Source organism: Camelus dromedarius, chromosome 11 (genome assembly GCF_036321535.1).
Source record: "Camelus dromedarius isolate mCamDro1 chromosome 11, mCamDro1.pat, whole genome shotgun sequence".
Lineage (NCBI taxonomy): Eukaryota > Metazoa > Chordata > Mammalia > Artiodactyla > Camelidae > Camelus > Camelus dromedarius.
The window spans coordinates 106518-167465 of NC_087446.1; the positions used below are offsets into that span (position 1 = coordinate 106518).

The window sequence follows — 60948 nt, forward strand, 5'->3', positions numbered from 1 at the left end:
ACAGGCTTGTTGTTTCCCCACACAATTTCCTTTGCTCCAAAGATCAGTCTCCAGTCAGCAACTTTCCTGTGAGCACAGAGGTCAGCCAGGTCACTCTCACTGTGGACTGGCTGGACAGGAACCTCTGATGAACGGGACCCGCAGACCCCCCCCACCGGTCCCACCCCAGCAAGGTCTGGCTCAACCACTCAGTCTTCTTGCCCACAGCCCCAGGGACACTCTGCACAGAGACCTCTGGAGAATGTCGCTTTCTGAGAAGAGCCTTTCTGAAGACTCCCCTCCGCGTGTCCCCCACGTACCTTTTGTTCCTGAAGCAGTGCGCAGCAGTAAGCACCCAGTGGGAGTTCAGCAAGGTGCCCCCGCACCTGTGGTACCTCCGGCTGTCGACATATGAGAAGGCCTGGAGGCTGACCATCCAGGGCCAGGACCCGAGTGCCGCAGGCCGCCCTCCGACGATGCGCATGCCCCCTTGCGGGCTCTGCCTGAATCGTAACCCACAGGGGCCGCTGGGGGGAGACCAGGGGCACAGCTCAAGCCAAGAAAGGCACAGCTTGTCCTGGCACCTCCACAGCAGGGTCACAGTGGGGATGGGGCTGGCAGAGGTGGGGAAGAGCTGGGGGGCCTAGGGGCAGCCTCATGGGGTGGTGCCATGTGGGTTTGACGAGACAAGAAGCCACAGCCTCCAGGGAATGATTCTGAGGGGTGAGATTTCTTGGGTCTCGTGAGTGTGATTACAAGGTGGGCAGAGTTGGGGCCATAGGCAGCTAGGACAGGTAAGGGCCCTAGAAGTATGGGGAGAGATCCTTGGGCAGAGGGGAGGCCAAAGGTGGGAGTGGACGGAGGTCATCTTGGGTGGGACACTCAGGGACGAGCCCCGGGGTCTTGGGGCTGCAGGGTTGGGTTGGACAGTGATGGGAGGAGAGCAGCCATAGGCAGATAAAGTGACCCCAGGGGAGGGGGCACACTGGGAGCAGTGGCGATCCAGAGGAGGGCGGTCTGGGTGCTGTGCTGCTGGTGAGAGACCACAGTCGTTTGGGAGTCGTGGGGTACCTTGGGGGCTCTGGGAGTCTACACATGGCGTGGAGGTCCTAGAGGTATCACATGACGACACCCTGGGGCATTTTGGATCAGCTGCAGGGTGGGGCACCTTATTAGCTGCAGGAGGGCAGGGGCTCCTGAGAATCGAGACTTGATATCATGAGGCCGTGCAGGCAGTCACTGGGCGGGGAGGAGGTGCGGGTCTCTGTGCTGCGGGAGCCCGGGGTCTGCCTCAGGAGGAAACGGGGCGTCTGGGGCCTGGGGGGCTCTGGGCTGATGATATTGGAAGCAGGGAGGGTCTGACTTGGGGTTGTGGGTCACAGGCGCTGTGAAATGTGAGGGAACGCTTAGGCCCCACCGTGGCTTCCTCCCTGGCCCTGCGCTGAGGGAGTCTGTTATTCAGAAGACACCCCACCCCACAGAGGTGTCCCTGATACTTACTCACAGGTGTTGTTGTCTGTGGCGACCACAGACGCAGCCAAGACCAGCAGAACGGCAGTTGGTAGCATCTCTACCATACTGCTGCCCCAGCCTAGAAGCCCAGTGACCTCACAAAGCTCCATGGCCTCCTGACCAATCAGCAAGGTGACCTCCCAGCCCCCACCTTCCAGCAATCACATCAGTTAGGGGCCCGTTAGTTCAGCCAGTTCACGCCGAAGTGACTTCTCAACTTCCTGCACAGGCGCCCTCAACCCGTGCGGCCAGACGGGCTCGCCTGCAGTCCCCTCCCTCTGTCCCAAGGCCAGGATCTTCAGTGCCAGCTACCTTCCAAGGTCCCACATCATCTGAGGTTCCAGCTTTGTGCAGGTCAGGGTCTGACCCTCACACAAGCTGTAACCACAGTCCCATTCCAGTTTACAGACTGAGGGGCAGCTCAGCCCCTCGGCAGCAAGATGGTGCAATAAGTCAGCAGTTAAAGGGAGTCAAGCTGTCCAAGTGGACAGACCCTTAACACTGTGAGGGACAAACTGTCCTTCCTTCTTCCAAGTGTGTGCTGTCTGCATCCTTTCCAAGGAGCCATTTTGAACTTCCCTAACTTAGGACTACGAAGCCCACTCTCTATCCACTGCTGAGTATCACAAGGTCTCATATCTTCCACCCGAAGGTCCCGGGTCTCCTCTCTGGGACCTACGTGCAGCAGGGTGATGTCTCCTATACCTGAGTGTCGGAAATTCTCGGCACAGTTCTGTGAATATCGTAAAGTATTGTTTCTTCTGACTGGCAGGAGACAGCATCTCACCTCCCAGAGTAGATAAATGCTCACCTCACATACCTGGATGTTAAAATGTCGGACCTCCCCTGCAAGAGGGTGAGGAGGTCGCACCCCCACCTGCTGGGGGGTCATCTTAGCTCCTGTACATGAGGAGAAGGTCTCAGCTTACCCATGGGAGTGTCCTGAGCCCACCTACAGGAGTGTCACGGGTCCCCCTCCCACCCGAGTGTTAGGACACCTCCTGTCCTCTCTCCGGGTGTCACGAGTTTTCAGGTTGCCACATGGCCTTGCTCCCTCTCCCTGAGCATCTCCTTTAAGTGCCTGTCCTGTTCTCTCAGCCCATGTAACTTTCAGGAGGTCCCTTCCCCCTCAGCTGAATATCCAGCAGGTCTCGTACACCTCACCTGGTTATCAGGGAGCTAGCATCTCCTCTCCCTGAATGTTAACGATTTCTCTTTCCTTCTGTCTCAGGGCCAAAGGCCTCATCTCCACCACCTGAGTGTCACTTTGTCCCATCTTTTCTACCTGAGAACCAAGAGGTTTCATATCCTTTACCTGCCAAGAGGTTGCACCTCGCCTGTAAGAGCACTCTGAGGTTTCGACCGCCATGCTGGAGTGTCAGGAATTCTTGTATCCCCCACCGACTGCCATGGAGTCTCCCATCCCCTGCTTGAGCGTACCCGGCTCTCCCTACCTGCACGCCATGTACGTCCATCTTCTCTACCTGAGTGTCTTGAGGTCTCCTCTACTCTATATAAGTGTCCCAGCTCCTTGACTGTTGAAGGTTTTCTCCTTCCTGGGTGTCTTGAGGTCTCACCGTCCCCAGCTGAGAGTCGTGAAATCTCATCTCTTCCTCTGACTGCAAGGCAGTCTTACATGTCCTGAGTGTCTCCACGGTATCCCTCCCACCAGTGTGTCAGGAGGTCTCGTCTCTACCTGACGGGCCTCACGTCTCCTGCTCTGTGTCTGGAGGCTCCACCTCTTCTCTCCAAGTGACCGGGGGCCTCCTCTCCCCGACATCAGTGAAGGCGTGCCTCATCCCCCGCAGCTGAGCGTCATGAGGCCGCATCTTCCCCGAGTGTCTGATGTTTCCGTTTCTTCCACCTGTTGGTCAGGATGTCTCATTTCCTCTCCAGTGTCCAGAGACCTCCTCTCGTAACTGACTGTCAGGAAGCTATCATTTTCTCTGCATGACTGCCCCCAAATCTACTCTCAGCGCAGGTCTGAAGGGCCTTCCCTATTACTGAGCCAGGACATCTCACCTTTATTCACCAGGGAGCGGCAAGGCCTCACTCCCCCAGGGAGCGGCAGGATGATCTCACTTCCTTACTTGAGTTCAGTGCTCATTAGTGCCCTTCCTGCCAAACAGGAGGGTTTGTTTCCCTTGTGTTATTGCAATCAGATCTCAAGAATATCAACTATTTGAGTGTCACGAGATTCCTACCTCTGCTACTGCGTGTTAGGAGGCCCCTCTCTCCTCCACCTGACAGTAAGGAGGACCCGCCCCCCGTGTCAGTTTCAGGGCTCTGGGGTACTTTTATCTGCTAGGGTCTCTCATTTCCCACACCTCAGTGTCACAGGGCTTGTTTCTTCTATTTGAGTTTCTGGAGGATTCTTCCCCCCACTTAAATGTCCAAGGTGTGTGTACGTGTCCCTCCCTCTCTTTTGCTTTCATCTCAGGTGGCCTCACCTCCTCTGAGGGTCACAGGGTCCTATGTCACCAACCTGAGGCCTTGTTTATTTCAACTGAGTGTCAGATTGTGCCTGATAAAGTAACCAAAAAAGACTCTAGAGATATAGTTCGAGAAATGACAGCAAGAATTCTAGAAGTGATATTAGAGTTTTGTTAAAGGAAAGATTATTCAAGTGTTTTTATGGGACTTTGATGGGCATAAAATTGATATGGTATTTAGGTCCTTGAGAATCGTGTAATAGAATGATGTAACCATTTATTTTAAATATTTATATGTTTAGTTTTCTGGAAATCACAACCTCCGTAAGTAATTAAACATAGGATGAAGACGTTAGACATAAACTTCAAAATGAAAACTGGTACCTAGCTTTTCAAAACACTTATGGGTTCTGCAAGAGCAAAGGTCAAAGACTCACGGTGTCTAGATTGTCGAAGACAATTACTATTTGACTCTGCACAGCAGCACCCACTTCTGACTGTAGAAGGGGCGACAGTACCTGCTCCCAGCCACAGTCACGGGTTGAAGCTTAGGCACAAGACCAGCAGGTTCAATTTTGTCACCAAACCTAGCGGAAGCAACAAACACCTCAACTAAGAGTGACTTTGTTTGCCTTCTCCATGCTGTTCCCAAGCGCAAAGGAGGGAGTTGGGAAGGTACAGGACAGTTAGGGTTCCAGGGCCAGAGGACAGGGTCTCAATGGCTGCTGGGGGCTTGGCTCAGGCCAAGGTGGGGCTCCCAGTACAGGGAGCAGGACCCCTCTCCTTCTCCGAATGAGACTCCTCCTCCCTGTTCTCTAGTCCACTCCTTCCATCCCCCTGCTCCTGCTGACTTCTGGATCCCCCACCTATTCACCTGAGCAGGCCAACCCCAACTCCATCCCTAAGCCCTGCCCGCTCCCACCTGTCCGTCTCTCACTTCTCCCCTTCCTGCTCACTCCCACCCGGCCCTGCTGTTCTCGGGCATAGCTCTCTGCAGGGCAGAAACCTCGTCGTCCATCCAGCCTTAATGACCAGGCCCCACCCCAGAGTGTCCCACAAGACCATGGGGACGGCTGGTGGTAAGGGAGAGCTGGAGCCACAGCCTTTGCTCCAGATTCCAGAGAGAGGGTTGTTGAGTTGCTTAGGGCCCCTGAGAGGGTAAAGCTGGAACACTGTGTGGTCATGATGAGGCCAGAACGGGGAAGGGAGTCCCTAGCCGCATGTGAGGAAGTGTCTGCCCTGGGGTATCTGGAGGCTCATCCCACTCAGTCCCTCAGCCATCTCTCCACCGTCTCTGGTGGGCATCTCTGGCCCGCCTTGAGTGTTCCGGTCATCTTCTGAGACATTGGGGTGGCTTCTGACTTGGGGTGGGGATATGGTCTTCTTCCCCAGGTCCCTGGGGGCCGTGATGGCACTTCCACAGACGGCTGGCCCCCTCCCTGTGCTCTTCCTCTCCTCCGTTGAAAAGCTGGACTTGCCCCAAGCTCCAGACCCAGTCCCAGGGAGACCCAGGATTCCACGTGCAGCTCAGAGGGGCCAACCCCCAAGTTGCCACCATGCTCCACCTTTGCCCCCACACTTGGATCCTCCTCATTCCTCGACTTCCTTCTTGGTCTCTCCTGTATGACGACCACAGATTCTAACTTGAAAATACAACAACAAGAAAATATATATATTGAAAATTTGAAATTGTGGGCTTTCTGCACAGGTGGCAAGCCTCTCTGAAGGTCCCACTGCCAGGCACTCACCATCCCAGCCTCACAAGGGCCTTTGTCTTCCCTGGCAGGCCATCCAAGCCTTCATCTGCTCCTCAGAGCTCCTCTGGGCAAAGACACCTGAATCCATCCCTCTTCTGCCCACAAGGCTTCATTCCATCAACGATTCTTACTCTCTGACACTTTCCTGGAGGCATTGCCCAGCCCCACCCTGACCCGGTGATGACCTGAATCGAGGTCTACATCTGTCATGTGTCACATCACACTCCTCCCTGGCCCAGCATGGCAGGCTCTGCACCCACTGCCCCTCCCCAAGCCCCACTGTTCTGAGGTCACATCCCTGCAGCCCCGGCCCTCTCTCAGTCCTGGGCCCTGCAGTCTCCACACTCCCATGGCTCCCTCTGTGTCTCCTTTGCTCGTTCATGGGAAAGTGTCCATCCACTCACCTCACTGTTCCTCCTCCTTTCACTCACTGAGGTGCTCTGCCTTTCCTATGAGCCAGCCACCCTCTACCAGGTACCACACAGGACTTGCCACATCATTGCTGGTGGAAGCTGGCTCGGAGGGAGAAGGCCTAAACATGGGCAGACACTGTGGCGGCAGGACAGCAGGGACAGACATGAAAGGGTTCAAAGACAGGAGCAGCAGAATTTAGAAGTATCTGGACACTGGTGGAGAAGGGGACGGGGCCATGGAGGACAGCCGGACTTCTAGCTCAGGAAGGGTCACTCACTGAGCTGGTGAGTAGAGAGAAAAGCTTCCAGCTCAGGAAGTACAGGCTCAAGTCCAGCAGGACTCGGAGATGCAAAAAGAAGTCAGACACATGGGCGTGGAGGTCAGCAAAGAGACTGAGTCGGAGACGGGGCACTGAGGTCAGCACCGCACAGCTGAGGGCTCACTCAAGGCTGGGGAGGCTCGTGAGACCTGGCCAAGGGGCGGCAGAGTTTGTGCTCCCGATACCTCCCCGAGCAGGCAACTGAGACATGACTTCATTTCTTATAAATTTATTACATAATAATATTATAATAATTATCAATAATAATAATAATTATATAAGAAACATAGATCTCTGTGGGATGTATCACAACGTCAGGGTCAGGAGGCCTCAGGACTGGAGCAGGGGTGAAATCCCCCAGATGGAACTCCATACAAAAGGAGGGGTGAAGCGGAACTGACCCTGTAAAGTTAAAAACCCAAATTGAACAGAACCAAAAACCCACAGGTGAGTGTGAGACAAGTGTGTATGTGGCAGTCTGTTACAGTGACTGCTGCTGTGTGTGACCTGGTCTGTTGGTGAAAGGGTTACTGGGTGTGACTCTGCCCAGGGAATGGGGCCGGTGGGCTGGGGTGGGGCAGGTGGGCACAGACCGGTGTGCCAGGCCCCTGGGCTGTGAAAACTTCTGTTTTCTGGATTTTTTTTTCTTTTTATTAAAAAAAGCTAGAAATATAAACAGAAACTTGTGAGTGACGTGGATGGAGCTTAGTCCAGACTCCAAAACCTAGGTTTAAAAATGTCCCAGGGCCCCCCACCCCACAGGTCATTGCTGAGTGTGAGGAGTCACAGTAAAGGGGGCTAGGGTGCCCTCTGGGGTCTTTGCCTCTCCCCCAGGGCTTGCGGTGGCCTGACTCTAGGGGCCCCCTATGATCCCCTCAGAAGCCCGATGGGGGGGCACTACCTCCAAGGGCCCTTGGTGGCCTCCCCAAGCAGCAGGGCTTCACCAAGAAGGCCTGCTCAGGTTAGGCGAGGCTCTGGAAGGACAGGCTGGGCAAACAGCAGGTCCCAGAGTACGAGACGACCTCTGACTTTCTTTGGAAGTGGAAACGGGGCGCTTTCACAGGCACACACCCATGCACGCACCCTGTGCACGCTTCTGAAGCCCCTACACTAGTCCAGAGTGGCCCCTTGGGACCACTCTCCAGTCAGGCACACACGGGGCTCCGACACACTCAGTCGCACCCCGAGTTTCACACACTCGCACATGTGCGCACACACACAGGGCGGAACTGGAGACTTCAGGGTCTGAGACAGGGAGGCCCCTCTGCTGTAGTTGCCCAACAGAGTGGGGAGGAGGCGAGACACCTTCTGGGGAGGGACCCTGTGAGGGAGATAGCTGGGGGCGGGTGCCAGGGTCCTGCCCCCCCCACCTCACCCCCCACAGCCCAGGGCAATGGTCTCCCAGGCCAGCTGACCTTGCTAGGGCCCAACAGGACTGGCTGCCCGCCGCCCCTCCTCCGTGCAGCACCTGAAGGGTCGGTGGGGCACGCTGTACCTCAGCGAGGGGAGGGTGCCCAGCTGGGGCCCCAGGGCGGGTTACTAGGACCCTGGCCAACCCCAGACCAGCTGGAGCGTCCCCCGCCCCACGTGGGGTGGCAGTGGCAGTTGAGGGGCCAGAGATGGAAGACTGGGCAGCCGCAGCGGAACCAGTGGGGGCTGGAGGGGAGGGAAAGGGAAGCTATTAAGGACAGAGATATTTGTTCCTTTTCTCGTTCCAAATATAGAGTGGATTAAAATATGCAAAACAGAGGGGCTCCTTGGCCCCTAACCGAGAACCCCAATGTCTCCCCCCTCCCCCCGAGTCACCAAGGTGTATCCTGACCTCGCATGCTGGACTAGGTTCCCCCCTCTGGGAAAGTAGCCACCAGGAGCTGTGCGGGAGATGATCAGGCCGGAGCACCCTGCCCCCAACCCCCTCCCGCTCCAGCCTCCCTGGCCCGCGCCCTTCCTGACCGAGTGCTGGGTGGGGCTCGCCGGCCTAGGAGGGCACTAAGCAATGTACAGGGCAAGTCTCCGAGCAACAGCAAACAGGACGATTCATGCAACATTCCTGGCCCGGGCGCCGTTGGGGTAGGTAGGGGGCGGGCCGAGCCCGCGGCCCGGGGGTAGAAGTGGGGGGCCCTGCCCGCAGGGCGCGGCCGGGAAGTGGGTGAGGGTGGGGCGTCAGCTGCCGTCCAGCTGCCTGAGCGCGCGCTCGATGTTCATGCGGTGGCCCACGCGCGTGACGCCCAGCTCCACGAAGTCGTCCTTGGTGAGCGCCGGCAGATGCGCGCCCTCAATCTCGTGGTCCTCGAATCGGTCGCGGTGCTCGCCCAAGTGGATGCTCTCCAGCCAGTCGCCCACGTCGAACTTGCTCCAGAGTTGCAGGGGCTTTTGCTGGAAGGGCCGGCGCGGGCCGGGGGCCCCGGGGCCGGGGCCAGGCGCTGGCGAGGGCAGCGGCGAAGGCGAGGGCGAGCGGCTGCGCGCGCTCACGCTGCGCACCACAAAACGCACCTCCTTCGGCTCGTGCGGAATGGAGAGGCTGGACGACTTGAGGATGGTGGGAGGCGTGAGGCCGAAGGGCCGCCCCGCGCCCCCCGCGCCCGCCCCCAGCCCCTCCACCCGCTCCAGCGACGCGGGCTTCACTGGGCTCGGGGCGCGCCGCGCCACCGGGTAGCGGCCGCCGGGCCTCACCGGGTAGGAGGCCCCGCCGCCCGGGCCCCCTGGGCTGCGCTGCGCTGAGATGGAGCTCAGCTCACCGAGGCTGCTGAAGAGCCTGCGGAGGGAGAGGGGGTCAAGGCCAGGTGAGGGGCATCAGGCGAGGTGGGGGCAGGCAGAGGGGAGCAGGGCCAGTGGCCAGGAGGACGGTGGGACGGTGAGGGTAGCCTTTGGACCAGAGGAAGAAAGAAGGGTAGGATCCTATGGCTACCCCTGCCTGGCCCCTAGACTCAGAGCCAGTGCCTTGCTGGGGAAGGGGGCCCCCTAGACTGAATGGAATGTAAGTAGGAAAACGGGTGGCCCCCTCCACCCCACGGGGGCTCCAAGAGTGAAGGCAGCCTCTGGGGCAAAGGGTTGGCTGCCTCATCTCTGACAGCCTCGGATACCGGCTCTGGGCACTGTTCCATCCACCCGTACCCTGGAGGGTACAACTCCTGCGACGCCCTCACAACTCCCCACATAAAGCTCTGTTCTCATGAGAGGACCCAGAGAGACCTGGGCTGGTGCAGGACTGGCTGAGTCGTGATAAAGACTGGCAGCAGCACAAGACTGAACAAGTTGTGAGGTCTGGGACAGACACCAGGCAGTGTTCACACCCACACAGAGCAGTGGCACGTGCAGGACAGGCGTGAGGCAGCAGCACGCCCAGGACACTAGGCCTCCCTACACAGGACAGCACACAACAGCAGTAGCACCCACACATGTTACATACATGCAGCAGCAGTGGCAAGAGTGGCAGTGGCCTGCTGATGACTGATACAGCAGCACATGTGCGCACACGCACACACACCCACAGGCGGTTCCTCACTTCCCAACATCACCTGATAGGACCCCAGGCCTTCAGCCCCTCCCCAGCACAGCCACAGTTGGGAGGCCTGCCTGGGGACCTCCTCCGGAGAAAACCCACTCCCGTGTGGCACCCCACCCCCACCCCATTTCTTTCCCTATCCCCTGTTGTGGTCAAAGGGAGCCTCAGGGGGCTGTCAGTGGCGCCAAAGCCCCACAAAGCCAGGCAGAGCAGAGATCCAGGCGGGCAGGTGCAGCACATGGACAGTGAGAGGCATGGGATGGGCATGCTCACTTACACAGCCGGCGCTCAGGACCACCGCGCAGCTAGACAGAGCAGCCACATGCAGATGGGCAGGAGAGAGCAATGAGAGAGAGTGTTAGCGGCCCAGGCCCTCAAAGCAGGCACATGGCCCACAGTCACGGCCACAGTAAGGGCAGCCAGGTGCAGGGATCCCCTTGCCAGATACCCAGGAAGGGAAGAACTCAGAGGCAGTGGGCCCAGTTGCAACGGGAGGGAACAAATCTGGAGCTGCTGGGGGAGGGGCAGTGCAGGCCAGACCTGGGCAGGCCCGGTGGGCTCCCAGTTTGCCTGTGATCTGTTCTCTGGTTTGTGAAGCGCAGACCACGGTGGACCCCATTCACAAGCTTTACTCGGAACACTGTGTGGCAAGTGCGCAGCAGACACCTGGCACCTGGTGATGCTTTGTGTCCCCTTATGTTACTGCTGTCTGACGGGCCTCTCTCTGGCTGTCATCTCACCTCCCTCTCCCTGCCCCTGCCTCATCTGGGCTCAGGACCCCTCCCCTGGGTTCCCCCACCCACCTCTGCGCTATCCTGACTGATGCCTGTCCCACATGGCACGGGGCATCCTGAGCCTCCTTCCTCCCCTGAAAGTAGGTTTTGTTTTTTTCCTCTCTCACCTGTGCAAGGTCGGCCTCTCCCCGGAGATCCAGCTCTGTCCCTCCTACATGACCTGGTTTCCATTGCCTTCCACTGGCTCCCTATCCTCAGCCTCTGTCCCTACTGCCACTCCCAACTGCTCCCAAGGCTGTGTCCGCCCTGGCCTCTTGAACAGGCCAGACCATGTTTCTCCCACCCCTGCAGAAAGGGGCACCAGGACACCTGGGTTGGTGGGCTCAAGGAACAGGCACCAATCATCAGAAGAAACCCTCCCTGCTCCCACCACATCTGGCGTCCATTGTACCACCGGGGCTTCAGGGCAAAATGGGGCAGCAGCAGAGGGGTGGGAGAGGATGCCAAAGGGGTGGTGGGTGCCCAGGTGGTAGTGACTGCTAGGAAGAGGGAGAGGGGGCAATGCTGGGGAAGTTGCCAAGGGAATGGTGCCTGTGGGACTGGGCCCAGTATAGCGCTCCCCCTGCAGGGCCCTCATGCAGGGCCTGGGGACCTGCATCACAGGATGGAGTCTTGCTTGGCCCTGCCCCAAGGGTCTCCTGGAGCAGGGACTGGAGGCCTCCTGCCCAGCCCAGGGTGAACTGGAAACCTAGGAATGAGGGCAGGGTGGCTCCAGAAGCACCCAGGGAGACCCTCCCAAGGGGTAATGCTGGGTGTGGGGAGGTGGGCACCCGCCAGAGGCAAGGGCTGGTGCCAGAAGAGGCTGTGAGTGAGGGGCTGAAGGGCCATGATCCACTGGGCTGGGAGTGCAGGAGAGGGGGCCAGTCACACTCCCAGCACTGCCCAAAGCACACTGGAGATGGCAGGCGGCCTCGAAGACCTAATGATGGCTGTGCCCTACCACAGCCCCAGGGCACAGCAGGGAGTGGCCAAGGGTGCCCATGGCCCAGGTATCTGCTCCTCCTCCCCTTCCTCTTGTGGAACAGGGAACTGTCCACATCGTACCCAGGCCAGGAACCCCAGCAGTGTCCATGGTCAAGATCCACGTTTCCACACCACCTCTGCACACCCATCACTGTCCGTCACTGCTCTCAGCTGCCTGACCACCTCCCCAGCCAGGCTCCAACCATGGTGTGGCCACGTCACAACAACTGGCAGCCTCCCAAAGGGCCTCTGGGCCACCCACCCTCTAACACATGGTACCTCACCAGGCACCATCACCCTTGAACGCCTTTGCAGCCTTTTTCCAGATGGCTCAGCAAGGTTCCACGGCCCCAGCACCTTTTCCATCAATGTCTGAATCTTGCTTCCTCGTGAGCCCTCAGCCAGTGAGGTTAGGAGCCCCTCGCCCCACCCACTGTGGTTGCCAAGGCCGCCAGCAGGACCCCCTTGCTGGCCTGTCCACCTGCTTCCCTTCCTTCCTGGATGGGTTCCCCTTAGTTTGCACTTTCTCCCAGGCCATGTCCCTATGTTGTGACAGATGTGCCCACAAATGCCCTCTGTGAGGCCCAGCCAGTCTCTCCTGAGCTCCAGACTTCTACTGGGGTCTCCAAACATGTTCTCCCTCCCTGAGTCCTTCCCACACTGGGGCCTGGGAGCCACCATCAGCTGCTCCATCTTTTCATCCCCACAGCTGACAAGTCACCCCCTCCCAGCACTAATCCAGGCCCCCTCCTCATCCCCCAGCTTTCTCTAGATGTAGACCTTTCATGTCACTTCCTAATTGTTCTCCTCGACTCCTGGCACCGAGCTCAAAGCCAGGAACACAACAGGCACTGAAAAAATGTCATAAAACAAAAGTAATGTGACGTGTCTCTCTCAGACTTGACTGCCTGTCAGCTCATGGGTACCAAGAGGCAAGAAAAAGCCCACTCTGGCCCCAGCCCCTGCCTTGAACCTCCTGCCACTGTGCTCACATGGGGCAGGTCAAGGCCTGCGGCCTTTTGCGATTCGGGAGCCTGACTACGGAAACGGTCCCCAACCAGAGCACAAACTGACGTGGGCTTGTCTGTGTCCTGGTGCCTTCTCTTTGGTCTTGGTGTCCTATTCCAGCCCTCCAACTTCTCACTGCCCACACCAGCTCATGGCTCCGATCTTGATGCACTCCAAGTGCCTCCATGTCGTCCCTCCTCTGGGACCCCTTCCTGCTTCCCCAGCAGAGTTCAGAGCTCCTGAAGCTCTGACCACATCTCCTGTGAGCACACCTCACATGTCCCCAACCCTGAGTGACCTGTAAGGACAGAGCACACCTGGCCCCTGCGCCCCTCACTGGCCGGCACACAACAGGTGTCAGTCCGGTCTCAGAAGAACAAGCCTAGCTGGCCTGAAGCACCTGCAGTCATGCAGGGCTCCTTCCAGATCCGTCAGACATACCAGCAGCAAGAGGCTCACAGGAGGACCCCAGGACAGGGTTTCTCCACCATCAGAGGAAAGTGTGTCTTCTGTGAGACTCTCATTAGTCATCTACTAAAGAAGCCGTCTGAGACCACGGCACACTGGCCATCAAAGGTTTTGAGAAGTACTGCAGGGGAGGAACCTCTTTAACTTTGTGTTTCCAAAGCTATTTCACCACGAAATATCTTCTGTAAGATCAGATGTGAGGGTCAGATAGGTATAAAACCGAGAGCCACAGCAAAACTGAGTATTGCCGTGGGGCTCACAGAGCCGCGGTCCTCGGACCACATGTGGGACTCGGATCCAACCATGGAGTCTGGAGGACAAAGGGAGCTCAGAGACAGTGGTGGGGCTCTGTTGACCAGGCTAGACTCAAAGCTAAAGGGATAGAGTAGATGGATGGTCTGAGATCAATGTTCCAAAAAGCCAAAGGCCACGGGCCTTCCAGAGACACACGTTGGGGTGCTTCCACCCAGAAATCGAAGATGGCCCTGGGGCATTTCTACAAGTTACCAAGCTTCAAACCCATGGCATTAAGGGGTAAGTTCCCCCAGAAAGATCTCAGGCCACAGAGTGTCTTGTGGCTAAAGGGCCCCGGAGCCTAGACTGAGCCGTCAGTGGGGAAGGTGGGCAGAGAGGGCCCTTCGTTTCTTGTGGTGTCCATCGGATGAAGAGAGGGGTGGGCCTGGGAGGGAACACATGAGGGGCCAGGGGGCAAGGATCAGGGATGTGACCTACAGGGTGGCTGTGGCAATTGTCCTGGGGCTTCTGCTAGAACTGGTCTTGGAAAGGAAATAGCCCCACCTGGACATCAGAACTTCCCACACTTTGGCCATTTCTCTAAAAGACAGTTTCACAAGCAGTTTTATCCCTACGAGAGAAATGAATGCCAGACTCTAGCCACCAGTGGTGGCTCGGACGGGTAGCACAGACACTGCCGGCTACATGGGCGAACCACTGGGTGTGGCCATTGCATCTCCTGCTCAGCTGCCTGCCAGTGGTCAGAAGTAAAGGGTCCAGTGCAGGCAGGGGGCCCAGCTCCAGAGGTCTGAGGGCAAGAAGGTGAGCGTAAGAGGGAGGGAGGAAGGAGCTGTGACCAGGAGCAGAAGGGCACGCGGAGGGAAGTGGGAAAGGAAGGGCAGGGCAGGCGGGTGAGTTCACGTGGCCGGGCCCATCAGGCGGCACTGGCCGGGCTCAAGCACAAGTGACTCCAGAACACGTGCTGTTTGTTACACATCTGACTGGTAAGTACAGAGGTCGGTCGGCAGGATGAAAACGTGCGCTTCTGTGTGAGGAGAATTCCTGCACGTAAATCCAGTGTCTGTCACCAGAAGGGGTTTCACGACTCCGGGTTACAGTGGTCAGAGAGTGGGGCTTGGGGTTAGAGGCCACCACTTACTGGACACACGGCATCTCTTCAGAGCCTCAAGTTTATTGTCTGGATAATGGAGATTATATTATTGTCCATCTAACAGAATGGTTGCGAGGATGAAATCATATGACTTGACACCCTCTAGTGCACAGCACTCATCTTCTTGTAAGGACTCTTGAGTGTTCACCTACCTGCCTGGCTCAGTGCCTGGTGCTTCCCAGGTGGTGCTGTGTGTCACCCTCACCATTTCACAGGGGAGGGAGTGAAGTTCACAGAGGTTAAGTGGCTTATCCACTGCTGGAGGTTGAAATCCAGCGCCATCTGACCCCAAGCCGATGCCAGGAAACAAAGCAAGTTGTGACACAGTGAGCACCATGTCACAAGGGTTGTCTCTTGCTTTAGGCTCTCTGGCACCTGCTCCCTCTGGTGACAGCATCTGATCTTCCTGTGGAAGACTCCCCTCACTCTCAGCACCTGTCTACTAGCGGAGCTGACCCCATGCCCCGGCTCCTAGGAGAGCACATGACTCAGGCCTGGCCAGCGGCAACCCTACATCTCCTTGACCCCAGTGGCTGTTGCAGGGGAAGCAGGGATCCACATGAAGCCAGCTGGAAATTTGCAGGGGCTCCTAAGTGAAAGAGGCTCACTCTCCGGTGGGCCCACAGAACAGATGGATGGAAAGGCTGGAGCTGCTGGACGTACCCCTCCCCCACAACACATCCAGGAAAGGAAACAAACACAGGTCCTGGCACAACCCAGAGCCACTGGACAAGACAGGCTTGCCGTGACAAAGGGGAAACGCTGAGGATGACCATGGGGGTGTGGTGAAAGGTCCAGCTGAGTGGCCCCCATCTCTTGCCCTGTGACTGCCCAGCTGCCCCATGGGAGCCAGCAGAGCCAAGGACAAGACCTGGGTTCCCCTGAGCTCCACAGTGAGGCTTGAAAACCAGCAAACCTCAACCAAGTGTCTGTCCCTCTGTGGTATTTTTTCTAAGCCACCTCCCTAGACCTCACATCACAAAAGACAGCACTTGCATTTAGCTTCATCCTTCACGCGTTTAGTGAATGTTTTATTGAGGGCCTGCACTGTGCCAGGCCCTGTGCTACCCACTTTAAATTGCTTTAATTTTCATCAGGACCAAGGGGCACAGAAGAATGGAAGGGCTGGCAGAGGGAGGAGAAGCTGAGAGCAAAGATGGGGGCTGGTCCAGGCCACGTCAGGGACCCTCACCATCAGGGGTCTATTCCTCAGAGGCCTAGGACCGGGATGCTCATCCCAATGGGACTCCCTGGCCTCACCCCTAACACCCACTCTAAGGTCACCTTAAACATTGCCCTGCTGGGAAGAGGGCTTTCATATTCAGCTGTCAGTTGGAAGAGGCAAAAAGGGGGGAAAGGCCCAGAGCAAGCCTGGGAAGACAGGAGCTGGAGGGCGGCACTCCTGGGCCGCTGAGGAGAGGCACCATTAGCTTCCCAAGCCCCCACTTATCATTTGAGTCCTTAGGTGCAACAAAGTAGATCAGATAAGCCCTGTGAGTAAGACCTGAATCCCTCCCTGCTTTGTGAACTCTGCCTTCCAAGGTTGACAGGAAAGGCTCCCTAGGCTGGTCTTCAAGGTAGCCAGAAGGAGGAGCCAGGAAGTGGCTACCACATGCTACCCAAAAAGCTCGAAGTGGAGAAGGGCCTTCAAGGCACAGAAGGCAAGGTGGACAAGGACCGGCCTGGGGACGACCAGCTCTGCCTCAGACAGCACTTGTGGGCAGGAACCGCTCTCCCACCTGCGTCCACGGGGCCCACGGGCCCAAGGGGGTCCACTTTGGGGGTGAGGCCATGGGAATGGGTCTTTAAGGGGTGAGCCCTGAGGCTCTGGGAGCTTCTGCCTAGCCAGAGCAGCACCTCAGCCCCTGCTGTCCCCCGCCCCAAGCCAGTGTTTCCCCCATTTCCAGGCACAATGTGGCCTCTTCAAGTCCCCACCTTGGGTAGGAGGTAGGAGGGGAGGACAGAGGAATGGATGAGGTAGGGAGAAGAGAGAGCAGATGGAGGTGCAGAGAAATGGTCTGATTTCCCTCTGAGAATGGCTTCTTAATGCACTCTGAAAAGCATACACAGGAGTCCGTGTTTGAAGGACTCTGAGGTGGTGCTGAGAGACAGAAATGTTTCTGGGGCAGAAAATAGGAAATTGGTGCTGGGTCCTAAAAGGAGAAGGATCCAGTGTACTCTAAGTCTCAGAAGGAAGTGAGGCAGCTACAGGAAAGACGGCACCAGCCACATGTGACAGCCACATGGTCACAGGGAGGATGTATGGGGGGGTGCACAGAGCCACAGAGAAGTCAAATAGCTGGGACGTAGGTGGGCTGCAACTTCAGAGTGGACCACAGAACGACCCTTAATGGTAGAGGCAGCTATGGTCAGGAGTGAGGGTGAGAGTCTGCAGGGACCCCAGGGGCAGGACACCTCCCAGAGGGCTGTGGGGGTGCTCAGGCCCAGCCTGGGTCTCTGGTGGGTGCCCAGCTCTCACTCCCAGCACCAATAGGAATGAGAGAACAGCATCCCTGAAATTTCAGATCCCTGAAAGAGCCTTCTGTCTCAGACAAAGCAAGGCTGGATAAAGAACAGAGAGGCGGATGGGAGCACAGGGAGGATGCCACAAACAGGTGAGGGATGGGACAGAACGGGCCGTGGAGGGGGAACGGAGGGAGAGGTAGATGGACAGGAGGAAGAACGGGGGGGCAGGCATGGACATGGGACAGAACCCTCCCCACACTGCCATGCTCACCGAGCTGCCGCGATGGGCGACTTCTTGGCAGGGTCCAGCAGGCCGCCCAGGCCGCCAACTGGCTCCTCCCCCAGGGAGCGGGTATCTTTGTTCAGCTGCTGCAGGCGGGAGCTGAGCTCACTGATCACAGTTGGTTTGTCGTCTTCAGTCCCAGGGAGCCCCCGGCTCTCCACAGGGTCCCCCCACAGCTTGGACCTTCTCTGGAAGAGGTAGCGAGGGCGAGCAGGCCCGGCAGCAGAGACCAACCCAGCAGAGGCGGCATGGTGCTGCTGGGCCATGAGCTCACTGTCGGAGGACTGCTTCAGCAGCGGGTCCCTGAAGGTCACCGGCCCCTTCCCCAGCGGGGATTTGAGCTTGGGCTTGGGAGGCACTGGTGGCTTCTCGAGTAGAAAAGTATGTCCGTCGGCGAAGGAGGTGTGGGTGTCGGTGAGTTCCCCGCTCTCCGAGCTCAGGGTAGACATGCTGGACACCGTGGAGATAGTGCTTGTGGTCTCCAGGTGGGGGTCGCTGGAGCTGCGAGTGTCAGCCTCCTCCACCCCTGAGTCTGCTGCAGACTCCGGGGCAGGGGGCGGCTCGCTGCTGGGCTTCCCTGAGGCCGGGCCTGGCATCGTGGTGGGCGAGGGACCTGGGCCGGGGAGTGGGGTGGCCAGCAGGACCCCGTTGGCAAACTCTTCAGGGGGCGGCACAAGTCCAATGCGGGCCAGCTCTTCTCTGGTCTCCTCATCACTGGAGGACAGCTGGGCCGGCGGAAGATTCACAGCAAATACCAGCTCTGGCTCCTCCTCTGAGCTGCCCTGGCCTGGCCCGGGATCGGATGGGGTACTGCCAGGGGGCTGGGCCCGGGGACTAGGCAGAGGCTCTGCCACCACTGCTGACTGCGTGGGGGCTGGGGCCAGCTCTGGGGTGCCTGGGCGCTCCTCTTCGGCCCCCAGCCCGCTGGGCTCCTGCCCATTGCTGGTGGCATGCACAACAATGAGGCCGGCTGGTCGCTGCAGGGACGTGTCCAGGACACTGAGGATCATGGACTTCTTGTCCTCTGGTGACTTCCGCTCCTCCCGGGGAGCTTTCTCCGGCTCCCTGCGAGCAGGCACAGGAACCCAGGCTGGGCTCCTCGGGGAGAAGGCTGGGGAGGCCAGAGGCCCTCGCTCAGAGTCACGGGCCTGCACATCCACAAACAAGGGCCCAGGGCGGTCAGCGTCAGGGCTGTGCACAGGTGTTGGGGACCGGGATGGTGCCTGGGAGGCCAGAGCCCGCTCGCGGGCAGCCAGGGCAAGGGCCAGGGGTGAGCTGGGATCCAAGGGTTTACCAGTGAGTGGGTGGATGAAGGTGGAGCCCGAAGGCCCAAGGCTTGGGCCGCTGACCAATGGCTTCAGAGCAGAGACAGGGGAGGGCAGCAGCAGGTCGCGGCCAGTGGTGGTGGTGGCGGCACCGGGCCCCAGAAGGCGCTCGTCGATGGAGCGGGACGGCTGCAGGGAAGGCAGGTCAGCGCTAGGAGGGCTACCCTCAATGGCTCCCACGGACAGGAACACGGTGGAGCGCCGCCGCTCCTCCAGCCGGCGGTCCTTGCCCGGGCCTGGGCCGCCGAACGCGATCCCGGGGCTGTCCCCGGGGCCGTAGTCGAGGCCGCTGGGCCGAGGACCGCGGTGCGTCGGGGAGGGCTCGCGGGCGAAGCTGCCGCCGACAGGGCCAGGGCTGCCCACCGCCAGGGCCGCACGCTCCTGTGCATCCTCCACCTGCAGCTGCTTCACCAGCGGGCTTTTGCGGCGCTGAGGTTTGGATGGCGCGAAGAGGCTAGCGCTGAAGGCGCCCAGGTTGGCGTAGGGGCTGTCGGGGCCCGTCGGCCGCGGCCGGCGCTTGGGGCGCTCTGGCGGGGTGGCTGCTGGCGGGGGCCGGGGTACGTCGCCCGCCTCGGGCGCCGAGTCCTGCAGGATGATCATGGAGCGCGCGCGCTTCTGCCGCTCGGGGTAGGGCAGCGGACCCAGGGGCACGCCGGAATCGTACAGGCCCGTGGGTCCCGCACCCAGGCGCGCCTCCAGGCCGGGTTTGAAGCTGGAGCGCACGGTGTCGTAGGCGCGGCCCGGCGGAGGCGGCGGTGAGAAGGCGGGAGGCGGCCCGGAGTCGAAGTAGTAGGGAGTGGGAGGGGGCGGCGGCGCGGTCTGGGGCGGCGGCGGGATGCCACGGCCCTCGCGCACCGTATCCTGCATCGAGGTACTCCTCGGGAAGCGCCCCTCCAGCAGGGATGCCAGCTTTTCATCCTCCCCTGCGGACAGAGGGACCCCGGTGAGCCTGGCCAGGTGGCTGGGGGCCAGGGCCTTTGAGGAGGTCCCTCTGGACTCCGGTGCCTGCCCTCCACAGAGGTCGGCCCTGTCCCGGCTCCACCCCGGAGCAGCCAAGGTCCCAGACACAAAGGCTTATTAGAAATTCGCAGTATTAGAAATCTGTGAGAGGACAGGGTCAGGGTGGACGTGGGCGCTGGGGTTGGAGAGCAAGAAGTGACACGCGGAGCTCAGAGCAGGGGATCTGAGAAAGGCTCCCAGTCTGGTCTCATCCCTGAAAGGCCAGCCCTGTGCTGGCATGGGAGGCGTCCTGTGAAGATTGGGGAGAGGTATCCTTTCCCATATCGGGGAGGGGAGAGCCCCACCAGTGGGGGCTCTGTAAAAAGACCCAAATTCTGACTACCTGAGTTGGGGCCAACATCTGTGCAAGCCCTGGGACATGGAGAGGGCCCAGCAGGGCAGGGGCTGTCCCCACTCCCCTACCCTAGTAGTGGAGACAGAACTGCTAGGGGTGGCTGGAGTAGGCCTTTCCACCCAAGACTGAGCAAGGGCTCAACTCAGAACCACCAGCAGTGGAAAAAGCAGGTGCCACTGGGAGGCCCTGGTGGTGAGCAGAGGTGGGAGGAAGGGAGACAGAAGTGAGGGAACTCTCCTAAGTAGAAGTGATACAGTGACTGCAGACAGAGGGGCAGCAGGACTGTGGCCAGTGGAGCCACGCCTCTGACAGAGATAGAGCTGATGCTCAGGAGAGGGGCTGCTTTGTGAAAAAGAGAAGCCTTGAGAGGCTCTATCTGAGAGACCCACAGGCACTGGACTGGGAGAAGCTGCCAGGAGGTCACTGCTGTAACCCTAGTGGCTGCAGTTCAGTAAGAGAGAGAAGGAAGATTAAAATGGAATTGCAGGCTGGGCACCTGATACTTGTTTCAGTTTTACTCCTTATTGGCTGTGTGATCCCAGGCCAGGCCCTGAGCCCCTCTGAGCCTCAGTTCTCTCATGGACAACAGACTTAAAGTGAACCCCACCTGCCTGCCTCACTCAGCTGTCATTAGGATCCGTGCAAGAGCGGGGCTGGAGTACTCAGGGCCCCCACCATCATGCCTCCTGGCTAGAACCTGGCAGGACCTCCCCAGTGTCCTTGTGCACAGTGCAGACACCTGTGCTGCAGGTGTGTTCAGTTAGGCTGCAGGTGTAAGAGGGCCCAATCCAAGGTGAGTAGATGAATGGCTGCTCCCTACTGACACACGGGTCTCTGGTAAAGTACCTTGGGAAACTATGCCTGGCCTCTTTCTGGGCTTGGTCACATTTTTAGGAACTCACGAGGATGCAGACTGTCTGTTCCCAACCACCTCCTCCTTCAGCCACCACAGTGCTTTCACCGGGCCTCCCACACTGTCCTGCATAACAGCTCTGGTATCCCTGGGCACAGCAAGGGGAGGGGGACTTTATGTGAAAGACTAGGCTTGAATTCCGGCTCTGCCAGTTACTGTCTGACATTCCTTAACCTCTTGGCACTTCAATTTCATCTCAGGAGAACTGCCCCCTCCTGCTGTGGGGCTGTGTGAACTAGAGTCATTTAAAGCACACAGCACAGGGCTAAGCACCTAGAAGCGCCCCAGGAAGGCAGCAGAGCTCATCATCATCATTTTTAGGTCTGCTTTCCACCCCCACCACTGGACACAGAATCTGTGCCAGGTTCAGCCTGGGTCTCTGCCCTGCTGCGTTTCTTGTGTGGCATGTAAACACGGCTCAACATCCACAAGCCTGTGCACGAGGTGGCGCCGTGAGGGAAAAGCCAGTGCTCCTGAAGGGTGCAGGTGTGGCATGCCACAGCCTAACCTAGGGTGAATGCTTGCCTTGGGATGAAAATGAGAACTTGCTCTGACATGGAGCGGGTGGGGCCATCTGCCTAAATAATAGCCATGAGCATTTCTCCAGCACTTTCTGTGCACCAGCCTCAAGATGCAGAACCGAAATTTAACAACATTAGCCGTCGCTGGGCACTTAGCCTGCGAGAGCAGCCCCTGAGCGAGCCTCAGAGTGGCCTTGGAGGCAGGTATGAGATGGTCCCCACACTTACAGATCAGGACCTTGAGATTTCAAGGACTGAGACCAGGGCCACACAGGCAGGACCAGGGGTAGGAACCCCCGAGTCTGACACTTCAGCCAGTGTTCCTGTGGGCAACGGGTGACACACTAGGGCGAGGGTGATTAAAGGTGACCCCTATTAGCTCACTCATGCACTGAGCACAGGAGGGTCCAGGAGGGATGAGTGCAGGAGAGCTGGCAATCTTCACTGAGAGGCTCACAGCCTGCAGGACAGGCACTTAACTCTGAACCTGTGATGGTCAGTACTAGGACTGGGTCTTGCTGAGGGATAGGCCATCCAAGCAGAGTGAGGGCAGGTGGGGGACAGCAAGTCCTGGCAAACATAGGTCAGAGGGAGGTCGAGGCAAATGTCCCTAGATGAAGCAGGAGAGGGCTTGGGCTGGGCCCCAGGAACCCCAATGCAATGAGGAGCCCACGGGTGCCAGCTGTAGGGACATGAGGTGATTCTACTCTTCAGAAAGCCCCCCTTGGCTAGAGCTGGGCTAGACAGTGAATCTGGGGCAGGAGACCAAGAGGAGACCCAAGGTGTGGTCGAGGCACAAGACACTGAGGCCTGGGGCCAGGCAGGGCTGCAAGGATAGTGAGGAGTTGGCTACAAGTTGTGTTGGGAAGCAGACCATCCCTAATTTGTCGGGGGAGGCAGAGAATAAAGGAGGAAGCCAAGGAGGAAACCACAGAAGACACCAAGGACTTAGGCCAGGGAGGTTAGGGAGGAGCACTTCTCGGCTCCAAAGTAGCTGCCATCTCATCTGCCCTCTTCTTCATTCTCCCACCTACAGAAATGACCTACAGCAGGCCCTGAAGGAACACTCTGCATATGATGGCCTGTCAGCAATTCACACCATTATCTTCCAGAAACCCCTGCTCATCCTGCATGTCTAAGCCCAAACACCCCCACCTCAGCCTTCCTTGGTGCCCAGGTATGGTTGGTGCTCCCTCGTCAGCTCCACCTGTAAATGTGCCTTCACACTCACCACATAACTGCTGAGCTGAGCTGTCTGCAGACATGTCACCTCTCCCCACCTGAGCCCCCAGACCTTGCCTGGGATCAGCCTAGACTGTACACAAATCAGTAGGGGTCCTGGGGTGAATGAGGGGTTGGGTTCTGGGCAGCTGATCAGCCAGATGGGTGAGCAGAAGACAAGTGAGGCAGCTGTGTGACCTTGGGCAAGTAATTTTACCTCTGCCTCAGTTTCCTCCTCTGTAACAAAGAGGTGCTAATAGTGTTAGCAGGGTTACTGTACATATTAAACAAACCAGTGTGTATAAAACAGAATGTCGTAGTAACTGCTGAATAGGCATTTACTATGATAGTTAGCAGATGATGGGACAAACAGGTGGACAAGTGGACAGGTCAGTGGGTAGACAGATGGAGAGAAACTGGACAGGTCTATAGGTGGATGGATGGACAGGTGGGCAGATAAGGGGGACTGGATGCCTAGAGGGATGGGCAGTGGGCAGGGCTTACGAGATGACTCAGTCTAGGGTCAAGAGAGGAGATGGCCAAGTGTGAGGTGTGACTGATAAGGCCCCAAGAAGACAGGTGCAGAAGGCAAAGAAGCTAAGGAGAAGGACCTTGAGAAGGACCCACGTCTTGGCTGGGATGGGAGGGTACTGAACAGGTCCAGCCTGAGAACTGAGAGGAAAACCAAGAAGTGTTGTCCTAAAAGCACCAGGGAAGAAAGTTTCCTGGAGGAGGGAGCAGGAAATCAAATGTGTCCACTGGGAGCAGTGGTGACCCTGGTGGGAGCAATTTCAGTTTTAGGTTTGGACAAAGCTGGCCTGCCCCAAGATGAGAGGCAGGTGGGGAATGGTAGACAGTAAGTATAGGTGACCTTTGGAGAAAGCTGGCTGTGAAGGAGAGGAGAGATACAGAGCAATTCCTGGGGTGTCTCGGGGAAGGGAGGAGGCAGGTACAGGGGAGGGTTACTTTAGCATCAGACAGGTGACACGAACTCAGGCTGCAAGGGAGCAGCCAGGTAGGGTATAGAAGACCCAGGGACAGGGATGCTGGTGGCTGTGGGAGGTACAGGAAGGGGCGCCTACTGGACGGGGAGCGATGGCTGGGGGAGAAGCCTCAGCGTATCTTTCAGCAAAGCATCTCTGGGTTGGGGGAAGGACTGACCCCTGCATGTGTCCACAAACAAATGAGATTCATGGGCTGGGGCCAGGGAGAGGCAGGACTCAGAGAGAAACTGGAAACCTCAGTTGAAGGATGGGGAGAGAGGGGGTCCTCCACCCAACACCCACCCCAGCCCCAGCCCCAGTCTTCCAGCCCCATGCAGCCCCCAGCCCAGCCATACCTACAGACTTGGTCCGTGGAATCCCCTTCCGCAGGGAGCCTGGCAGCTTCTCTGGGCCTGGGAGGCCCTGGCGCTCAAACAATGACTGTGAGAGTTGGGAGGGGGGTAACCGGAGGTTCTAGAGCACTGGGGTCCCCGGTTATCCAACCAGCACCTCCCATCCTCCTCCTGAGTTTGAGAGCAGACACCCCATGCACTAATTCCAACAGTGCTGGCGCCCACGGTGCCTGACCCAGGAATCAGACTCAGGCCCTGCCTCCAGGGAGCAAGGCCATAGCCAGTGGGAGCCCAGGCAGAGACAGCACTGAGCAGGCTTGATGCAGACGGGGTCAGAGCAGGCAGTGGCCCTGGGTATGGCCAGGTGAGACTGAGGTGGGGGGGGTGGGCAGCACAGAAGGTGCCAAGTAAGGTGGGGCAGGGGGTGGGGGGTCAGAGACACAACATGCTGTGGCCTCAGCATGGTGGGAGTGCTTGTTCTGGGTGGTCCTGAGTGTGGACTAAGGCAGGAGGCACCAAAAGCCACAGCCTGGAGAACTCAGCATGTATTGAACTGCAGCCACTCTGGGGCTGGGATGGCCCCCAGTATCTCGAGAGAGGCTGTGGGGTCCTTCACTCCCACCCCTGGAAAGTGGGATCCAAACGCCAGACCCTCACCCCGCAAAATGCCCAAATGCCCAGTAGCTACGGAACATGGCACCCAGACCCCACACCCCACCCATCCCTCAGTGGCCCCAGCGGCCAGGCAGGCTTACGCTGATCTCCGCGGGGGTGATCCTCCGACTAGTGGGCCGTTGCTTGACAGTGGCAGCTCTTGAGTCAGCGTCCGCGATGTCTGGCCTCAGCGTTGGCTCCGTGGCCGCAGCCAGGATCTCGTCCAACTTCTCTGCACAGCCAAGGAGGTGCTGTCTCAGCCACAGGGACCTGGAGTCCGCTAAAGCCCTCTGTAGCCCCACTGCCCCATCCTCCCCCAGGCTAGTCCTCCTGGTGCTGCTGACAGAGGCCACACGGGGCCCTGACCACCTCAGGCCCCTAACTCCCCAAATGGAAGACAAGAGGCCCCATAACTTGCACCCCATCCGAGCCCCTCATGTAGCAGAACCCAGACCCTGGCCTCTCCATCCTCAGGGAGGCGTTAGGTGATGCCACAGACCCCATCCCAGGAGAAGCTTGAGTGACCATTAGGGAGAGGACCAGGGTTGGGGCAGCACTGTTTAGAGCCCAGAGTCTTCCTGAATTTCCCTGCTTCCCTCTGCCCTTCACTCTTCTCCTCAGCACAAGGCAGCACCCCAACCCTTCTGTACCCCACTGCACTGAAAGATAAGCTGTAGCCCCAAGGCAGACCCTGAAGTGCCCGGAAGATGTGCGTGTGTTAAGTCGAGAACCACTGTGGGAGGCGGGGTGCCTTCTGAACAGAGGACTCACCACCCCAGGCTAGGGACCTACCAAATAGGTCTCCTGGGAAGAACCTGCAACCCTGGGAAAGCAGCCCCACCCAGGGTGCGGGGAGGGGCGACGCTGGAGGTCCTTCCATCAGCCCCCAGGAGGGAGCTGGGAGGGGAGGGACAAGGCCATGAACCAGGGCCTGGAAGGGAGCATGGCACCAGGCGCCCTCGGGCAGCATTCTTCTCATATCCGTTATAAAAGAAAAGCTTTGTTTGCTTGTTTCTATTAAAGCTATTCCATGTTTTTAAAAGTGGTGTTTTTGATTAACAACAGGACTTGGAGATTTTGTTCAACAAACACGCGTGTCTGAGAGCTATCAGCTGTGGCTGGATGCCTAGAGTGGGTGCACTTAGGGCCGGCACTGAGGGGCTGTGCCAGCCCTAGAGGACCACGCATCTGGTGACGGGGGTCCTTTACCCCACGAGTGCCCCGCGTTGGAGAACGGCAGTCGGCCTCCTACTAGCACCTGCTGGCTCTACCTGTGCAACTGCTCGACAGTTGCTGTGGGGAAGGAGACAAGCTCCCCGAGACAGACATCCGGCCCCAACCAGCCCAGACCCATCCTGTACACCGACTGTCCTGACCAAAGCTTTCAGTGACTTGGCTTCCTTACCTGATAAAACAGGCATTAAAAAGGCACCAGCTTCAGTGCCTGTTGTGAGCATCAGCACATGTGTCAGAAGTGCCACCACTGTACCTGGCTCAGGGCAAGCACGGAGGACACACTTGCTACAATTCTTCATGTCTGGGTGCCTCATCCCCCTAGTCAGCCCACAGGCTCTCAGAAGAAGAGCAAATACCATAGCCTGCATTCCCTGAACATCCAGTGTGGGCCCAAGTACACAGGAGCTCAACAGATGCCATAACGAACCAGCAAAACACACTCCATCCACAGACTAGCTTGCTGGGCCTGTGCACAGCTCCCAGAAGCACCAGGCGTGGACTCGGGACAGCTGTTAGAGGGGCCTTCCTGTTTGCTTTTGTAACAAAGTGAGTAATTTCCCTTTGGAAGCTGAAATCACCATCCCTGCCATTTGTTAAGTCCTTGGTGATTTCCAGAGTTAGAGGAGACGGACGTTCGCCCTCTCATCGCACAACAACCACGTGCGGAAGACACTGTTACCGACTTCATTTTACCCAAGAAGAACCTGAAGTTCTGACAGATAAAATGCCCCAGATCACAGATGTGATAAGTAACAGATCAGACTTAACTACCAAATTATCTAGAAACCACAGACATAAAGACATGAGTGGAGAGAAGATATTTCCGTGGGACACACGGGGCACATGCTCACCTGAGCTATGGCCTTAGAGGCTGCATCTGTGGGTCCAGGAGAACTGAACCCCAAGACCCAAAGCAGTGTGCACATGAAGTCAGCACAGCAAATATTACTGCCCATGGGGGATGGTGCTGAGGCCAAACAAGAATTATTTTCAGAAGGGAAAGAATCAAGAACTCTGCAAACCATCAGCTGGTGAAGTTGACATCAATCCCCAACAAAATTAGAAAATATATTCTTAAGTAAATTACTTTAAATACTTAAAAAAAAAAAAAAAAAGAAATGAAGCTCATTAGGAACCAGGCCTGGGGCACCGGGCACTGCGCACGCCCATCACCCCACACGCCCTGGCTGTTGGAGTCCATGTGCGGCAGGGACACAGATGCTGCAGGACCCCAGCAGGGATGAGGGGCCCGCGGGGGCGCCGAACTGCCAGCAGCCCCCCACAACTGGAAGAAGCGCACAGGCCACAGCACAGCACCCTGGGAGCCCCGCTAGTGAGCTGAGGACAGAAGCAAAACAGTCCAGAAATAGCTTGTGTGTCCACTCAAGGGTGTGAAGAAAAGTGTCCCTAGAGGGGCCCCAGTCACCCGTCTTACACCTGAAAAGGCTCTGGGGGAAGCTCTTCCGCTGGGACCGGGGCGAGGGTGAAAGGAGGGTCCAGAGGGCAGGGCCACAGGTCACATAGGAGGGCCTGGGCTGAGACGGGCGGGCAAGCGTGTCCTCAGCACAGAGAAGGCCCAGAGGATCCTGGAGTGAGGGGCGGGTGGGCACTAGGCCCATGGACAAACGAGTGAATGAACACACGCCAGGGACTACAAAGCCACCTCAGGCTTCTGTCTGGTGGCACAGCAGAAAGAGGCTCCTGTCTACCTGACAGGTGGGGCAGGCTGGCCGAGGCAAGGCCCTAGACGTCACTAGACGCTGTCCACTTGCAGCCAGGCTGGACACACAGGACACACAGGAAGGAGCCTCAAAGGATACGGGAGGGGAAGCCTGAAGGCAGGAGCAGAGCATGGTGAAGTCAACAACCGGGGTGACACTGGGCCCAGACCCCTGCTCTGAAAGGACCGTCAGCACTGGGCTTGACCCCGCAACAGATCAGCACAGAAATGGAGCCCCCACGCCAGGAACAGGACAGGCAGGAAGAAGGAACACGGTCTGGGGCTGAGCACCCAACACAACTGCCCATACCGGCCCAGCCACCTTGTTCCCCAGGCGAGCTCCACAGCGGGGCCCTGTGAACCCTCCCTCCTCCACTCCGGCCATGGCACGCTGCAGCCTCCACTGGGAGGCTCCTCCAGCACTGTGTCAGCTGCTCCATGGCTCTCACGCCCCAGCCTCCAGCTTAGCTGAGCCCCCAAGGCCTGTGGCCACGCTCACCATCCCAGCCCCATAGAGCCTTTCCGGGTCCGTCTACTGTGACCCCACCAGATCCCCAGGGAGGAGGCCAACAGGGGGCACAGCCCAGGCTTCCAGACCCCCTGACTTGAGCTAGACCCTCCTCACACAGCAGCACGGCCTCGCCCAGGGACCAGGCAAAGCAGGGCCTGAGGCATAGCAGATGACTCACCCCCTTTCCTTCTCCGAATTGAGGCTTGGAATCAAGAAACAGAGTAAATGGGGTAAGTGAGGCTTTGTCCCTTGGCACCAGGCCCCCGCTCCCCACTCCCACCCCTCCTTTCCCATCCTCAGCCTCCCAACAACCAGGATCTCCCAGACCCCCACCACCCCTGGCCGACACCCCATCAGACCGTGAGTGGCAAATGTGCCCAAAGGCCGAGTCAGTAAACACAAGTCAAGGTGGGAACAACCACAAGTACAAACAGTGCTTGTGTGCATGCACACACCCACACACCCAGGCATGCTTGTATACAGCCACACGCACACCTGCACGCAGACGTGCACACACGTGGACACACAGCTAAATCATACTTGGTTCAATGAAATGTTTGTTCAGAAAAAAGGCAAAATCCCATAAAAACCAAGTTCAGAGGCCACCGATGGTTGTGGTGGTCACCGGTGAGCATTCCTGCGGTGTGTTTCCAAAAAAGGGGGCAGGTCAATGTGTTTGCCAGGCCAAGGCTGGTTAGGGACCACACACTGGCGTGACACCTGCCCTGACATTCTCATCACAAAAGAAAAAGGGACCCAGAAGTTCCAGATTTCTTATGGGAAAGAGGATGAACAGGAGGGTCTCAGGCCCACCAAGGTGCTCTCTGGCCTGACACCTGCTGTCCGAGTACGTCCTTGGTTCAAACCGTCACAGGAGCACCTGGTGGCCGTGACAGGCCCCTGGGGCCTCAGGGCACCGGCGCTATCCCCCCTTCCTCCTCCTCTTCCCTGCTGTCTCAGGAGGAGGGCCCCCACCCAGCCCCTTCCTCTCAATCTCATTTCTGCCAGCCCCCTCAACCCTTCATTTTCTGGGACACCATCCCCCCACCAGGATACATTTTTCTTCCTCTTCCTCCGAGCAGCCAGCAGCCAACCTGGCGTTGACCCCCACCCCCGGCCCCTACACCCTGCTTTTTCTGTTGCCTCACATTTTCCTTTTTTTCCAGGTGTTCAGGTCATCTTTTCAATAGACTACAGGATCCTAAGGGGGTTCTATCAGCCCTCAACAATGTGGCACAAACCTGGCAAGTTTATGCTGGCAATGAACCGTCTTTTTTTTAAAGCAGAAACATGGGGTCTCCCGTGTTGCTTAGATACCTGGGAAACCCTGATGCTGGCCTGGCTCCCTCCAACCAAGTGTCTCTAGAGAAGCTGGGCCAGTGGGGCAGGCTTCCTGTGCTCCTGGCTGCCCAGGCCCTTCTCTGAACAGAGCAACAGAAAGAGCCTGGGTCCAGTTCAACAAAAGCTGTGACCCTTGCTCAGCAGTGTGGACAGAGGCTCGTACTAAGCTGTCCCCTCATCCTCCCCCAGACTCTGCTGGGGGAAAAGCTGGTGAACAGGATGCTGGCCTGAGGCTACAAGAGTGAGCCCCTCTGGAAGACAAGGGTCTGCAGAGCAACCCTGTCACACGGCAGCAGAGGGAATGCCCAGAGCAGAGAGGAAGGAGGCTCTTCTTCCATTCGCTGGTCTCTTCAGACAGAAGCATCCCAGAGAGCAGAGGGCAATTCTCCTGTTTCCACAGGGCAGAGTCCCTGGATCCCTGGTTTACAGATATCAGGCTGCCCAAGCACCTCTTTGTGTAGAACAGGGAGGGTCCCTTCAGAACAAACAGCTGAACATGGCAATGTGACAGCCTCCGAAAGGGCTTCCTGGAAACTACCCACCAGAGCCTGATGTGTTGTCTAGCCAGACCCAGCTGCCTACTGGGATTGGTTTACTGACCAGTCAGGATCCTCAATCAGTGTGATGGATCAGCTCCCCTACTAACCTTGGACCCTGTGACCCCGGGGCCAGAAGTCTGCCAGCTTCTCTGCCTCACTCTTGAATGAGCAGGCTCACTGGGTATAAAATTCCAGGTGGAAAGGCATTTGGACTCAAGACTTTAAAGCTACTCTTCCATTGCCTTCTAGCATCTGCTACTGCTGATGAGAAGTCTGCTGTCAGCCTGACCTTTGTTCCTTTCTGAATCATCTGTCTCCAGCAGTCAAGATTTTCCTTTTTGACTATGGTGGTGTGAAATACTACGATGACAGGTCTAGAGGTGGATTTGTTTTTATTTCCTTGATTCAGACTTAGACTCCTGCAAACTGGAGTCTCATGCCCTTGTTCAATTTTAGAAAATTCTTAGCCATTTACTCTTCAAATATAGCCTCTTTCCCAATCTTTTTATTCGTTCCCTCTGGGACTCTATTTAGGTTGATTTTCTCACTTGTTCTCCATATCTCTTACCTGCTCTTTGATACTTCGCTTCTCCTTATCTTTCTGAGCTGCATTTGGGGTAATTTCCTCAAATCTGTCTTTTAGTAACAGCTTCTTTCTTCAGGTGGGTCTAGTATACTATTTCCCATGCATAGATTTTAAAAATCCCAGTGACTACAGTTTTTGTTTCAGTAGCATCTCTTTAGGGATCCTTTTTAAATCTGCATATCCTTTTTATTTTTATTTTGCTCTTTCATTGTGAATTCTGTTAATCCTCTTAAACTTCATGTTTAAACACCTTTTTTTTTGTCTCTTTCATGTAATTCTATAATTTCCAGTTCTTCTGATGCTAATTCCAGTTCTTGGGTTTGGTTCTAGCCTTCCTACTTCTCATGGGTCCACAGCCACAGCTCTTGGCTTTGTGAGGATATCAGAGCCCTGACCCCTTGCCCTCTGCATGGATACCCTGTCCCAAGCCCCCCGGACTATGGAAGCATCAGCTTCCTCGCACTCTCCTGGGTCTCATTTCTCTCTTCATTTTTGAGAACTGGGAAATTCCTCTTCCTTTGTTTTGAATTGGCAGTGTATTTTTAAAGTTTTATTTTGTCCAGAATATTTATAGGGATGAAGATCCTGACCATGTCTGCTCAGTCTGTCTTGGTGGCTGTCCTCCACACCAAACCAAACTGCAGTCAGGAGGACCTGCTTAGAAGGGGATGGCTCAGCAAAGGACCAGGGTCAGGGATTAGCCCATGAGTGAGGTCAGGAATAATTTTACGGGACAGGTAAGGGTTCTTTCCATGGCCTGGGCAGAATCAAGCCTGAAATCAAGCTTGTGGCTTTGGAACCAGGATTAGGGCCCTTCCTGTGGCCAGGACTGGGTCAGAACTCAGCCTAGGACCAGAGTCAGGGGTCCTCCCATGGCTGGAACCAGAGCAAAATTTAGAACTAGGGTTGGACTCAGATTATAGAAGGGTAGAGCATGCTAACAGTCCATGTGTGTTCGGACATGCCATGATGAAGATGCTGACGGTCACTCTAAGTCACGGCATGACCATTATTAACTGTCACAAATGTCAGGACATATTCATGTATAGCTGAACATGCCAACGATGAGGCTATTAACAGTCCAATATGTAGACACATGCCCACAATGAGGCTTTGGTGGTCATCCTGGGATTGTGTCCACCAAATGCCCCATCAAAGCCCCAGCAGACTCTTGTTTGCCTCCTGCAACTCAAGAGGGCCTACTCCATTATTGTACCAGCAATGTTCACACAGCCCTGGGAGGTCAGCCACTCACTGTAATTACCCCTGCTTAACTGATGCATAAACAGTTGCTGAGAGGGTAGAATAAATGCAGAGATCATATAGCTAGTGCCTGCAGAGCCAGCCAGGAGCAAAGCCCAGGCCCCTTTCCTCACTTGGATGAAATGAAGGAGCACAGTCACACTGGAGATGTGGAGAGCCAGAGGCAGCACATGCACGCGCATGCAAGCACAGCAGGGGCCCTGCTCCCTGACCATCAGTCCTGGTTGCCCCACTGTCCATCTCCTTCCTTCAGCCCTCAGCCCTCATCCATCCACATGTCATCTCCCTCTTCACCCCACATTCACCCAACCCCTCCACCACTCTAGCACCCACTCACCTCTGACCTGTTCATACGTTCATCTGTCCGTCTTCCTCCCCTCTGGCCCAGCCCCCCTTCGCCTGGCCCCCACCTTAAGTCATCTGCCCGCTGTCTGCCCTGCCGCTCACCAAGCTCCTCGAGCTCTGCCGTCATGGACTTGGAGCGCAGGGTCAGCGTGGTGCTGGGGGCCCTCTTGGGGGGCGGCGGGGCTGCAAAGAAGAGGGAGGCCTTGGACCTCCTGTCCAGCAGCAGGCAGCGCGGCGTGGCCAGGTGCAGGTGCCACCTGCGCTCCACCGCCTGGATCTCCTCGTACTCCCGGGAGGACGAGTCGCACTGTGCCAGGATCTTGTTCAGGCTGCGGCTAGACGCAAACTTCTTCATGGCGCTGGGAGCTCAGGGGTGCTGAGGGCCAGGCTGGGCCGGGGTGGTCAGGGCCTCAGGACGTGGTCAAGGGCCCCAGGCGGGTCACGGTGCTGGCCAGCCCCAGTCTGAGTGCCCACGCTGTAGGCTTCGAGGGCTGAGCAAGGGGGCACCAGAGCCATGGGGTGGGGGCTGGGAGGGGTCTCCTGGCAGGCCGGTCCCCTGCTGCTCCAGGGCCCCCTCAGGCCTCGGAGGCCACTGCACCTCAGGGGACCAGGGTGTGGTCAGCCAAGCCAGGGTCTGGGCTGGGCTGGGCCAGGCCGGCAGAGCGCCTGGGCCCAGGCTGTGCCGCGACGTCGGCGCGGGGAGAAGACGCTCTTCCTCTTCCCTCAGGTGCCGCCTCCCCCTCCCTCCACAATAAGCGGCAGCAGCGTCAACCTCACAGTTGCTATGGCAACCCCGGCCTCCAGGCAGCTGCCGGCAGTGGAAGGAGGGCTCTTCCATGCCAGGGGCTGGGATGCGGACGGGAAGGAGGGGGCAGGGACTTTAGGAAGGGCAACCTGGGGTCAGGGGTCAGAGGCCAGGACCAGGGTTGGCCAGGACCAGGGTTAGCATCAGGGACTGGCGCTCAGGCCACAAATGTGGGCGTGTAGGCTCAGGCACCTGACGTCAACAGTCTGGGGCCGTGGCGGGGGTGAGACGAGGATTGTGGGCCTGGGGTCAAGGTCTAAGGTCAGGGGCCAGAGGGGAGAGACGGGGCACAGAGGACCAAAGCCTGAGACCTCACCTCTGCGCCGAGCCCCATCTTCTTCTGGCTTCCTTGTCACTGACACCACCTTCATGACGAGGCGGTTCCCGCCCTGGCGGATCAGAGCCACCACCTGCTTGTGTCCAACCTTCACCACATTCACCCCATTCACCTGGGACAGACAGGGGGTGGTTGGGCAGTCAGGTGTGCTCTCCTGGGGGCCCAGAGGTCAGCACCCCCTGGGGCTGCACAGCTAAGGATGAGCCTCACCTCGATGAGGAAGTCTCCAGTGCGCAACCCAGCCCTCCAGGCCACGCCCTCCACATCCACCGACTCCAGATACTGTAGCGCGGGGAAGGCTGGCGTGGGCGTGAACTCCTCAATAGGGGTCTCTGCTGTGGGAGTTGGGGTGAGGGAAGTTAGGACGGCACCTCACCAGCGTGGCCCAGGTGGGGGCAGCTGCCACACAGCAACCCTGTGAGTGACCCAGCCCAGGATTCCAGAACACGCCCCTCTGAGAAATACCCCCCCCCACTCCTACCAGAAAGGCCTCCCACACCATTCGACACACAGCAGAGATCCCGTAAATCAATGAGGGAAGAGGCTGCTGCCTCTCATCAACACTCCAGACTAAGAACACAGAGTCACAGAAAGGGGAGAGAAAGAGGGAGAGAAGAAAGGGGGGGGGGGGGGCGAGCCCAGGAGTGAGGGAGGCAGGGGCAAAGGGCAGGGGGCAGGGGCGAACATGGTGGGCAGGGGATAGGCAGGAGGAGAGAAGAGGGGAGGGTCAGCCACAAGACACAGAAGACACCCCAACTTGTGCACCACCCCTGCCAACCCGGTGCCCTACCCTTCATTACCTTTGGCCCCTCGGAGCACGAAACCAAAGCCCTCATGGTCCCGTTTCTGCAGAACAGCCACCTTGTCATCAATGACATAATCGCTGATGGAGAGAAACAGGGAGGGGTAAGGAGAAACCTGCCAGAAAGCACGGCTGGCCAGGCTGACCCCCACATGTGCCCAAGAATTGTCCTCAGACTTATCTGGGAAGGTAGAAGACAGGTGGGCTGGGCACCACCTCTCCCGGTGGTGACCTCTTCACCCCAGGCCTCCCTGACTAGCTCTCGGCCTCCCTCCACATCTGACACCCCATCTGCATGCATGCCCATCCTCGCCCCCCCGCCCACCTGCCCCACCTGTACCTATGTGCAGTGAGGCTGTCATAGGAGCCCACGGTGTAGTGGCGGAAAAGTCGCTTCGTCCGGTCCTCCCGGGTTTCTGAGGGGAGGTTCAGGAGCTGGTGGAGGGTTTTACCTTCCAAATGGCCCGAACCGCCCCTTGACCATGCTGGTCATCAGCCTCTGTCTACACACACACACCCCTGGCCTGGCTGTGCCCACATGGAAGGAAGGGGTCCAAATCCTGGGGTCCTGGGCCCAATAGTCATAAGGTAAGAAGGCTAAGGGGGCCTTGCTGGAAATTTTGGCCTCTGGGGGTCAGGGTCCAGATCAGGGCAGGACCCTCATCTGAGTGGCTGCACACAGCAGACCAGACAGGCCAGGGCAACAGGAGAGTCAGCAAGCCTCCAAACTAAGGGCAGAGGAGGTGTGCACACAAGTGTGTGGCCCATAGCCCGCAGCCTGAGTGTGTGTTGTGTGCATACAGGCATATGTCTGTGTGACCTGCACCCATGTGCCAGTGCTGTGCTCACACATGCTTGTACACGTGCATGTCTGTGTGTGCACGACCCACAGTCGCTGCAAGTATCATGCTGCACACCTCGGTGCACTGGTGTGGAAGCAGCCCTGTGACTTTGCTGCATCCCTCACCACAGCCCACTGACGTTCGACCTCATGGGGTCCTTTGCTCCAGACCCCGCCCCTGGGTGGGCAGGGAGGGGCTCAGGCTGAGGGCTGGGTCCCCTTCCCTGATGTCACTGCATCACAGAGCTTTCTCAGTCCCCACCTGTACTCTTGATCTCCAAGCTCCTCATAACCACCAGAGCTGGCCAGCTATCTGCCCGCTGCTCCACCCTTGGCCTCGCTGATTTCCTGCACACCTGCAGGTTCCAATCCACACCTTCCGTCCCAACCTCCCTGCTCCAGGCTCACTTCTCCAGCTGCACGTACATCAGATGCTCCTGTACCCTCGCACCCACTCCTGCCCCCCAGCTTCCCAGCACGTCTGTCTCCAGCTCTCCAGCTCCACCACCACCACAAATTTCATCCCTCAGCTCCTCCCTCATTATCCGTCAGTTCAGCATTTCTCAAGATCACTTTCTTCATTCAACAAGCTCCTACTATGTACCAGGCTCTGAGAATACAGCAGAGAACAAAACCACTACCCTGTGGAGTTTACGATCTATTCAAAGATAGAAGAGAGACAAGAAACAGGTACAAACATAACATGTCAAATGCTGGTAAGCAGTAAGAAAAAGGTAAGCAGGTGGGAGTACAGAGAAAGTCTGCAGCTCTAGGTGGTCACACAAAGTCCTCATCGGGAAGGAAGAGTTAATGCAGGCACAAGGATGTGAGGGAGCAGCCGTCAGATTATGTGGGTAAAGGACTTCCTGGGAGTGGGGCCACTCAGGGCAAAGTCACACGGCAGGTGCCAGTTGGGGTGTTCCAGGGACAGTCAGCAGCCTGTGCAGGGAGGCCTGTCTCCTCCACTGATTGTGAGCTCCTTGCAGGTAAGGACTATGTCTTGTTTATTTCTGTGATCCTAGTACCAAGTACAGCACTTGGCACATAACAGGCACTCCAAATGCTAACTAGAGGGAGAGATAGGTAGACAACTGGCTGGGTGGGTGGGTGGATGGAAAGATGCAAGGATGGATGAAACAAGAGACAGATAGAAGAATGGACCAAAGGTAAATGGAGATGTAAGTGGATGGAGGAAAAGAGTGAGGGGTGGGGGGTGGATGGATAGATGGAAGGAGGGGATGAGGGGATGGGGTTTGCTAGGTGGGCTAATGGGTGAGTAGATGGATGGGTGGGTAAGTTAAAGGACAGACGGATGCTAACAGTAGACAGAGCAGTGGCTGGATGAACAAAAGAGCTCCTGCAAACATCAGAAGACACAGATGTCAAGAAAACCTCAGATCCAGATTGCGGGACCCTGATACTAACTTTTGTGGTTCTTAGCATGTTGACAGTCCTGTCGGCCTTTTCCTTACAGAGCAGGAAAAGTCACCTTGGAGGGTCCCCTAGGTTCCGATGACCTGTCACTTTATCACCCTGTCACCTCCCAGGCACTCACGTGCACTCTTCCCTCTAGAGCACCTGCACCCACCGTCCTGTCGTTCCCAAAGCCAGAGCAGGCCGCATCACTGCTCAGGGAGGCCACAGACCCCTCCTTGCCCCATCACATGCTTCTCCACACTGACGCAACTTTGGAAATGTTCCTAGTGCCTGCCTGCAGAAGGACCCCACACACACACTCCACAGATCACTGGCCTCCTGTTTTTATATCCTGTTGACTAAACAAAATATATTTATTATATAACACAAATTCATTTTCCAGTTTTTTAAATCAGACACATAAAAGTCAGCTAAAACAATAACACATAGCATGACCCCCAAGTCCTGGAAAGAGAAGGGGAGGAGAGAGGATGCCAGCCAGGGCCACAGCCTGGGGGGTCCTATACCAGCCCCCAGCATGCACAGGGCCGATCTCCCCGCTTCCTCCCCTCACGGCTCAACCCTCCCCGCCTGCAACAGCTCCTTTCACCCTAGACAGGTGCCGTGGGAGCCACACTCTCTGCTGACCCTGGGCATCAGCCTGGTCCACACGTGTTGGCAGTGTCCCCTCCTTGGCCTCTAAGTCCCTCTCTGTCCCTGCTCCAGTCTCACAAACAGATCTTTCTTTGGATCTGGGCCTGTTGGAAGCAGGTTCCCATTCCTGGGCTGCCCTCTCTCCTCTGGCAGAACTCAGCCCCTGGGTCCCTAACCAGAGACTCTGCCCAGAGCAGCTGGCGGCCGGGCCTGCAGGTGAGGGCAGAGGTGGTTCCCACCCCCTCCCAGAGGGCAGGCCCACAGGCCTGTCTCCCTTTTCCCGTCCATGAACTGCTCCCATCCACCCAGGTACCTTCTGACACTTTCAGATGACAAACCCCAGAGCCACCCCTGTCTCAGAGCCCCACAACTGCCCAAAGGCCTTCAGCTCCTTCACCAGGTTACTCTGAGTCCTCTGCCTTCTCCTGACTCCATCCCAGCCCTGCCCACCCCGTCTCCATCTCCCCACTCTGGCCTACCTGGGCCGTCGCCCTAACCCGAAACAACCGGCACAACCAGGACAACCTCCCTCGGACTCCTCCTGTGACACTGCCACAGACTTCAAGCCCACCGTCCTTCCCCTTGGTCCACAGCCACCTGACCAGCTGCACGCTCCCCACTCCGGCTCTGCCCCCCACCCCCAACACACACAGGTTTACTCAGCCAGAGCCCGCGACGCATGGCGGCTGTGGCACAGACCCTGAAGCTGCTGCCGACGTTGCAAACAAGACTCTGCTCCTTGGGCCGGGGAACCCGCCCTCCTGGAAATGGACTGACAACTGTCCCCATCTCCCAGACTTGCTGGGACGAGTCAGTGAATCCTCAGATGTAAAAGTGCTTAAAACCAAGCCAGGTATCCTGACGCTGGTTGGTGCCTGCTGGGTGCCTGCACATGCAGGTCTAGAATCCAGTGCCGTGCTCTGGCCGACAGGCTCTCCCCACCCCTTCAGCCGACCACTTAGATGATCCTAGCCGTCCTGGAAGGCTCAGTTCAAACAACACCTCTGCTTTAAAGCCCTCCGTGACTCCTTCAACCCAGGAGCTCCCCGTTGCTCACGCCTACCACAGCCCTGTGCACGCCTGCTCCTCACTGGGCTGACAGCCAGCCTCTGTGATTCTGGCTCCCAGCACAGGGTCCAGCACCCGTCAAGCACCTAATAGACGATTGCTGTTCTCAAATCCCAACTCTAGTCCAGACCTCCCCTCCTTCCTCCGCAGCTTCAGACTCAGGGCCAACTGCCCCTGGATCCCTCAAAACAGAACCTTCATTGCCCTCTTTGTGAGGGAGCACAGGACCCACTCCTGACTCAGGTCTGGAGGCCCCCTCTTCTCCTCCCCTCCTCTGTTCAGCTGGCACCAGAGCCCAAGCTTCTGAAACCATTCCGCACCTGAACACATCACCCCACCCACCCACCATAGGCACACCACAGGGGTCGTGTCCGTCCCACGCTCCCAGCCACCAGGAGAGCTGTCCTGGTAGGGCGGTGAACGGCCAGGTAAGGGAGTAAAGGCTCCTGCTCACGAGTGGATCAGCTGCCACAGGCCTGCCTCCCTGGGCCTCTGCCCTGCTCCACACCAGACAGGAGTCCAGGCCACACATGGGTGGGCTCCCTGGGGAAACTCTCCACCTGGGATAAAGGAGCACACCAACCCCAGGCCTGAGCTCTTCCTGAGCAGAAAGACTGATGCACGCACCCTGGGTCCAGACACACCACTGGTGACCACCACTAGCCACCACTCAGGAGGGCTCCCTTGTCCTACCAGCTCTCCAGGCCAGAAGAAATACCTGCCGGTCTAGGGGCCTCCAGAGACCCTCAAGTCCTCATTGCAAGGGCACACAGTCAGCCCTGGCCTAGGGTCTTGGAAGCACCAGCCTCTCCTCTCCACTGGCAGGATCACCTCAGATCCCAACTCCCAGAGGGGTCCCTCCTGGAGGCACAGGTGCTCAGCAGGGTCAGACTGAGGTTGCTCACCCCAGGAGAACTAGCCTTTGTCCTTGTGTCCTCCCTGCAGGCTAAGGATGGAATCATCCGTCACCTGCTACCGTCAGGCCATCCTCACCCCAGGGCACCCATGACAGCCCCTCTGGGCCCAACTGGCCTCATTTCCTCTTGGCTGGTCCAGTCCTCCCTGCACTGCCCACTTGGACAATCTGTCCACTTTGGAAAGACTCCTCTTTTCTCATACTGACCTCTTTACTTGTCTGCCAGCCACGCAGGAGTCTCGCACTCCAAGTACCCAGTATTTCTGTGAGACCCATTTGTGAGCGGGTTATGGTCACTAGGAGCCACGTGTACGATCACAGATTGGTGCACATTCATACGTGTGCATCCTGTGGGCACATCACATGTGTCTCCACAGCTGGCAAGGGTCTGGATGCACACACGTGTCAGTGAGTACGAGGTGTGTACGTGCCATGTCTATCATGTACTCAAGTTTGTACCCAACTCAAATGTGTTTCAATTTACTCCAGTCTTTTCCCTGTGAGTGTCAATGTGGATTTGCCTCTAAGCAAGACCAAAGGAAAGCTGGAAGGGGCAGCACCTCTTGGGAGCCACCCAGGGGATGCAGGGGTCACTCACCGTGCCGTGTGTCATACTGTCTCATCTGCACCTCCTCCACGCAGTCAGCCGGGAACCAGCCTGTGCGGCCTTTCACGGTTCCCTCCCAAAAACCGCCCTCCCCAATGCTGAGCACTGGAGGGACAAAAGCCAGACAGGCTGTCAGGGTAGACCAGGGAAGCCAGAGCCCACTTCTCCCACCACCACCACCACCAGCACCAGCACCTCAGACTCAGGTTCTGCCCACCACCCTTCGCCCTTTCTCTCTTTCTCTTTCCCTCCCTTCATCTTCCTGGTTTTTTCCCTGAGAAGATTTTGGGATCCACACAGAAAAGAGAAAAGAACAGATGGGCACAGCACAGGATGGGCATGTGGGGGACAGAAAGACTGACAGATGGACACACTCGAGGGGGGACAGGAGGCAGAGGCAGGGGCCACAACCCTGCTCCTGCTCACCCAGCTGACCCCTCTCCTCCCACCTCTTGAACCAACCCCCATCCTTGCTCTGTCGCCCACCCCAGGGGTCTCTGCCAAGAGGTCAGGGTCATTATGCTGTGGCCAGGGGATTAGGTCACATGATGGACCATGGAAGGTTGATGTCTGTAACTGTTTCTTCCTCAGGCTCCCATGGACAGAGGGCACTCACGAGATCAGGACCCCAATGATGACAGAGACCCCCCCAAATGGGAGGAGCCTGTTATGGCACAGGTGCCCCTCATCACAGACACCCATATAACTGTCACAGATACGCCTTACAACGGCACAGAAACCCCACGTATCAGAAGGGTTTCCAATGAAGAAGTCTCAGAAGTGACACAGGAACCCCACAATTCAGGGAAGGGACAGGGCCCTACAAACACAGAGAACCCCAATGACACCAGCCCCCATCATGACACAGAAACACCCCCATGACGAGAAGAGCCTCTATGGTGACACAGGGAACCCATAACGACAGAGGATGGAGAGGGACCCACATGACAGGAACCCCATACAGACAGACACCCCTCCCTGACTGAGCCCTTCACAGCGACACAAGGAATCCCCAGTGGCAGACGCATCCCATAATGACCACAGAGGCTCAGAGTTTCCACGGACACCCCTAATGAGAGACACCCCAAAATGGCATCAGCCCTTCCTCGATCGCCAAGAAGCCCGGCCATGCACCCCCGAGTGGCGCCTTCAAAGCCCAGGAGGCCCCTCGCCCCACGCCGCACCCCCCGCGACCCCGCCCCCCGCACCCCCTCACCCTTCACGGCCTCGCCGCGGTGCAGCGGGATCTCGCCCTCGCCCTGCGGGCTGTGCGCCTTCACGGCGATGAACTTGCGGCCGGGGACGGCGCTGTAAAGTTTCCGCTTCGGGCCCCGGGGCGGCGGTGCAGGGGGCGCGGGGGGCGCCGGGCCGGGGCCGGGCGCGGGGCCCGGGCCGCCGGGGCCGCCGGGTCCGCTTGGGCTGTAGACGAACACGTAGGTGACGGACGCGATGCCGGGGGGCAGCGGGCACGCGAAGCCGGCGCCCGGGGCCTCCATGGCGCGCGGCCCGGCCCCGCCGCCGGCCTCACCGCAGCCGCCGCCGCAGCGCCCGCCGCCCGCCGCCCGCCGCCGCCCGCCCGCCCGCCGGGGGCCCGGCCCGGGGCCGCTCCATGGGCCGCGCCGCCGCGCCCGGCCAGCTCCCGCCAGCGCACGAGCCGCGCCCGCTCAGGGCTCCGGGGCCGCGGGGCTGCGCTCCCGGGCGCGCCGGGCTCGCTCCATGCCGCGGCCGCTCCGCGCGCCCCGCCTCCTCCGCGGCCCGGCTCCTCCCTCTGCAGGCGGCGGGCCGGGCTCCCTCCTCTCCCCCTGCGGCCCGGTCGCCGCGGCCCCGACGAGGGAGAGGCCACAGGGGCGAAGAGGACTACTGTGCGCAGAGGGAGGAGGAGGGGTCGAACAGAGAAGCCCAGCGAAGGGGGAGGCGGGAACGGTGGTCAGAGCGGCCAGGTGGGAGCTGGAGAGGGGACTGGGGGCTTAAGACATCAGAAAAGCAGCCTCAGTGAAGGTTCGCCTCACCGCCAGGAGGGGCTCCCCCAGTGAGTCCGCACCCCACCCTCCAGCTCGGGCCTTGGCCTCTTCACACCCTGACCGCTGAATGTGCTGGGCGCCCAAATCCCCCTCCAGACCTGTGTCCTTTCCTCCTGGACACCTGCCCCTGATGCTCATGCCCACTCCACGCTGACCACCTTCCCTGGACCACTCCCCCGACCTGGGCACCGAGCCTGACCCTGCTCAAGAGCCTGCACTGGCTCCCTGGTAGCTAGGCTGACCAGGTCCACATTTTCAGCCAACAGCCAGGCTCTCTGGGCTGCGAATTAGCTACACTCCAGTCACATGGTACCTTCCTACTCCCCAGGCTGTTCATGATGCTGTTCCCAACACCTCAACTATTCAAATCCTGCTCATCCAGCCAGTTGTTAAGTTACTGTCTCTCAGCTCCAAATCCGCCTTTCTGTGCCCTGCCCTGTGATGCTGGTGGACCTCTGTGACCACATTTCATGCCAGGCTCTGCCAACGGCCAACAGGGGGCGCTAGGGGAACTGCCCCCACCTCTAACCCCCACCTCCTCAAAAGCAGCTCAAATGCCACTTTCTCTCCTTCCACCAAAGGTGACCTCTCCCTCTGCCCCCACCCCCCCAGACCCTATCCCTCCAGGTTGCGCCAGACTTCCTCAGCCCACTCCTGGCCACTCACTGGGAGGCCCCCTTACCTGGATCACTCCCCACCTAACTGCTTCTTAGCCCTGGGCCCCAGCTGTCTATGTCCTTCTGAGACTTTTAGGACCCCTGCTATTAGCTCCCACCACATCTGGCACTCTGGATACTACTAAATGTCAGAAAAAACCATAATAATTCTGCTGTCTCCACAGGGCAGTGAGCTGGAGCCCTGCACAGAATAGGTCTTAGTTTGTGTTTGCTGAAAGAATTAATGAATATACAAAATATGAATGAAACCAGGGCATCCACACACCACCAGCTCAGAAGCAGCTCGTCTGCAAAACTGAAATATCCCAAAGTTTGTTCTTTTAGTCACTGAGCCATCCCACCATTAGAAAATCCATGGGCCATGCAAAAGTTTTGGGGGAGAATTGAAGTGATCTGGGGCAGGAAGACAGCCTTGGAGTCTGGGTAAGGACACTGAGAGACAGAGAAGACATCACAAGTCAAGGCTGTATGAGCAGGGACAAGAGCAGAGGAAGAAGCAGCTTCTATAAGCTCCAACTGTGCCCTAAGCCCACTGCGAGACACTCAGGCTTAGTACATTTGGGAATCAGGTCTCCTTGGGGTCTACCTAAGCTGCTTCCTAGCTCTGTGACCTTGGACAAGTCACTCACCCCACCTGAGCGTCGGGACCCTCATCTGTAAAATACAGCACAGCCTCATATAAGGTCAAGGTTAAGTGAGATGATACACACTCAGCTGCTCAGCTCAGCTGTTGTTGTGAGAACAAAGTTATTTAAGTCACTTTCATTCAACATGTCTCCTGAGCACCTTCTATGGGGAAATTGTAGGAAACAAGAACGACAGCTCCCGCCCTCAAGATTCAGGGAGGAGAGATGACTTAATCAGCAATGGCTGGCCTGTGCTGCGGGTCAGGGGGTCCCAATAGGGAGCCTACACTGCCCAGGTTCCAGAAGGCTCCCTGAAGGAAACGTCTTGGGTAGGGTCAGTCCTACCTTACTGCTGGGAAACCCAGGCATAGAGTGGTTGGCTGGTCTGCCCCAGGCCACACGGGCAGCAGATGCCATGGCTGCCCTGGACCCCGACCGTCTATCTGCAGAGCCAGCATCTATGTTCCACTCCCCATGCTCAGCTCAGTAGGGCTCCAGCCTAGGCTGTTTGCTCTAAGTTCTGGGAATGCCAAGCCGTTCACATGTCCTTGGTTCTCAGTCCCAGCATTTGTGATGAGGGGTAAAGAGAAGAACCATGGAGTCCTATGGTTATACAGGGCTGGAGGGGTGGGGGTAAGACCAAAACTCCACCTTGGGGACTGGGCTAGGGATCACGTACAGATTTGGAGCCCGTATGTAGAGGAGGCTCCATTCCCTAACCTCTTACCACATGTCACCCAGCCCTGCCCCATCCCAGCCCTCACCCTCCTCCTTAGGACTACAGGAGACTTTCTAAGCCACAGGTCCGGCCAGACCCTCTCCTCCCAGCATGCTCCACCAGATGCCCACTGTCCTCGGGGCAAGTCCAGCTCCAACCAGAGACCAGCATGGGGGAGACTGCCCCAGGCCATAGGACCTCACCTTCTTCCCTTCCCCATCCAGCGAGGCCCATCTGGGGGTCTGGGAGCCCCCTGACTCAAAGCCTCAGCTCATCACTGCAGAAGTGCCAAGCACCACTAGGCCTCTCCCTGCCTCCCCATGGTGGCTCCTCCTGGCTCCAGTTCCAGCATCCCACCTACCCAGACCCTGCCAGGGCCTCCCAGCCACCTCCTACCTGATCTTGCTCTGGCTGCCCCTGACTGCTGCAGGGCCACCAACATCATTTTCTTGGTCACCATCCCGGTCCCGGTCTTTCTCCTCCTGCAGCCGCTGGAGCAGCAGCTGGTGGGGGAGGCTTCGCAGTGAAGGTCCTGGAGAAGCTGCTGGCTGTACCTCACCCTTCAGGTTGATGTCACTGGCTGAGCGCTGCAGGGGCCGAGGAGAGGCCAGGCCACTAGGGCCAGCCAGCCGCCGCCGCTTCGCATAGCTGGGGGTTTCCCTGAATGGTACTGGGGGGGGGGAGGGGCACAGGTGAGACTCTGAGCAGCTAGATAGGGTGACCACCTTATCTTGGTTTGCCTAGTCTTTCCGGATTTTAAAAGTAAAATTCTGTGTCCCATGAACTGCCTCAGTCCCAGGCAAACCAGGACAGCTGGCCACCCTATGTCTAAAACTGTATTTGGGGGTCACATACCAAACTGCTTCAGGGGTAGAAGCTATCCTGTCAGCCAAATGAATGTCTTGGGAATGCTCAGATCAAATCTTGGAACTGCCCATTCCACAGGCTTCCGGGGAGACAGAACAGACCACATGTGACAAATCTCACCAGACTACTACTATATGGGGCCATCTGCAATTGACCATAACCAGAGAAACTGTAAAAGATTTTCTAGACCAGGGTTGGCAAACTCTGTAAAGAATCAGATAGTAACCATTTCAGGCTTTGCAAGCCATACAGTCCCTGTTGCAAGAACTCAGCACTCTACTGCAGCAAGAAAACAGCCTCAAACAATATATAAGCAGATGATGTGGCTGAGCTCCAATAAAACTTTATTTAAATAGCAGATGGTGATATAAAAAACATGATCCAACTATATGTTGTTTACAAAAGCATCCAAACACACAAGTAGGCTTAAAATAAGAGAATAAATGAAGATTTTTTTTCCATGTAAATAGTAACCAAAAGAGAGCTAAGTAGCTACATTAATGTCAGACAAAATAGACTTAGAAGTGTTACAAGAGACAGAGAAAGACATTATATATTGATAAAAGTGTCAATTAGTCAAATAGATTAACAATTATTAATATATATGCACCAAACAACAGAGTATCAAAATATGTGAAACATTGACATATTTGGAGAAAGAGACAGTTCTACAATAATATTTAAGGTTTCAACACCCAACTTTCAATAATGCATAGAATATCTAGAGAGAAGATCAATAAGAATATAAAAGACTTGAACTAATTAGACCTGCAGATACATACAGAACACTCCACAAAACAAGAGCAGAGTACACAGTATTCTCAAGTGCACATGGAACACGAAGAACATTCTTCAGGATAGATCATATGCGAAGTCACACAAAAAATCTCAATAAATTTTAAAAGACTGAAATCATACAAAGTATCTTCTTCAATCACAATGTAATGAAGCTAGAAATTAAGAACAGAAAAACACTGGAAAATTCACAAATATGTGAAACATTAAACAACACACTCTTAAACAACCAATGTGTCAAAGTAGAAATCATAAGGAAAACTGAAAACACTTTGAGAAAATAAAAACAAAATTACAACATACCAAAACTTATGGGATACAGCAAAAGCAATACTGAGACAAATTTATAGCTGTAAACACCTACACTAAAAAGGAATAAAGGTCTCAAATCAATAACCTAATTGCATATCTTAAGGAACTAGAAAAAGAAAGTCAAACCAAACCCAAAGCTAGCAGAGGAAGTTAATAATAAAGATTATATGAGCAAAATGAAAGACAGAATAGAAACATGGACAGAATCAATGAGATCAAAAGTTGTTTCTTTGAAAATATCAACAAAATTGACAAACATTTAGCTAGACTGAGAGAAAAATAGAAGAGGGACACAAATAACTAAAATCAGAAATGAAAATGGGGTATTACTACTGATCCTATAGAATTAAAAAGAATTTAAGAGAATACTATGAACCGCTGTACGCCAGCAAATTAGATAAGCTGGAGGAGATGGAAAATTTTCTACAAAAACACAAATTACCAAAACTGACTCAAGAAGAAATAGAAAATCTAAACAGCCTTATGGAAAGCAAGGACGTTGGATCAGTAATCACAAATCTCCCAACAAAGAAAAGTCCAGCATCAGAGGGCACCACTAATGAATTCTACCAAATATGGAAAGAAACTAGCACCAACGCTTCTAAAATTCTTCCAGAAAATAGAAGAGGAAGGAACATTTCCTAACTTATTCTATGAACAATTTAAAAATGAGCAAAGAACTTGACATGTCTCCAAAGAAGATACACAAATGGCCAATAAGCACATGAAAAGATGCATTATTAGCTATTAGGGATATGCAAATCAAACCACAATGAGATAACACATCAATTAGAATGTGTATAATTTTTTAAAAATGGATAATAACAAGTGTCAGTGAGATTTTGAAGAATTTGAAACCCTCACACATTGCTGGTGGGGGTGTAAACTGATTCAAAACAATTTGGTGGTTCCTCAAAAAATTAAATATAAAATTATCATATGATCCAGCAACTCCTAAGTGCCCAAAGTAACTGAAAACAGGTATTCAAACAAATACATTTCACACATGATCATAACAGCAATATTCACAATAGCCAAAAGGTGGAAACAATCCAAGTGTCCATCAAAGGACGAATGGATAAACAAAGTGTCACATACACAAACAATGGAATATCATTCAGCCATAAAAAGGAATGAAGTAGTGATACATCCTACAGTAAACTTCAGCTTGTTGAAAGAAGCCAAACACCAAGGGTCATTCCACTTATGTGAAATATCCAGAATAGGTAAATCTCTATAGACAGGAAGTATATTAACGGTTGGCAGGGACTGAGGGAGAGGGGAATGTAGAATTATTGCTTAATATATACAGGGTTTCCGTTTGGGGTGATGAAAATGTTTTGGAATTCAATAAAGCTGGTTGCACAACACTGTGAATATACTAAATACCACTGAATTATTCAATTTAAAATAGCTAATTTCATGTTACATGAATTTAGTTTTAACTGGAATTTAAATCCTCAATTTTATTTTATTTTTTAGATCTTTCTATTAAATCCTCAATTTTAAAGCCTTAACTGAAAAAAAAAAAAAAAAAAAAAACACAGACCATGGACTGGATTTGGCCTAGGGGCATTGTTTGCCAAGCCCTAGTCTAGACTCCTGTTATGTAAAGTGTGGGCCTCCCCTCAGCCTCAGAAATGCACAATCTCAGGCTCCACCCAGACCCTCTGCGTCAGAATCTACACTTAACTAGATCCCTGGGTGACTCAAATGTACCTTACCAGGTGAGAAGCACTTCCCAAGGGCACTCTTCAAAAGCACTGGGGACAGCAAGTCAGCGAGAAGCCTGTTTGAGGAGCAGCTCAAGGCAACAAGCAAGAGAGCAGAGCTACTGCCCCAGGCCAGGGCCCCTGCTCCTGGCCGGCCAGTCTGGAGGCGTGATGGGGCTGCCAAGAGACTTCATAGTGACCTGTCCCCTGGAGAGTGACAGGTCACAGCCTACCAGACCCTCCAGGTGGGATTCCTCTTTACGGGAAAAGGAAGATGGAAGGCTGGGCAGAGCCTCCCTCTGGCTCCTCCTCTGTGGGCAGGCCCCACCCAGGTCCCCAAGCTGGGGTATGACACATGACTCATGGAGGGAGTGTCCTTGAAGTGAATGTGTGCAGAGGGAGCGAGAGTAACAAGGATGGGCCCCTGGATTGCCCGGGTCTGAAGACAGACTCTACCACTAACCCCTCCGTACCTCAGTTTCCTCCTCTGTAAAAATGGACTAATAAAGATCGCTCACTGGGGGGTGTTGAGAGAGTGAATTAAGATAACAGAGTTTATCATAAATACTCATGAATACATTACCCACTAGCTCTGGCTGTGTCATCGGAGTGTGTGAGAGAGACACTTGAGCAGGAGAGGGTGCACGGCCACCAGAGCTGATGCTTGCAATGGAACTAACTGATACGGACTTTGGCTCAGGAATGAAATGCCTACCCCAGCCAGGTGAGTGTACTCTGGGTCAGCCAGATGGAGAGTTGCAATAATGGTGACCCCAGGGACCACAGCATCCCTGTCCAAAGACGGGGGGTGGGGGGCTGAGGCCTTCCTGACCCTCAGCCTGAGCACGGACAAGCCCCTACCCTCTAACCAGCTGGACCAAGGCTACCCGCCAGAGTCCAGACCCACAGAATCGAATCCCACATGAGGCCGGCGGGGGGAGGGGTTGCAAACAACCATAAAAGACCATATTTTACTTACAAGAAACTGAGGTACAGAGGTCCCAAGCAGCTTTCCCAAAATGACATCACAAGCAGAAGAGAGGACCCCATGCATCCACAAACCAGGCTTCTCCCAGGCTAACAAACACCTTCAAAACCCCTACCAGCCCCCAGCAGAGCGTAACTGGAGCCCTTGCTCAGCCTCTCACTCCTAATTCAAACCTCAGACCTCATCACAGTTCTCCCTGAAGCCTACACCACTTCATTAGCTCAGTCATGTGCTCCACAGGCACCTAATGGAGCTGCGGCTTGAGGGCCTGCCAGCAGCCTTGGACAGTCCACCCACCGTCACAGCCCCCTGACCCTGTGCGGGGCACCAGGGGCTCATAACCAAGCCTCACTGCAGGGAGGTCTGTTCAAGGAAGACTATACAGGAAAACTCCTTAAACATGAACTGGACCTTAGTCTTAACCCTAGCCTAGCCACAGCCTCACATTAGAACCAACCAGGATTCAAACCCTGAGATCAGCCCTTGCCCTTTGCTGTCCACTGTCACTGCAAAGGTTTTTAAAATGGGGACACATCACTCATGGCAGAAAGGGGAGCCTGGGAGTCTGTGTTCCAGAGAACCATGGGTAGAAAAAGCCTGGCCCGCCCAGCGCAGAGGGAGCTGAGATGGGAGCCCCTCTGTGGTCAGGTGGCTGGAGAGGGCAGCCTCTGGCAGAAAATATTCTTTCCATGAGAAGAGGCCCACCCAGAGGGACAGCAGAGCTCAGGTTCAGGCCAGCCCCCTACCCATGGTTGATGTTGGAAGGGGTGGGGCCCTCCCTGCGCCCTTCCTCTTGCCAGACTGGACAGCACCCCTGGCTTTCCTGCTGGGCACATACTGGGCTCCCAGGACGCACTGGGTGCCAAGAGCTCAGAGCCCTCGCTTGAGACAGCTGCTGCCCTTCCCTGCATGTGGCCCCACCACCGCGTTCTGATTTCATCGCACGAGGACTCACACCATTGCGTCACATTGAGGCTTGCTACTTGCTGCAGCCACATAAACTGGCCCATGTTCCAGGCTGAAGTGAAACTCTGAGGGTCAGTGGTTGAGCTCCACTGCCACATGTCCCCTGCTGGTCCTGCATATGCCCTAACAACAAGACAAGCCTTGACCCTAACTTCAACTCTACTTTCAACCTAAATTGACCCCTAAACCCAGCACGGGCCCCAACCCACAGCCCTAACCTAACAGCGCCCTTTACCCTGACCCTTTGCCCACTCTACAGAGGCCTGCCCTCAACACATTCCCCATACCTGCAGGAGCAACTAACGGACCACTGAGACTACTCCCAGCTGTACTGGGAGAGCTGGAGGAGGAGGCTCAGGGAATGGGGGGTTCCCTTGTAACATCTCCACTGCCCATCAGACTGTCGGGCCCCGACAACCCCCACAAACCCACATCCAGCTGGCACCTGGGCGGGCAGAACTCACCAACGTCCGAGTCTCTGTGGGTCTTGATGACTTCTGCCAGCTCAAAGTTCCCTGCTATGATGGCCACCTGCGGGAGGCGGGGGCAGAAGGGAGGAGGCTCAGTGGCACCGACCTCACCGCCCCCTTGGCCCTGAGGGCCCTTTCTTGGACTCCATGTGGGCCTTCCTCAGTTGGGGGCCCCAGGCTCGGACCCTAGCCCCTGTCTAACTCACTCCCCAGTTTGCCTGGGACTGAGGGGTCTCCTGGGACATGAGACTTTCAGAGCTAAAGCTGGGGTGCACTGTTCACCCTGCCTATGCTCTTAATGGCCCTGCACACACCATCTTCCCTGTCTCAGCCTCAGCCCACAGTGCCCTACTCCTGTCTCCCTCCCTCTTCCCTTCTCTCCTTCCTGCGTCTCATCACCCGGCAGGCCTGCCGCTGCAGCCTCCACCCCCTTGACTGGACAACCACAGTGGCCTGATCTGCTCTTCCCACGTCTCCCCAGAGACCCATGATGACCCTTGCTTCCGCTGAGAGCACAGTCCCAGCTCCCTCCATGATCCAGAGTCCCCAGAACCTGGTCCCAGACTCCCCCCACAAACTCCAGGCCACACAGAAACCCATCCACCAGGTCATCCGGTGCTCAGAACCTGGCCAGAGAGAGAGGGCTCAGAAACATCGCCAGAGCCCAATCGGGGCTGGGACCACCTGTCTTGCCCCCAGCGTAGCCCCTACACCTGCCGCCTGTCTCTGGCAGGCCAGCCCACACCTGTTCTCCCCAGGCCCCAGAGCCCTCTGTCCCCCCTCTCCTTTCCCTGGGACGGGGACCAAGGGCACTGTTCACAGTGAATGCTCCCCGCGAACTGGGCATGGCGCTGGCTCACGCTCTTCCTCCACCTCACCCTGGGCAATCCTTAGCTCAGAGCTCCCTTCCTGCCTCACAAGTAAGAAAGCAAGGCTCAGAAAGACCAAGGACAGACTGGCATGCCCGAGGCAGCCTCGTGCTCCTGTAAACACTTGTGTACCTGGAAGGCTGTCTGGCTGTTATAATTGCGGACATCCTTGTTGGCTCCACGGAAAAGCAGGACACGAGCACAGCTCTCCTATGGGAGGGTCAGAGTCGGGGGAGTCACAGCTGAGCGACAGCGCTTGGGCACACAGGTGTGCAGGGTGCATGAACCACACCTATGTGTTCAGCGCACACATGTGTAGCATAGAGACAAGCAGGTCAGGTATACGCACGCCAGTCCCACCCAGCCCAGAGGACCCAGATGCGTACAATTCACACCTGGTTGTTCAGAACACACACGTGTAACATGTGCATACAGGGAACAGATGTGCACACCTAGGCCTTCAAGGCCACAGCCCTCTGCAGGACACAGGACACACACTTGTGGAATGACACACAGGGTCAGATGTGCACACACATGTAGTTATTCCATAGTGTCACCTCTGTGTACACACACACGTGCACACGTGCAGGCACACCTGGTTGTAGAGGGCACAGATGTGCAGGGCTGTGTTCCCTGAGGCGTTCTGAGCTCCCATGTCGGCTCCATAGAAGAGTAGGTGCTCCAGGTGCTGCACGTGCCCAAAGCGGCAGGCCTGGGGGAAGAGGGAGGTGCTGCTGGGTCCCCAGACAGAACCCACACCCCAAGCCCACAGATCAAGCCTGGGACCCAGCCCTCGTGCTCCCTGCCCACCTGGTGGACCTCCTGCCAGCCGTTCTCGTCTGTGGTCCCCAGCTGAGCATGGTCGTGCAGGAGCAGTTCACAGCAGAGGGCGTCCCCCCCACCCAGGGCGCTGTGGTACAGGGGCGTCAGGCCGCGGCTGTCCTTGTAGTCCGGTGAAGCACCCAGGTCCAGCAGGGTCTGACGGTGAGGAACCTCAGTACCCATGCCAGGCCAGCCTCCTCACCCTCCTGGCCCACGTGCCCCCCCAGGCCAGGGCCCCGCCCACACTGACCGTCAAAGCCGCCGCATTCCGCTGGCGTGTGGCACAGTGCACAGCAGTGAGCCCATCACGAGTGCGGAAGTCCAGGTGAGCACCACCATTCCTCAGCACCTTTAGTAGGTCCGTGGCATTGTCTAGCTGGGCCGCAAGGCTCAGAGGACACTCTGGGTTCAGGGGACAGATGAAGATTATAGTCCTGGCCATTCCAAGGCCACACCCTTTCCTGCTCTGCTTCTTACCTCCCGAGTCAGGATCATGGAAATTGGGGTCCAGCCCCTTGTCCAGCAGGCGGGCCACCTTGTCCGTGCTGTGTAGCTGGATGTAGTCCATGAACTTCTTCAGGTTTGCCTGGAAAACCCAGGCATCCCAGTCAGCCCAGCACCACAGCCACCATTATCTGACCATCACCCACCTTCCACCAGTGAGCCTCAGGCCACCTGCTCAGTCTGGCCTATCACCCTACATCATGACCTTGTCACTCCACTCATGTCACCCTAAGCCCTGCCCTCCCACTGCAGTCCTGCACCCAGCTCAGCTGGACCCACGTGCCACTTGAAGTCCTTCCCTGCATCCCAAGCCCAGCATAGCTGTTCGCCTGAGCCCAGCCGGCCCCTAAACAAGGCCAGGTTGCCCTGTCACGCCCTCCGAGTGAATTCCCTACGCCAGCCTCCGCCGCTGCCCTGGCCCCTCTCCCTGGCCCTGGTGCCCCCACCTGTCCAGCCTGGAAGAGCCCAAGGCCACCTAGACAGAAGCCAGCCTAGGGCAACCCCCATCCCCATCGCTCCCTAGGTGGCCTGTTCCTTCTCTAGACCACTATTCTCACTATCTCACCCCATGGCAGAACCCTACCTCCGGGTCCTCCCCCACTGCTGGTGTCCCCTCCTGTGGCATGACCTTGACTGCCTTTCATTCCTTCACCCAATCGTGCATTAATTCACTAAGCAAAGCTTTACTGAGCTTTACTGCTGGTGCTACAATGCTGCATGCACAAGGCAAGGTGCCTTGGCCAGAGGCCCCAAGCCCCCTAGAAACAAAGTGCATCAAAAATAGGAAACAGTGGCCTCCTCAAGTGGGTCAGGACAGCGGAACAGGAGGAAGAGTGCTCACAATTGAGGGAAGAAACGAGGCAGGGTCATGTGATGGTGGGGTCAGCTGGAGCCCCGGCAAGCAGAAACACAGGACTGTGATAGGAATTGAAACTCATCCTAAAAACAAGTGGGACTCACTGAAGGTTAAGAGTCACTGGTGTCCTGTGAGTCACTGAGGACAGTTTTGGAGAAGTAACTACAGGAGGAACCCATGGTGGCAGAGCCCACCACAAGCCACAGGGAAGAGAAGTCTGACACAGATCCTCCAGGGTCACAACAGGGTCACTGGGGCACAGGGGTGAGTGCTCAGATCCCTCTCTTAGGCTCCAGAGACTGTCAATGAAGTATCCAGTAAGCAAACGTCCACTGGCCCTCAGGAGCCTGGGGTAGGAGCTTAAGGAGTCTGCTTGTGGGAAGGGCTGTGGCCCCACTCTGCCCCTCCTACATTCAAAGAAGGCAGTGAGGTGCCCTGCAAAGAGTATTTGGATTCAGGCCCTCCTACCAACAGTGCCCAGGAGTAAAGACCCCATAGGCAAGCCTAGGCACAGGACCCCAGAGTCAGACAAATCTGGTTCCAGGCCCAGAATCAATGGATGCAGAGCTATGAGCAAGTCACTTAATTTCCCTGGGACTCAGAGTCTTCATCAGCAGAATGGGATAATAATAGCCCCTCTCAGGAGAAAACTAATGAGACACCTAATTACACATGCCCAGCCCTGGATGACCACTGATGGCTGGACTCCCTGTTCTCCCCACCCCCGCCAGTTCCAGCAACATCAGGTGCTGGTTCACTTCTCTCCCTGCAGGTCCTCAACAAGACACTGCCCTGTCGCACGCTACCTCTTAACCAGGGGCCCACCAGAAGGGTCTGCAAGAGTCTGATGCGACTGGAACCCATCACTGGACCACCCATCCTAAAGCCGTGGTGCCCAGAGTCTGCACCCAGCCCTCCAGCCACCTTCAACACCTACTCTGGGCCCCTGATGACAGGAGAAAGCCGGAGGGACTGACCAGTCAGCCCCAAGATGAGGGAGGGCCTCAAGAAGGAAACTTTTAAAGGACATTTTTGACATGACAAAACCCAGTCAAGGCTGGGGTGGGGGAACATTTGTCATGGTCAGTGGCGTCGAGGGGAGGGGGTAGTGCAGGAGGTAACCTTGGAGTCCCCTCCCCATGGCTGCCTCCTTACCTTCGTGTGAAGCTTTGCAAACTGCTTATCATCGATGAGGTTCTGGGCATAAACTCGCCTCTTGTATCGAAACTGCTCAGGTAAAAACAAGGTAGAAAAAGGCACCCACCTGGGCTGAGTGGGTGAAAGCAGGCACAGAACCCAGTCCTGCCCACTCCTGTGCAGCTGAGGCCCCACACCACCTCCCACCCACCCTCAACAACAGAACCCCTGCCTGCCAGCCTCACAAATCCATACACACCACCACCGACACCGCCGACACAGAGGTCAGGTGTGATGCATGCCCAGCTGTCCCCTCGCCTGCAGTGCCCTTTCTTCCTCATTCCCATCCCCAGAATCCCCTGGAAACCTTAGTTCTCTTCCAAGACCAGGTTCCAGGCTTAGCTTCCTAGACAGCCCCTCTCTTAGTAGAACTGTCCGCGGAGGCCTAGCCAGCTTTGAGCTCAGCTACCATAATGTCTGTTTCAATGCTCATTGCACTTGCCACGACCCCACCCGCAACTCTGAGTCTGGGTCCCCTTGCTCACAGGGCACTCAACAGCCTTTACATCATGAACGGCTGAGCAAAGGTGGAAGACAGATTGCCCTTTGGAGAATTTCAAGCGAGACAAGGGGCGGGGGACGGGGAGGACGACCGCACGGATGTGCACACAGCCGACGGCTGCCTTACTCAACACCGCGCTCTGGGCACTCACTCCCGCTTACACCCCACCGCACAAGCCGCTGATCGCAGGCACTGCACGCTGCTCACATTTCACACGCTACACAGCGCACGCTACGCACAGCGCCCCACCGCTTCCACACTAACTCCACACGGCCGTCGCTCCTCGCTGCCGCGCCCCCCACAGCTCACGTCCCAGAGCTCGGTGGGGCGTCCTGAACGCTCTCTTGCCGTCCCCAGTTTCGCGCCCCTGCCCGCCGCTCACCTCCAGGTAGGGCAGGGGCGTGTCCAGGTTGGGCGGGTATTCCTGCAGAAGCCGCTCCTCGTCCAGGAACTTGCCGGCGCGGCCCCGGGAGGGCGGCTGAAAGAGCCCGTAGTTGAGGGCATCCTGGAGGCTGTGGTTGAGGGCGCAGAGCACGCGCTGCTTGGCGGCCCACACTGGCGCGGCTGGGTCCAGGCGCAGGCACTTCTGCGGCGGAGCGGGCTCATGAGAGCGGACCGGATGAGCGAGGGCTCGCCCCGCCTGCCTGGCGCAGGGCACCAAGTCCCCCGGCCCCCGCGAGTCCAGAGCTCGGGAGCCCACGAGGCGGACCCAGCGCCTCCGCATCCAGAGGGCAAGGCCTCGCCCCAAGGGCGGTGCTTCCCTGGGCCCCGCCCCCGCCCGGGCGGTGGGGAGGGTCCCGGCGGAGGCGACGGGGGAGGGGTGACTAGCCGCGGGCCTGGGGTCTCCCGCTCCCAGCTCAGAGCGCGCCGGTGGGGGGTTGGGCGAGGAGGGCGGGGGATGCTGTCGGGACCCGAGCGGCGAGGCTCACCGTCTGCTGCAGGTCCGGGATGCCGACGCGCACGACCACGGCACTGGCCCCGGGGCCGTCCATCCCCGCGCCGGGGCCGGGGCCGGGAGCGGCCAGGAGCGGGGCGCACCGGGACTCCGCGCGGCCCCCCGGCCCCCCCTGTCCCCCCGCCGGAGCCCCGTCGGCCGCGCTGTGCGGGATGGGGCCGGGGGGGGCCGGGGCCGGGGCCGGCGCGGAGGACAGCGGCGCCGAGGGCTCCGCAGAGGCGGCGGCGGCGGCGGCGGCGGCGGCGCGGCTCAGCTGCATCGGCCCCGGCTCAGCTCGGCGCCTGCCTTCCCCGGGGGCGGGGGCGGCGGGGGGAGGGGGCCTGAGCCGGGAGAGAAGCGGGGGTGGCAAGGGGGCTGCGCTGGAGGCGGGGGCCGAGAGGGCTCAGGGCCAGCCGAGGGCGGGGGAATCTCTGTGGGGTCCTGGGGTGAGGAAGGGGTTTCGTTCGAAGGGTGAGGGCCGCGCAGCAGGGTGGGGGCCCTTAGGGGCTGCGCCGGGGGTGTGGGGAGTCCTAGGCCTCGGTGTGGGGGTAGTGGCTGAGCAGCGAGGGCCGCACCGCCCTTTGGCTGCGGAAGAGCATCCGTGGACCACCGGGGAAGAAGCGGCGAGGAGGGGGTCCTGGAGCGGGGGTGGGGGCCGTGTTGGGCACAGGGACCAGGGGCAGGGCAGGAAAGGGAGAGAAAAACAGGAGAATTAATTTCCGGGGGTGGTAGCTTCTCCCCACTCTACCGACCTCCCCTCCCCACCCCATTCAAGGCCCCCGTAGATGACAGGGACCACCCTGACCCAGTCCTGGGAGTTGGACGGTGGGGAACTCGGAAACCTGGAGAGGCCAGGGGCCACAGCCAGAGCCGATTAACCCTTCGACTTAACCCTTAGGACCACACAGTGTTAAGCGCGGCTCACCCACCCCTAGCCGAGTTTGGGGAGTTCGCTCCGGACTCTGAAGCCCGCATCTCCATCTCCCCCCTCTTCGGGTCCTCTGGTCCACCTAGATGCAGCGTCTGTCACCCCCTCCCAGTCACCTTAGCGACGACAGTATGAGGGCGCGACCTATGAGGAAGGGCTTAGGGGAGGGGGCGATACTAGTCTCCACCTGCGACTGGGAAGTGAATTTTAGTTTTACGCGTTGTCGTGGCAACGCGGGAGGGGGTGATGAGTGGGCGGAGGAGAGGGGAGCGCAGTAAAGAGACCAGCTTAGGCACCGCCGCCCCGTTGGAGCGCGCCAGGCCCCCCCCCGACACTGATCAACCTCACAGAACTACCCCTGTGCTGCGAAACCCTGTGCCCCAAGGTCGCTGAAAGCAAATAACAGCCCGCAAACGTCGAAATATCCCTGGTTTCCTAAGAAGCAGCTTCTGACTCCCACAAAACTCCCCCAACATGCCTGACTCCTTCCCAAAGAACAGGCCCTGACCCCCAGCGCAGAGCCGCTCACCCTCTCACAAGACACCCTTGATAACCTTCACAGAACAACCCAGCATTGGGACACCTGGTCCCTGGTAGAAAAGGCCCCAGCTTCACCCAGTTTCTCCAAGAGCATCCCTGGGTCCCGTGAGCCTCCCAGGAATAAACTTGAATGAACACCCCCTGCACCCACCCCCCACCACACACACACAGAAAATCTCCCTACCCCTTTCCATGACAACCTGGAAATACCCTGACCTGGCACTGAACAATGCTTGACATCCCTTCCAAGAACAGCCCCCTCCCCACAGAGCCCCACATAGACCCCCACCACCACAGGGCCACCTTGACCACCGCAAAGCCCACAATACCACCCCTCTGCCCCCAGAACAGCCTCTAGTCGACCCCAGAGCTGGGTCCTCTTCCCCAGGACCAGTCCTGACCCCTGAGGGAGACTCGGCTCTCTCCTCCTCTACCCACCACTCCTTCAGGAAAAAATCTCTGCTTCCCAAGACTTCACTGACCCCGAAGAGCCGAATCTCCAGCGTTGTCTGTGGTCTGGTCTGCTTTCTCCCCGAGCCTGGGCGGACCGTCCCTGCCTAGAAGTGTGGCCCCAGGATGCCCAGACCTCCCCACCACCACCCTGCCCCAGGCTCTTCCCAAGGCCACTGGCCTGGACTGAGTGGGAGAGCTCAGGGTCCCCTGGGGCTGGAGCAGGATGGGAGGGGTAGGGAAAGGGGGGAGCAGGAAAGGGCGGTCGGAAGCCCACTTATCTGCAGGAAGCACCTTGGGAAGCATGAGGGTTGGATTTCCTGTGGCCCAGCCCTGGAGAGAGGAAGCTGGTGTTTCCAGGCCCCATCCTGTCTCCACCATCTTCCTGCCCCTGTTCTCCCCTCCTGGAATCACTCAAAGCTGCCCCTCCTTGCCATCCCTCACCCCTCCTACTGTGGCTGCAAGGCCATGGACATGCTCACCAGAGTCCCTGATTCATAGTGGGGCTGAGAAGGAGGCTGCACCTCTCCCCACAACCAGGCTCAGAGCAGCTCCAGGCCTCTGCTCTCTCTGCAAACCTGCCCTTGGCCTGGATAGCCAGGTGCCCAACTGTCCACCCAGTCTGAACCTCATAGGGGCCCCTTCAGCCTCCCCAGGCCTCCTCACCAGCCCACTGTCCTTAGTGAGACCAGTACTGTGACTGCCAAGCTTTCAGGACAAAGCCTCACATCTTTGCAATCAGTGACCAACACACTCCTGGTCTCCAAGCTTAGTCGGCTGACACTGGAGCCCTTGCTCAGCACTGGTTCTACAGAATGCCTGGCGCAAAGAATGGGTTTGTATGAATGAATTCCAAGCCCGCTCCACTCCCCTGGCCCCACCACCACCCTGGCAATACCCAGAAGCACCTAACCCACATGATGTCCTCCTGTCCCTGCAGTGTGGTGGGTTTACAGAGCAGGAAGCCCAGGGACAGGGCTGTCTTTGCGCCTTCTTTTGTTGAGAATAAAAGACCCTCAGGCTTCTTATCACCTCCAGCCCAGCCCATCTGCTGTCCTGTCCCTGTCCTTGAAGGTGAGGACTGCCCAGGCGCCATGGTCCTTCTGCCTCCCATTTCCTTCCATTAGACCCATGGTTCTCGCCTCCCCACAGTTCAGACACATGTGGGCGCTCACGTGGGCAAAGCACCCAGACAGCACCTGGCAGAGTCAAACTCATAATGGATGGACCCCTGCTCACCACCCCACAGCAGCCCTAGGCCCACCGGCCACTACAAAGTCCCTCTGACACCCCTGGTGCCCCACACCCACAAGGTCTGAAGCTCCCTTGAGTGTGCATTGTCTGCCCCACCTCCTGGCCCTCCTGGGGGCCCTCCTGCACCACACCATCCCTCCCTGCCTCCGTTTACACTCTGGGGTGGGGCCCACTTCCTCACCCAAATCCCAGTCCTCCCCCTCCTCATGCCTGAGCCCGCAGTGGCCTGGCCCCACAGCACTTCCTTCTGAATACCATGCAGGCCTGCCTTCTCTGCTGTCTCACTTCACTCACCCTGAATCCTCCCCTACTTGGGTTCTTCGACAATGTAGGGGGGTGGGCTGCCCCGTCTTCTCTCCCAGTCTATATTCTTCCCCAGGTGCCCCTCCCCCTTCCACAGTGGCTGTTGTCTTCCCACACACCCTGTAATCTACTTCCCTGCTGCTTACTGTTTAAGATCTGTCTTTCCCCAGCCGGAATGTAGACTCCCTGTGGGGAGGGAGCTTTGCCTGTTTGGTGTGGTGTCACTGGTGTGTCCAAGGCCCTGGAGTGGTACTACCTGGAGCTAAGGAGATGTTCAGGGCATAGCTGCCAAACCTCTATCTACAGACTGCTCACCCCCAATGTCCTCTCTTCAGGTCAGACCCTCTCCAGGCTCCAGAGCAGTTTCCACGGATCAGAATCCTTGAATGTTCAGTTGACTGTAAAGCCGTCTGGACCTCATATAATTTTTGTGTATAGTTTTTTTTTATGGCTTCTAGTTATTTTAACATCTATCAGTATATTTAGGTTCTATTTCAACCTGAGTCTGATGTGTTTTATATTTCTAGGAACACAAATATATTTCTAAAGAATCAACTTTTCATTTTGTTCATAATTTCTATTTCTATTTTGTTTTATTCTGTTTATTTCTCTCTACTGTTTTGGTTGTTGTTAAGATTCTTTTTCTTATTTCTTCAACTGGATACTTAACTCAATTTTCAGTCTTTCTTTTCCAACAATGAGCATTTCAGTCTGTAAATTTCCAAGTGCCATTTTAGTTATGTCCATTAAGTCTTGATAAGTAGTATTTTTAATTTCATCTCTTAAATTTTCTAATATCAATTATATTGTTTGCTTTAGGAATTGCTGAAAAGCATGCTTATTTAAAATTTCAAGTGTATACTAGGTTTTTGGGGGAGGGAGGACCTACCTTTGGCTACTGATTTATTATTTCATTGCATTGTGGTCAGGGAAGATGGTCTGCATAATACTGATCTGTGGGATTTTATGAAGACTTTCTTTATAGCCGTATATATAGTCCAATAGGAATTACTGGATGCAAGGAGATGTGTAATCTCCATTGTATCAACCTTGTTACTTGTATTATTCAAATATTCTACACCCTTTCTAATGTTCCATCTGCTTGATTTATAAATTACTAACAGGAGTGAGATAAAATCCCATTTTAGCCATTTCTCCATGAAATTTGCCAATATGGGGTTTACATGTCTTTTCAGACTTTGTTTTTAATGTTGACAAGTTTGGCATCACTATAGCTTCCTGATAAAGTGTTCCTGTTATCACTATGTGGTGCCCTTCTTTATCCCTAGTGATGCCTTTTGCCTTAACTTTATTTTTCAATAATTAATAGAACCACAATACTTTTTTTTGTATTAACCTCATATACCTTTTTCCATCACTTTCCTTTTATCCTTTCTTCATCCTGTATTCTTAGGTGTGCTTCTGGTAAGTAGTATTTGTAGCCAGACTTTTATAAAAACCAGTCTCAGAATTTTCAACCTTTAATGGTGTTTTATTGTGATTAGTGATATGTTATAATTGGTTTTTCCCACCTTATTGTGCATTGTTGTGTCTTTCCCACATTATTGTGCATTGTGTCTTTCTCCCTTATTGTGCGTTGTTGTGTCTTTCCCACCTTATTGTGCGTTGTGTCTTTCCCACTTTATTGTGCGTTGTTGTGTCTTTCCCACATTATTGTGTGTTTTGGGGTCTTCTCCCTCCTTGGTGCTGCTTTTCTCCCTTCGGTCCTTCCGTTTGATTATCATGTTATCTTCATTCCCTTTCCCACAACTCCCATTGTTTTGGAAGTGACATGTTACATCATTTTCATAAATACACTTAGATTTTTAACATACATGATTAACAAAGTCTAAAGTTGATTAATATCTCTACCTTCCTTCCATGTATAGTAAGAATTTTAAATATTGTTGCTGCTCTGTAGAGCAGTGAACCATGTTTAGACTGAGTCACATGTCAACCGGCTCTTTACTCACTTTCCTTCTGGCTTGAATTTTCTTCTTCCTGCTGGTACACACTATGAA

At 56.6% G+C, this 60948-nt stretch overlaps 2 protein-coding genes across 6 annotated transcripts in view; both read right to left on the reverse strand.

Moving 5' to 3' along the window:
• ACR (acrosin) overlaps window positions 1-1874 on the reverse strand; it is a 3816-nt gene extending 1942 nt beyond the window's left edge. Inside the window, exons 1-3 of the mRNA XM_010999980.3 lie at window positions 1480-1874; window positions 300-506; window positions 1-66 (exon numbers count right to left, since the gene is read on the reverse strand). The exon at window positions 1-66 is cut by the window's left edge and continues 218 nt beyond it. Of these exons, the coding sequence (XP_010998282.3) occupies window positions 1-66; window positions 300-506; window positions 1480-1601 (395 nt within the window). The 5' untranslated portion in view covers window positions 1602-1874. The remainder of the gene's footprint in view (window positions 67-299; window positions 507-1479) is intronic.
• A 4752-nt stretch (window positions 1875-6626) lies between these two features.
• Window positions 6627-55732, reverse strand: SHANK3 (SH3 and multiple ankyrin repeat domains 3). Of its 5 annotated transcripts, none has more exons than XM_064491308.1 (23): window positions 55448-55732; window positions 54901-55104; window positions 53975-54046; window positions 51937-52045; window positions 51710-51861; window positions 51448-51615; window positions 51233-51349; window positions 50770-50847; window positions 49763-49829; window positions 44055-44328; window positions 40833-41035; window positions 39608-39721; window positions 34455-34530; window positions 34113-34195; window positions 33523-33647; window positions 33292-33424; window positions 32273-32353; window positions 28275-28298; window positions 24731-24861; window positions 23979-24063; window positions 17294-19553; window positions 7829-9168; window positions 6756-6815 (listed from the first exon to the last, which is right to left on the reverse strand). In XM_064491308.1, the coding sequence occupies exons 1-22, from the start codon at window positions 55730-55732 to the stop codon at window positions 8577-8579; spliced, it is 5433 nt and encodes a 1810-aa protein (XP_064347378.1). In that variant the 3' UTR covers window positions 6756-6815; window positions 7829-8576. The 5 variants fall into 5 exon arrangements, with proteins under 5 accessions (XP_064347381.1, XP_064347378.1, XP_064347379.1 ...); XM_064491312.1 differs by lacking the exon at window positions 6756-6815 and adding an exon at window positions 10196-10223 and having other exon boundaries at window positions 9072-9168; XM_064491311.1 differs by lacking the exon at window positions 7829-9168 and having other exon boundaries at window positions 6627-6815.
• Between the last annotated feature and the right edge of the window lie 5216 nt (window positions 55733-60948).

Coding starts and splice junctions, on each gene's coding strand:
- SHANK3 (XM_064491308.1), bottom strand. CDS start 55,732: ATGCAGCTGAGCCGCGCCGCCGCCGCCGCCGCCGCCGCCGCCTCTGCG. Junction 55,105..55,447: donor TCCCGGACCTGCAGCAGACG/GTGAGCCTCGCC, acceptor GCTCCGCCGCAG/AAGTGCCTGCGCCTGGACCC. Junction 44,329..49,762: donor CCACAGAGACTCGGACGTTG/GTGAGTTCTGCC, acceptor CCCCCCCCCCAG/TACCATTCAGGGAAACCCCC.